Consider the following 72089-nt stretch of genomic DNA (forward strand, 5'->3'; position numbering starts at 1 on the left):
GCAAACTGCGTCCCCCCCTCAATGTCACTGACGTTTATTTACACTCAGCCCAGTTTGCTCCATACCCAAGGAGCAGGGCGAAAGGATAGAGTTCCGGTGACTCTAGACTTTGCAGCGTCTGGTGCATACAATTAAATCTTTAATCTCCTTTTATTATTGTTTTTCTTCAGTGCTGACAAAGCAAAATGTGAAATCCAGACGCTGAAAGATTTCAACAGGCAGGATAGTGTTGGAAAGCACTTCCTAAAACAGAAGGACCTAAAGCTGGTGAGAAAGTTTCACCTGACTGATATTATTGAATGTGGTACCTTTTTGTAAATAATTGCCAAGTGATTGGATGACAGCTATGGCTGAAGGTGTGTCAGCCTTGATTCTGTTGTAGTACACTCACTGTCATCTACACCCTACAGATCCCCGATACTATTCCGAGAAGGTTACAAGAGGTTATTGATAGCAAAGGTTCAGAATTGACACTCTTGCTTCCTTCATTGTAGATGTCAGTAAGCCTCATACTACAGCACCTCTTAAACAATTCTGAACTGAATCCACATGATTGATCAGTGAACTGGGATTTCTTTCTTGCCCAAGGCTAGTGCTTGCATATATATGCACTTTCACGTGAGCAAGTCAAATCTCTCTTTCAACCCTTCATGTAGTTCAAAGTTACACTGGGGCATTTTGGCAGCTTTGCAGTTGTTGATCTTAGTTGGATTATTGTTTGGTGTGGGTCCCGGAAAGGCAAAAACCATGAAGAGGGACAGCTCGTCCAGGATTCGATGTTCAGTTAGAGAATTTCACCCCTTGCTCCCATCCAAACCAACCGGAAAAGCAAATTGCTGCAGATGCTGGAAACCTGAAATAAATGTAGACAAGTTCTAGAATTACTCACCTGGTCAGGGAGCAGCTAGAGAGAGAGAAAGAGAGATAACATTTCATGTTGATGGCCTCTGGTCTTTACTAATTCTGTTTCTCTTTCTCAGAGGCTATAAGACATGTTGGAACGTCAAGCAGTACAACACAGGAACAGGCCCTTCGGCCCACGATGTTGTGCCAAACGTGATGTCAAATTAAACTAATCCCTTCTACTGCCCTTGGTCCTTATCCCTCCATTCCTTGTATATTCATGTGTTTATCTAAAATCCCTTAAACACCGCTATCCTATCCTGGCAGTGGATTCCTGATGAAGGGCTCCTGCCCGAAAAGTCGTTCTTCCTGCACCTCGGATGCTGCCTGACCTCCTGTGCTTTTCCAGCACCACTCTAATCTTGACTCTAATATCCAGCATCTGCAGTCCTCACTTTCGCCTAGTGAATTCCACACTCCGACTACTCTCTGTGTAACAAACATACCCCTCACATCTTCTTTGAGCTTTCCCCCACTCACATTAAATACATGCCCCCAATTTTAGAAATTAGTAATTCCAGCATCTTTTTATTTCTATTACCGGACACCAGTCGGCTCAGGTGAAATAAAGTCTTTGAATATGTCCCTCTTAATTTATAAGCCTAGGAACCACTAAAGATGGGGGACCCTCCTGCAATGTTTTAAGTGTTAAAGGCACATCATTGATGGTAATAAGCATGCTATTGTGGCATTGCAAACTGCATTTTAGAATATTGGAATAATTTCAAATATTATTTCATAACACAGGCTGGATTGCACTCAGGGGAGAGAATAACTGAGAGATAGAATGAGAGGAGATCACTGCAATGCTGCAGGCAGCTCCGAAGGGCTGCTGGTATTCGAATGTTAGGAGGACTCATTGTTAGTAATCATTCGTGTCCTGAGGAACTCGCTTTCTGTATTTTGATTTCAAAAGCCCCTAGTGTCCGAGATTTTTTAAAAGAAAGCTGAAGAAGTTGCACTTTTTATATAAAAGTAATCCTTTTCTATTTAATGACTATGTATATGTATGTGTGTTAGTCATGGTGTTGGTGACATAGCTAATAAATCAGTTACCATCTCCGTTATTCTCCACATGTGGTCCTCCTATTTTCACTGCTCATTCAAACTGATAATATTCTTCTTCCTCAGTACATGAGTCTGAAAATGTCATCGATAAAGCGTACCTCTGTGGCAGGTATCCAACCCCCCTATCCCCAGTGTCTGCCCACAATCTACAAGGCACAGATGACATTGTGACAGTATACTCTCCTCTTGACTTCACCGATAATGCAGAAGCTTGACACTGTCCAGGACAAAGCAGTACACTCGACTGGCAAATATAAAATATATGATTTGAGAGCTTGTTGCTGGAAAAGCACAACAGGTCAGGCAGCATCCGAGGTGCAGGAAAATCGATGTTTTGGGCCGGAGCCCTTCCTCAGGAATGAGGCTGGGAGCCTCCGGGGTGGAGAGATAAATGGGAGGGGGTATGGAGCTGTGGGGGGTAGGTAGCTGAGAGTGCAATAGGTGAATGGGGGTGGGGATGGAGGTGATAGGTCAGAGAGGAGGGTGGAGTGGATAGGTGGGAAGGGAAATTGACAGGTAGGACAGGTCATGGGGACAGCTGGAAGGTTGGAACTGGGGTAAAGTGGGGGGAGGGGAAATGAGGAAACTGGTGAAGTCCACATTGATGCCCTGGGGTTGAAGTGTTCTGAGTTGGAAGATGAGGCGTTCTTCCTCCAGGCGTCTGGTGGTGAGGGAGCGGCGGTGAAGGAGGCCCAGGACCTCCATGTCCTCGGCAGAGTGGGAGGGGAAGTTGAAACGTTGGGCCACGGGGTGGTGAGGTTGATTGGTGCGGGTGTCTCGGAGATGTTCCCTAAAGCGCTCTGCTAGGAGGCGACCAGTCTCCCCAGTGTAGAGGAGACCACATCGGGAGCAACGGATACAATAAATGATATTGGTGGATGTGCAGGTGAAACTTTGATGGATGTGGAAGGCTCCTTTGGGGCCTTGGATGGAGGTGAGGGAGGAGGTGTGGGCGCAGGTTTTGCAATTCCTGCAGTGGCAGGGGAAAGTGCCAGGGTGGGAGGGTGGGTTGTTAGGGGGCGTGCTCACTGTCTCCAAATATGAAGTATACTCAAGGCTGAGATAGACATTTGATCAGTAAAGGAATCAAAGGTTATGTGGAAAAGGCAGGAAAGTGGAGTTAAAGATTATCAGACCAGTCATGATCCCATTGAATGGCAGGGCAGACTTGATGGGCTGAATGGCCTACTTCTCCTCATCCATCTTAAGGCATTGGCATTCATCAGCAACACACAGCCGCAGCATTGTATCCCAAATGCACTACAGCAACCCACCAAAACTGTTCTAACAGTATCTCCCAAACTGATTACCTCGAACATCCAGGAGGAGAATTGCATACCCCCAGCGATTTCCCACCTACGCAGCACTGTGGCTGTCCTCACACCAAACCGACTGCACCGGTTCAAGCAGTCAGCTCACCACTGCCATCTCCAGGCCAGTTAGAGATGGCAATGAATGCAAGCCTACCAGTAACATGCTTGTTTTGTGAATAAATGAAAATAGAGGAAAAATATGCCAGAACATTGGTGTCCAACATAACTTTGTTTGACACCACCATGGATCTCAAAGTGTTCCAGTACTGCACTCTTGTGTTCTCACAGAGAGAGGAGATAGCATTAAGCAGCTTCTGTAAGAGCCAATCCTCTCCAGCCCCACCGCTCACATGGTGGAATGCCTTGGTGAGATCAATGAAGGCAATGTATAATGGTCTTCTTTGTTTGTGATATTTTTCTTCAGCCACCAGGCTGGGAAGACCATGTCAATGACAATTGGAGTAGATGTGTTCAACCAAGTCTGTCAAGGGTGACATGGGCAAACAGCTTTCCCACAATGCCCAGCAAGGAGCTGCCTCAGTAGCGGTTAGAATCACTGTGATAGACTCTTGCTCTTGGACATGGTCACATTCTTCCCATTTTGCATATCCTGAGACACTGCATCCTCCCTGGATCCTAGACAGAGAAAGTTGTGCAAATTCTGCACGAGTACCACTTTCCCAAGATTGACACGTTCAGCCCACGCAGCATTATCACCTTGATCTTTGACCACGGCAGGCGAGTTAATAACTTTGATAAGCTCCTCCACTGTGGGTTCAGAACCCAGTTCTGCCATACCATCGTAGAGGTCCCTTAGTAACAGTTTCTTCCATACATTACAACTCATTGTGATGTTACACTCCAATTATCTATTGCAGTAACTGATGACTTTTGCTGTAAATGTTTCTGTTTTCTTTACTGATGGTCCTGTTACCTTCATGAGCCTTTCATTCACCTGTACATCCCTATCACGGTCAGAGGATCATCTGGATATTCCAGTGAAGTTGTAACCAGTGATTAGTGCGCCACCTAGCTGTCTGCGTAGTGCACTTCGGGTCTTCTCACTTAGACATCTCTCGTAATGAAGAAGAGCAGATCCACCAGCGTGTGCTAGATTTGTACCAGATCCACCAGCGTGTGCTAGATTCGTACCAGATCCACCAGAGTGTGCTAGATTCAAACCAGTCAGCATTGTCCACTCTTCATATGTCAAGAGGGCGGTATTATAGATCATTATCTTATTGTTATAGATGGTGTCTCAACCTGCAGACCATTTGGCTCTGTAGTCTGTGGGGGGGAGGGGGGGGAGCGGCTTTCAAATATCTGAAGATTGTCATTCGCCATTTTAAGGATGAAAAGGCCTGGCCAGTCTTGATCCATAATGATCAGGAAATTCTAGACAAGCTCTGATGAAGAGTTATCTCGATTTGAAACATTAGCTTTCTTTCTCTCCTTGGATGCTGCTTGACACGCTGCGATCTCCAGCATTTGTTGTTTTCGAGACTAGACAAGCTATTTTATTAAGCTCTTTACCTAAAGACTGAAGAATGTATAAAACACTGCTACTAGGACTAATAAAGGAGATGAACATAGATGAGGAAGATACAGACCAGGAAGGAGTAGCAGCGTGCACTGCTAGGAGGACAGAAGGTGGCTCATTTTGACTATAATCCCCCACACTGCCCAGCTGAGTCAGAAAGCAGGTCTCTGGTGGTAATATTCTGGTGATTTTAGATGCTGGAAAGAACAATTGCTGGTTATAAATGTGAAATAGAGTAACTGCCAGAGAAATCAGAGAGAAATTAACTGTATTCATGACTGCAATTACGATTAAGCTATTTATGAGATGTTTTTATATAATTGCTGACATGTAGGAAAATTATGTTATCTACAATATAAACACTACTACTACTTGTTGCTCTTGCTGTATATCAATGACCTAACCATGGTATCCAGAGCAAATTTTCCAGATTTATGGATAACACTTTAGAGGTTTATAAAATCATGTTGGTCATGGTCAGGGTGAATAGACAAGATCTTTTCCCCAGGGTAGGGGAATCCCAGAACTAGAGGGCACAGGTCTAAAGTGAGAGGGGAAAGATTTAAAAGGGACATAAGGGGTAACGTTTTCACTCAGAGGGTGGTGCGTGTATGGAATGAGCTGCCAGAGGAAGTGGTGGAGGCTGGTACAATTACAGCATTTAAAAAGCATTTGGATGGTTATGTGAATAAGAAGGATTCAGAGAGTTATGGATCAAATGCTGGCCAATGGGACTTAGTCAGATTGGGATGTTTGGTCAGCATGGACAAGTCGGACCGAAGGGTCTGTTTCTGTGCTGTGTGACTCTAGGACACAAAAGTGGGACTTATTGTGAATTGTGAGGAGGATAGTGTAGAGTTTCAAAAGCGATTTGATACTTTGGTGGAATGGATGGATAATGGGCAGATGAGATTTAATGCAGCAAAGTGAGAATTGATTCATGTTGGTGTGAAAGATCCAGAGGGACAATATAGAAGATGGACCTGGGTGTATTGGAGCACAAATCAGGACAGGCTGAGAGAGCAGTTAATTAAGTAAAGGGTCCTGACCTTTATAAATAGAAGCTTCAGAGTGCAAAAGCACAGACACCATGATAAACCTGCATAAAACACCAGTTTGGCCTCAACTGGAATACTGTGTTCAAGTTTGAACACCACACCATAATGCGTTAGAGAGGATATGGAGTGATGTACAAGAATTGTTTCATGGCTGGAGAAACTGCAACTCTTCCTCTTGGAGAAGAGCAAGTTGAGATGAGATTTGGTTTTCACAATGATGAGGGAGCTAGACGGGTCAGAGAGGGAGAAACCATTTCCACTGGTGGAAGGGTTGAGAGTCAGAGGGCACAGAGGTCATTGTAATTTGCCGTGGCAAAACAAGGAGTAGTGACAGGATCAGACTGTTTTTGTGCACTGCAGTGCGTTGGCTGAGGGTTGGATGGAGGTATGTTCAATCATGGCATTCAAAGGAACTTGGATCATTGTCTGAAAGGGAAATGATGGTCTCTCTTTGTGCTGTGACCATCCTATATTTCCAAAAGGGGTTGACAATTTTGTCCCTACAGTCTGAAACATAAAAGCCTATGACTTACACCTGGTAAATCACCACAAAGAAGGGCAACATGCATAACCCTACTGAATAATTTACTTCCTTCAAAGACCAAGGAAATCAAATGGAATGTCAATTTCCTGGGGTTGTACTTGGGGGAAAAAAAAACACAATGTGCAGGGCCTGGAGATATGTATCAAGAGTAAACGAACTAGAAACTGAAAGAGCTATGAGAAGGTTTGCTTCCTTCCTCCTGTATCCCGCCTCACAGCTTGCTGCCTGGATGCAGATTCACAGATCACCACTGGAATGGCTCTGTACAAGAACGACTCCGACTATCCTGTATATACACTCGGCATCAGGAGGTCAGAAGGTTTCCCCATCATTGCAGAGAACAATTCAAAGTCATACATGACCTAAAGAAGTGATTTAATCCTAATGTTGATTTTCTGGTACAAGTGTGTAATAAAATGATTTTTTTTGAAAGCCTTGGCGTTTCCCTGATGATGTGGAGATGCTGGTGTTGGACTGGGCTGGACAAAGCCAGAAGTCACACAACACCAGGTTATAGTCCACCAGGTTTATTTGAAATCACAAACTTTCGGATCGCTGCCCCTTCATCAGGTGGCGTGTTCTATTCTGTACGATGCTGGCTCCTCCTTTGTCTGCTGCTTTGATGACAATGCAGATGTTGACCTTGAGAATATGGATGGTGCTGTGTTGTGCTTGGGTAACGTTCTGTGTTATCTTGTGAGCAGGGCTGATGAATCTGGTGTTAACACATCTCCTGACGGCTTAATCATATATGTCGAGGCAAGGGCAGCAGCTTTCTGGAGGGGTCCAATTTGACTTCTTAGCAGGACTTATACACTGAATGGTAAGGTCCTGGGGAGTGTTGCTGAACAAAGAGACCTTGGAGTGCAGGTTCATAGCTCCTTGAAAGTGGAGTCGCAGGTTGATAGGATAGTGAAGGAGGAGTTTGGTATGCTTTCCTTTATTGGTCAGAGTATTGAGTACAGGAATTGGGAGGTCATGTTGCGGCTGTACAGGATATTGGTTAGGCCACTGTTGGAATATTGTGTGCAATTCTGGTCTCCTTCCTAACGGAAAGATGTTGTGAAACTTGAAAGGATTCAGAAAAGATTTACAAGGATGTTGCCTGGGTTGGAGGAGTTGAGCTATAGGGAGAGGCTGAACAGGCTGGGGCTGTTTTCCCTGGAGTGTCGGAGGTTTATAAAATCATGAGGGGCATGGATCAGGTAAATAGGCAAAGTCTTTTTCCTGGGGTGGGGGAGTCCACAACTAGCGAGCATAGGTTTAGGGTGAGAGGGGAAAGATATCAAAGGGACACAGAGGGTGGTGCGTGTATGGAATGAGCTGCCAGAGGAAGTGGTGGAGGCTGGTACAATTGCAACATTTAAGAGGCATTTTGATGGGTATATGAATAGGAAGGGTTTGGAGGGATATGGGCTGGGTGCTGGCAGATGGGACTGGATTGGGTTGGGACATCTGGTCGGCATGGACGAGTTGGAGCAAAGGGTCTGTTTCTGTGCTGTACATCTCTATGACTCTATGACTCTTCTTTGCTTTTTGCACTGTGGATCTCTCTGTCGACTGTTCCAGTTCACCAGTTGTCTCACTGGTGCTGCTGCTGACACCTTGGGGATTTGTGGAAGAATCCTTCACTGGAAGAACACTCCACCTGACGAAGGAGCCGTGCTCTGAAAACTCGTGATTTCAAATAAACCTGTTAGACTGTAACCTGGCTTCTGACTTTCTCTCTGATGTTTCATTAGGGAAAAGAATCAAATCTAAAATTAAATTATGTCAAATTGAAAAGACAATTGTACACTCAAAGATTTAAAGAACAACAAAATGTTGTGGTGGTTGGATTAAGGATGATATCTTCAAGCCAGACCATTAAGAAGAGTCACTTAGACTCGAAATGTTAGCGTGCTCTCTCTCCATGGATGCTGCCTGACCTGCTGTGATCTCCAGCGTTTGTTGTTTTCAGTACAGTTTCCAGCATTTGTGGTAATGTGCTCCTACAATTAAGGGTTAATTGTTACGGGTTAATTGGATGTGATAACGAGCAATTGAAATAAAGTGGAAAAGTCCATGGAAAGCAGGCCGAATGCAAAAACTGCTTGAGATTTTCAGGGAAAGGTGGGCACTGCAAGGAGTGGAGTGGAGTGGAGTGGAGTGGAGTGGAGTGGAGTGGAGTGGAGTGGAGCGGAGCGGATTATTTTCCCCAGGTGAAAGTGAAGACTGCAAATACTGGAGATCAGAGTCAAGATTAATGTGGTGCTGGAAAAGCACAGCAGGGCAGGCAGCATCTGAAGAGCAGGAAAACGTCGATTTTCCTGCTCCTCGGATGCTGCCTGACCTGGTGTGCTTTTCCAGCACCACTTTAATCTTGTATTATTTCCCCCTCCAACTCTATTTTGATTTGATCCCTGTCCTCCCCTTCACTGTTGGATCACACAGCATTGCCCTTTGATGTGAAGCCTAATGCCTCTCGGGTGTTTCCTTTCTTCCTGGTGGTGGGAATTGATTAAAGATTTGTCACCTTGTGTCTTTCACTGTGTTCCACACCTGCACACACACAACATGGGGGCTGGGGATAATATAAACATTACCGCAGTTAGGTGGTCGTGTGGGGATAAAGAAAAGGAAAAAAGAAAGTTAAAAAAAGCAAAAAAATGCAAAAACTGCTTGTTTTGACTGAGAGACTGTTTTGACTGTGACACTAAACTGTCTGTGAGAGCTGTCCTGTTGGGCTGTCACATGGAGCTACCTGGAGATGTTTTTCTGTGTCATGGATCGTCTGGAAAAGTACTGGAAATATCAGGAAATGGTGATACAACATGTAATCTTCAATTCAGAGTAACACTAATATTGCCTCATTCATTTGATTTTACTTCGGGCTGGGATTTGCAATTGGAAGAAAGCAGTGAGACTTGTTGTCAACGTAATGCATGTGTTATTTACTGTTAGCCTTCACCTCAGGCCAGGATTAAGGAATGGTGCCAGGAACCCTGAGCTCTCCAGACCAGTCATGGTAAAGCAGGGTCCCTGATGGGGGGAAGGATGTAAGACTCCCAAAATATATCTGCTGTTTTATAGTAGATTCCCTACAGTGCAGAAACAGGCCCTTCGGCCCAACAAGTCCACATTGACCCTCCGAAGAGTAACCCACCCAGACCCATTCTCCTACCCAATATTTACATCTAACACTACGGGTAATTTAACATGGACAATTCTCCTGATCTGTACATCTTTGGACTGTGGGAGGAAACCCAAGCACCCGGAGGAAACCCACGCAGACACGGGGAGAACATGCAAACTCCACACAGTCAGTCATCGAGGCTGGAATCAAACCTGGGTCCCTGGCGCTGTGAGGCAGCAGTGCCAACCACTGAGCCACTGTGCCACCCCATTTTTTTAAATGTATTTTTTATCTATATATATAAAAGATATATATACAAATGCTTTTATATTTACTATTTTTATTTATATATTTACTGCTTTATATGTATTTACTATTTATATATATTTACTGCTTAATATATTTATTATTGAAGTTCTTACTGATTAATATTCACTTTTTAAAAATATATATGTGTGTATATACATATATATATATAAACTGTAAATAAATGTGTTAATTTGGATGTGTTAATTAACATGTAGGGTTTTCTATTACATCTCACAGAATCCACTATTAACTTTGACAAACATTACACAATTTGTCCCGATGATTGCTCAGGGGTGAACAGGAAGCACTCCTGTAGTGAAATGAAGCAACACAGAAACCAGCCAACCAGCCAGTCCACTTAGCAGATACAACAGACTCCCGGAAGGAGTTCAGTCAGTCCTTTGTACGTTGGCTGACTCTTTGAGAGCAGCCAGACCCACTTTGATGCTCTCTGTCTCTCTCCCAATTGCCCAGCAATTGTTTTGCCCTTCCAGCTGCTTGATACAATTCCCTTGTAAAAGTTGCTAAATCGACTTCCAATATAACCTTTCAGGCAAAGCGTTCCACATCATACCATTCTTTTTCCAAGGGTCACTGATGATGCTTTTGCCGATAATTTTAAATCTATAATCTTCCATTTCTGATCCTTCTACTAATGTCAGCAGTTTCACCTTGTATATTCTAACAAACCCTGTCTTAGTTTTGATCACTGCCATCAAATCTTGTGTTGACTTTGCCTGGTGTAAAGATGACAATTCCACATGCCTGATTCCATTCCAGACAATCTATTCTGCATCCTCTCGAATATTTGTATAATACAAGGAGCTGTGCCCAAAACTGAACACTGAGGCCTAACCAGTGTTTCATAACAAATCACAGAAGTCTTACAGCGTGAGGACAGGCCATTCAGCCCATTGAGTCCACACCAACACTCTGAGAAGCGTGAGGGAGGAGCGAAGGAATCCTGGAAAGGTTTTAAGTGGGTGAGCTCTAAACCCGACACCCTACTCCACAGGGCTCTGTTCTCGGGCCTCTGCTCTTTGTAGTTTTTATAAATGACTTGAATGAGGAGGTTGAGGGGTGGGTTAGTAAATTTGCAGATGACACAAAGGTTGGAGCTGTCGTTGATAGTATCGAGGGCTACGACAGGCTACAGCGCGCCATAGACAGGATGCAGAACTGGGCTGAGAAATGGCAGATGGAGTTCAACCTGGATAAATGTGAAGTGATGCATTTTGGAAGATCGAACTTGAATGCTGAATATAGGATTAAAGACAGGATTCTTGGCAGTGTAGAGGAACAGGGGGATCTGGGTGTGCAAGTATATAGATCCCTCAAAGTTGCCACCCAAGTGGATAGGATTGTTAAGAAAGCATATGGTGTTTTGGCTTTCATTAACAGAGGGATCAAGTTTAAGAGTGGCGAGGTTTTGCTGCAGCTCTACAAGTCCCTGGTGAGACCACACTTGGAATATTGTGTCCAGTTCTGCTCACCCTACTATAGGAATGATAGAGGCTTTGGAGAGGGTGCAAAGAAGGTTTACCAGGATGCTGCCTGGCCTGGAGGGCATGCCTTCTGAAGAAAGGTTGAATAATCTTGGGCTTTTCTCTCTAGAGAGAAGGAGGAAGAGAGGAGACCTGATCGAGGTAGACAAGATAATGAGAGGAATAGGTAGAGTCAATAGCCAGAGACTTTTCCCCAGGGCAGGATTGACTGGGACAAGGAGTCATAGTTTGAAGATATTAGGAGGAAGGTATAAAGGAGACGTCAGAGGTAGGTTCTTTACACAGAGAGTTGTGAATGCGTTGCTAGCTGTGGTGGTGGAAACAGAGTCATTAGGGACATTTAAGTGACTGCTGGACATACACTTGGAGAGCAGTGAGTTGAGGGGATTGTAGGTTAAGTTACTATATTTTACATTAGGATTAAATCTCGGCACGACATCGTGGGCCAAAGAGCCTGTTATGTGCTGTACTTTTCTATGTTCTGAAGTGTATCCCACTCTATAACCCTGCATTTCTCTCAGACAATGCACCATAACCCGCACATCTTTGGACTATGGGAGGAACCCACACAGACACAGGGAGAATGTGCAAACTCCACACAGACAGTCACCCAAGGCTGGAATTGAACCTGGATCTCTAGCACTGTGAGGCAGCAGTGCTAACCACTAAGCCACTGTTCCAGCCCTAAAGGTTGAGTATACCTTCTGTAACTTCTTGTATTTTATATTAATAAAGCTAAAGATTCCATGTTCTATTAATAGCCTTTCAACATGTCTTCTCACTTTGCAAAATATTGGTTTGAGGAAACATTCCCCTGCCATGCCCACACCAGAGCTCCCAGTTCCTCTTCTCCCACCAGCTATCATGTGTCCTGGGATTAAGCCAGAGCCACAACATGACGAGAACAACCTCATTCAGTCCCCAGTAAACTACCTCAGTCTCAAACTTCAAAATGAAACTATGCATTGCATGTACAGTATCAAAAATAATTTGGCCAAATACAGAAGTGTGCCCCAGGTAGTGTCACTGTTAATGCTTCCTGTAACTGTGGATATGTTCCACTCACCTTGTCCCCGTGATGGGAGCTAGGCAGGGAGGGAGCTAGCTGCTACACGTGGGATGTTGCTATCATCAGTGTGACCCCTGATCTTTATCAGGCTTCATGCTGGGTGTCCTGTGGGTTACTGTTCCTCTGCTGGAAGGTGGGTTGTTCTGGTTTTACTTCTGTAAAATAAAAGTGGGGGCAGGGAGGATGCCAGTGAAAGGGCTTGGTGGTAATGGTCAGGGGATCATCGTGGACCAGGCGGATTTGATGTGCCAACTGGTCCTTTCCTGCCTGTGTATATTTGTAATGGGACCTTGCAGGAAGATATGCAGAAGTGCATGGTTCAGAGAAAACTGGTGAAGGAAGTCTGGAGCTTCCATAAAATGTGACAGGGAAAGCTTCCTTACCCTCGTGGATTTCTCCCACATCACCTGGATAACACCGGTCGCATTCTCTTTTGGCATTCTCTTCAGCTATGTTTGGACCTCCCGCTTTCCAGTAGGAAAAGGGGAACTCTGCCTACTCCTGCTCTTATTTAGATTATTTGCTTCTGGGATGTGGATATAATTATAGCAAGGTCCGATTTACTACCCATCTATGGGGTGGCATGGTGGCTCAGTGGTTAGCACTGCTACCTCGCAGCATCAGGGACCCGGGTTCAATTCCAGCCTCGGGTGACTGTCTGTGTGGAGTTTGCACATTCTCCCCGTGTCTGTGTGGGTTTCCTCCGGGTGCTCCGGTTTCCTCCCACAGTCCAAAGATGTGCAGGTTAGGTTGGATTGGCCACAGTGTTCAGGGATGTGTAGTTTAGGTTTATTCATCAGGGGTAATTGTAAAGTAATAGGGCAGGGGGGTGGGTTACTCTTCAGAGGGTCGGTGTGGACTTATTGGGCTGAAGGGCCTGTTTCCACACTGTAGGGATTCTATGATTTTACAAATTTTTCTTGAGAGCAGAGGAAGTGAGCCAGTTTCTTGTACTACTACAATCCACTCAATGTAGGTGCACACCCAGCTCTGTTAGGAAGGCATTTCCAGGATTTTGACCCCACAACAGTAAGGGAATGGCCATCCATTTCCGAGTCCAGATGGTTACACAGTGAGGCACTTGCTGGTCAGCTGCTACAGTGTAGTCTGTTGATGGTCCATCAAGCTGATTGCTTTTTCATATGGTCTTATCGTTGTCCAGGCAAGAAAGGAGTTTCCCATCACACATCCAACCTATGCCTTGTAGACTGATTTTGGAGAAGCAGACAGTGAGTCTGACTCATTGTTTTATCCACAGTGTTTGTCTAACTGATCCATACGGTGTTAATGATGAGATCATCCATGGTGGTAATAGAATTGAGGACAGCCATGTCTGACCCTTTCAATACACAAATCTCACTTGCCATTAATCCACACAAGATTGATGGATGTCTGCAGGCTCCACTTAATTTTCTGAGGAGGTACAACTGAAACTGGACACCACGCAGTAATCGGTAAGCAACCCCCCTCTGACTTTACGCTGGAGACACAGACTATGAGTGCTGTCGTGCAAGATTTAAGGCAAACCTTCCCAAATTATTTTCTAATGCATGCAAGCTCTTACTAACACTCCATTGTTAATGTTACCTGAGCTGCTAACTCAAGCAACATAGTAACATTCCGTACATAAATATTAATATTTGTCTGTTCTAGATAATCATAAAGACACAGACGTCTGTGATTTTAAACAACTTTGTAAAAGTTTTATTATAATCATTCAGCAGGCCTGATTAGATATATGTCATTAGATAAATGACAATCATCTACTCCTGCTGTACCAGTATGGTTTTTAAAAGATGTTCATCCAACTGCATTCAACAATTGTTCATTCAACAATTGCCAGAAGTCAATTAATTAATTGAAAGGGTGTGGTGCTTTGGTAACTGTCACCACACACAAATATGATTGGGTGGGTTTGATTCAAACTCTAAATATAGTGCGTGTGTTGCCACATCTTGCACTTTACCTTGATGTACATTGAAGCCTTTGAGATTAACATGGTTTTATTTCACACGACGCTGTTTAATGATTCTCAGACCCTAATTGGGGTCACAATCCATAGTTTGAGAACCATTGTATGAATTGAGCTTGGCAGGGAGGTGGGAAGCAGGATTTAGCATTCTGAAAGATGAATGAATTGTACAAAGGACTAGATGAGCCAGACAGTACTAGACTGGGAAATAGAAATGTATTAGGTTGGGCCAGACAAAGAGTACAGTAAGATCTATTTCTGATTTATAGTGCATGATCAGAAATGTAAATGATCAGAAGTTGATAAGAAGGAAGAACGAAGAACAGAGAACGTTACAGCACAAGAACAAGCCCTTCAGCCCTCCATGCTTGCACTGATATATATCCTGTATCCAAACCTGTCGCCTATTTTCTAAGGATCTGTATCCCTCTTCTCCCTGCCCATTCATGTATCTGTCTAGATACATCTTAAATGATACTATCGTGCCCACCTCTACCATCTCCACTGGCAACGTGTTCCAGGTACTCACTACCCTCTGTGTAAAGAACCTTCCACACATATCTCCCTTCAACGTTTCCCCCTCATCCCTAATAATTGAGTCCCCCATTCTGGGGAAAAGCTTCTTGTTATCCACCCTGTCTATACCTCTCATGAATTTGTCGACCTCAATCAGGTCCTCCCTCAACCTCCGTCTTTCTAATGAAAATAATCCTAATCTACTCAAACTCCCTTCACATATAGCACCCTCCATACCAGGTAACATCCCGGTGAACCTCCTCTGCACCCTCTCCAAAGTATCCACATCCGTTTGCTAATATGGCAACCAGAGCTGTATGCAGTAAGATTGATGCTAATACCACATGGGAATAAGTTGTGAATGAAAATCAGATTCAAAATAAGGACGGACTAGATGTTAGGATGCTCAGGAAAGATACAGAGTGAAAGAAAGGAAGAGGGGTGGCAGTATTGAATAAGGAAAACATTCCACTGCTTAGTAGGGAAGATCTCCCGCAGTCAAGACAAAGCATGTTTGACTGGATTTAAGAAAGAATATTAGCATCAGTACAGTACTGGGCCACCACAGCATGGGTAAGATATAGAGGAGCAAAACTGCTGGAAAATGACCAAGAATGCAGGAATATGTGTTTTTTTTAAAGTGTTGTATTCGCATCATTGGGTCGTCCAGCATTTATTATCCCTCCCTAGTTGCCTATCAGAAGGTGGTGGAGCTAACCACCTCCCTTCTTGAACTGGTACAGTCCACGTCCTCAAGATCTTTTACAATGTCCCCCCCTCATCTCCTAAACTCTAAAGAAAGAGTCCTAGCTTGTCCAACCTCTCCCTATAACTCAGACCATTGAATCCTGGTAACATCCACTTGCATTGACCCACAATGCCTTCAGGGAGGGAATTCCAGTGACAGTGACAGAGGAACGGTGACATATTTCCAAGTCAGGACATATGGTGAGTGGCTTGGAGGGGAACTTGCGGGGGGCGATGTTCCCATGTATCTGCTGCCCTTGTCCTTCTAGATAGTAGCCATCATGGATTTGGAAGGTGCTGTCTGAGGATCTTGGGTGAATTTCTGCAGTGCATCTTGGAGGTGGTACATGCTGCTGCTACTGAGTGTTGGTAATGTTGGGAGTGGATGCTTGTGGATGTGGTGCCAATCATACATGTGTAAGGACAAATGCAAGACCTTTGACAGGTATTTAACTTTTTTTAGTCTTTTGTGGGACCTAGGCATCACTGGCCATGCCAGCACTGATGACCCATCCCTAATTGCTCCATGAGAAGGTGGTGGTGAGCTGCTACAATCCATATGATGTAGGGAGACCCACAATCGATAATGAAGACAGTTCCAGATCATGACTCAGCAACAGTGAAGGAATGGTGATCTGGTTCCAGATCAGGACTATGTGCCTCAGAGATGAACCTGCAGGAACCTACAACATCTGCTATGTTTATCCTTCCTGGCTCAACCAGTTTTCACCAATGACCCTTCCTCTGACATAAGGTCAGAATTGGGGGATGTCTGCCAATGCTCAAAAACACTTGAAACTCTTCAGGTATTGAAGCCGCCCATGCCAAACATAACACATTCTGGACAACGTTCAGGCTTGGGGACTGATGAGTGGCGAATTATAATCAATCCACACAAATATCAGGCATTGACTATCTCCAACAAGAGAGAATTCAAATAACTTCTCCTGATATACAATGACATTACCATCACAAAATCCCCCATTAACAATTTCATGGGGGCAACCATTGAACAGAAATTGGACTGGACCCACCATGTAAATAATGTGGTTGGCAAGGTCAGTTTGGAAGCAAAGATTCAAAGGCAAGTAACTCAGTTCCAGACTCTCCAGCACCTAAAGGGCCCAAGTCCTCAGTGGTGAGCTACTCTCCACACACCTGGATGGGTGCAGCTCCAAACAATCAGGAAAAATGATACCAACCAGGACAAAGGAATCCACTTCATTGACACCCCATTCACCTACTTCAACATTCACCCCGTCCACCATGAACACACAGCAGCATCATAAGGCACCATCTACAGGATGCACTGCAACAACTTACCAAACCTCTCCCAGCAGCATCTTTCAAATGTTAATGACAGCCAGCACAGATTTAGAGCCATTGAGTCACAGAGATGTACAGCATGGAACAGACCCATCGGTCCAACCCATCCATGCCGACCAGATATCCCAACCCAATCTAGTCCCCATTTGCCAGTACCCTGCCCATATCCCTCCAAACCCTTCCTATTCATATACCCATTCAAATACCTTTTAAATGTTGTAATTGTACCAGCCCCCACCATTTCCTCTGACAGCTCACTCCATACACATACCACCCTCTTAAATATTTCCCCCCATCACCTTAAACCTATGCCCCCTAGTTTTGGTCCCACCCGCCCTGAAAAGACCCTATCCATGCCCCTCGTGATTTTATAAAGCAAATTAGCCCTAACTAATTGGATTGTGTTTCTCGATGAGGGTTGATTGCAAAGGTATCGTGATCAACACTGGCAGCATAGTGGAAGAATATGGTTCAAGGGCACAGTGTTTTCCTTCTGTATCAAAGCCGCAGCGTGGACAAGAACCTGACTGAATTACAGGGAGAGTCGACTGCAGTAAGGGACTCCCCTGGAGTCATTACCAGAACCATAGCTTTTCTTCATTTACGTTCACAACTTAGATTGGGATCTGCCGAGTAAATTTGGAACCAGGAACTTATGTGAACTGAGAGGAGGATTGTGATAGTTTTCAAGAGATCACAGGCTGGTGGAGTGGGTGGGGCCCTTAATGGCTGATAGTGAATGCAGAAGAATGTGATGTGGTACATTTGAGGAAAGGCATTCTAACTTTGGGGGTACAATTTGGAGGAAGTGACAGGATCAGAGGCACCTGGGGGTTAATGTGGAGATGTAGTTGTTGGGCAAACGTTTCTCCCAGTGCCTAGTGAACAGAGCCAGAGCAGACTCTGGGCCATGGAAGTGGTGAAATACGCCTTGTAGCGTGTTTATTTTTGAAACTAAAAAGTAGAATACAAAAGCAAGCAAGTTATAATGGACCTCTGGAAAAGCCTGGTGTACCCTCAACAAGAACATCGTGTCTAGTTTGGATATTGGAGCTCTCCACCCTTCAGGCACTCTGCCTCTATTCCTGACGAAGGATTTTTGCCCGAAACGTCGATTTTCCTGCTCCTCGGATGCTGCCTGACCTGCTGTGCTTTTCCAGCACCACTCTAATCTAGACTATTGGAGTTTGGGGAGAGTGTGCAGATTTTACACGGAAAAGGTTGTTAAGGAATAGTTCCAAGGGTGAATGACTTTAGTTCTGAGACTAGACTGGAGAGGCTGTGATGAAGAGCTTTTGCCCGAAACGTCGATTTCGAAGCTCCTTGGATGCTGCCTGAACTGCTGTGCTCTTCCAGCACCACTAATCCAGAATCTGGTTTCCAGCATCTGCAGTCATTGTTTTGACCTTGGAGGGGCTGTGCTGTCCTGAGTGAAGGGAACGCTGGGGTTGGACCAGTGGCTCGACTCAAAGTGGATTGGTTCTCACCGGCAGAGGAGTCCAAAGCCAGAGCTCCCCGATGGGAGTGATTGGCAAAATCGGATGAGAAATGTTATTTCATGCGTCAGGGAGTGGTCAAGCATTAGGAATGAACTGCCTGAAGGCGGGGGGTGTAGATTCAATGGGGGCTTCCGAAATGCGATTGGATCAGCAGAAGAAGATTTCAAATAAAATGGTCAAAGGACAAGTTGTTCTTGCAGAGAGATGGGCTGAACGGTCTCTTTCTCTGCTTGAGAACCTGAAGCCAGGGTTTCCACAGAGGAGCTGGCCATTGGAAAGGCTGCAGGCAGTTGGATAGTCCCAGAGGTGGATACGGTGCGGCACAGTGTTTCTGTCCTTAGTCAACCAGAAAAAAGGAAGTGAATGTGGAGGAAGTGGAGACGTAGTTGTTGGGCAAACGTTTCTCCCAGTGCCTGGTGAACAGAGCCCAGAGCAAACACCGGGCCATGGAAAGCCCCATGAAGGAAGGGATCCTGCACATTCTGCAGTATAAGTTTGGTTTGGTAAGTCCCAGGGCAGAGGACAGGGCTGGGAGGCAATCAATCCAACCCCAGCTCACACCTTAACGCGGCGCTTCGTTTCTATATAACCTGCAACTTCTACGCAGCGCCTCAACCCACGCTCCGATGCACTCTCCGCTCGCTCCAGGAGCTTTCAATTCGGCAATGTTCCCGGTAAAATGCTGCATTCCGGTGCTGCCTGGACCGTCCCTGCTAACTCCGGCTGATACTGAGCCGGCTTTCCCGGAAACGCCTCGGAAATTGCAGTGGTGCTCAAACCCGGGGGCATTGTCCCCATTCCCAGCAACACCAGCACCACCAGCAGCACAGGGCAGCCCCCAGTCCCTTTGGCTAGCTCACTCACTCATGGGAATACCACCATGCCCACCACCAGCAAAGATTTGAGAAAGACCGGGGGTCTGGCCCGGGGAGCTAACCTGGGTTTGATTGGGTGCATTAATTCCTGAGGATTATTGTAACCTTCACTTTGAGGTGTGTGGAAATGTTGCTTTTGTTTTGTAAATATTGGAAATACTTAGGAGGTTTTATCACGCTCCGGGAACAGAAATGTACATTTTTCAGTTGAGGTTGTGACTCTTATCTTGCCCAAACAGCTGTTGGTGACATGGACTTCCTGTTTAAGACATTTTGTAATCTCAGGACAAGCTGTATATTATCTTTTACAAGTTAGAGTCATAGTCATAGAGATGTACAGCACAGAAACAGACCCTACGGTCCAACTTGTCCCTGCCGACCAGATATCCCATACTAACCTCATCCCATTTGCACTTAGCCCATATCCCTCTAAACTCTTCCTACTCATTCATCCATCCAGATGCCTTTTAAATGCTGTAATTGTACCAGCCTCCACCACTTCCTCTGGCAGCTCATTCCATACATGTACCTCTGTGTGAAAAAGTTGCCCCTTAGGTCTCCTTTATATCTTTTCCCCCCTAACCCTAAACCTATGCCCTCTAGCTCTGGAGTCCCCGCCCCAGGAAAAAGACCTTGGCTATTTACCCTATCCATGCCCCTCATGATTTTATAAACCTCTACATATGGGGAACATCATCATAAAATTTTCTTGAGTTGGGCTTTTTGTTAAGCAGATCTACTGCCTGCATCCTCGGAGTGGGCACTCTCTCCACATTAGGATACTATGCTGTTAACTGCCCAAAAGGTGACCCTACACTGTGGGACAGTCCAACAAAGCTCCCATAGTTATACCAGCCTCTGTTTGCTGCCCAGTCTGAGAGTGACAGGTGACCTTAGAGAGGGGTATATTTGACCAATAGACTGAGTGCATTATCCTTGAGCAATGGACGAGCTAGTGTTAAGAGGGCAGATAGTACAACAGAGGGGGGAAATCATTGGGATGACCCTCGAAATCCTGTATCATTCAGGATTCTTTCCAGCTGCATTCATAGCCAAACCCTTCCTATTCATATACCCATCCAGATGCCTTTTAAATGTTGCAATTGTACCAGTCTCCACCACTTCCTCTGGCAGTTCATTCCATACAAGCTCCACCCTCTGCGTGAAAATGTTGCCCCTTAGGTCTCTTTTATACCTTTCCCCTCTCACCCTAAATCTATGCCCTCTAATTCTGGACTCCCCCACCCCAGGGAAAAGACTTTGTTTATTTATCCTATCCATGCCCCTCATGATTTTATAAATCTCTAGAAGGTTATCGCTCAGCCTCCAACACTCTAGGGAATACAGCCACATCCTATTCAACCTCTCCCGATAGATCAAATCCTCCAACCCTGACAACATCCTTGTAAATCTTTTCTGAATCCTTTCAAGTTTCACAACATCTTTCTGATAAAAAGGAGACCAGAATTGCACACAATATTCCAACAGTGGCCTAACCAATTTCCTGTACAGCCGCAACATGACCTCCCAACACCTGTACTCAATACTCTGACCAATAAAGGAAAGCATACCAAATGCCTTCTTCACTATCCTGTCTACCTGCAACTCCACCTTGAAGGAGCTATGAACCTGCACTCCAAGGTCTCTTTGTTCAGCAACACGCCCTAAGACCTTACCATTCAGTGTACAAGCCCTGCTAAGATTTGCATTCCCAAAATGCAGCACCTCACATTTATCTGAATTAAACTCCATCTGCCACTCCTCAGCCCATTGGCCCATCTGGTCCAGATCCTATTGTAATCTGAGGTAATTCTCTTTGCTGTCCACTACCCTCCAATTTTGGTGTCATCTGCAAACTTACTAACTGTACCTCTTATGCTCGCATCCAAATCATTTATGTAACTGACAAAAAGTAGAGGGCCCTGCACCGATCCTTGTGGCACTCCACTGGTCACAGGCCTCCAGTCTGAAAAACAACTCTCCACCACCACCCTCTGTCTTCTACCTTTGAGCCAGTTCTGTATCCAAATGGCTAGTTCTCCCTGTATTCCGTGAGATCTAACCTTGCTAACCAGTCTCCCATGGGGAACTTTGTCGAACGCCTTAGTGAAGTCCATATAGATCACATCTACCAATCTGCCCTCATCAATCTTCTTTGTTACTTCTTCAAAAAACTCAATCAAGTTTGTGAGACATGATTTCCCATGCACAAAGCCATGTTGACTATCCCGAATCAGTCCTTGCCTTTCCAAATACATGTACAACCTGTCCCTCAGGATTCCCTCCAACAACTTGCCCACCAACGGTGTCAGACTCACCGATCTGTAGTTCCCTGGCTTGTCCTTACCCCCCTTCTTAAACAGTGGCACCATGTTTGCCAACCTCCAGTCTTCCGGCACCTCACCTGTGACTATTGATGATACAAATATCTCAGTAAGAGGCCCAGCAATCACTTCTCTAGCTTCCCACAGAGTTCTAGGGCACACCTGATCAGGTCCTGGGGATTTATCCATTTTTATGCGTTTCAAGACATCCAGCACTTCCTCTTCTGTAATATGGACATTTTTCAAGATGTCACCATCTATTTCCCTACATTCTATATCTTCCATGTCCTTTTCCACAGTAAATATTGATGCAAAATACTCATTTAATATCTTCCCCCAACTCTTGCGGCTCCACACAAAGGCCGCCTTGCTGATCTTTGAGGGGCCCTATTCTCTCTCTAGTTACCCTTTTGTCCTTAATATATTTGTAAAAGCCCTTTGAATTTTCCTTAATTCCATTTGCCAAAGCTATCTCATGTCCCCTTTTTGCCGTCCTGATTTCCCTCTTAAGTATACTCCTACTTCCTTTATACTCTTCTAAGGATTCATTCGATCTATCCTGTCTATACCTGACATATGCTTCCTTCTTTTTCTTAACCAAACCCTCAATTTCATTGATCATCCAGCATTCCCTCCACCTACCAACCTTTCCTTTCACCCTGACAGAAATATACTTTCTCTGGATTCTTGTTATCTCATTCCTGAAGACTTCCCATTTTCCAGCCGTCCCTCTACCTGTGAACATCTGCCCCGTATCAGCTTTCGAAAGTTCTTGCCTAATACCATCAAAATTGGCCTTCCTCCAATTTAGAACTTCAACTTTTAGATCTGGTCTATCCTTTTCCATCACTATTTTAAATCGAATAGAATTATGGTCGCTGGCCCCAAAGTGCTTCCCCACTGACACCTCATTTCCCAAGAGTAGGTCAAGTTTTGCACCTTCTCTAGTAGGTACATCCACATACTGAATCAGAAAGTTTTCTCGTGTACACTTAACAAATTCCTCTCCATCTAAACCTTTAACAATATGGCAGTCCCAGTCGATGTTTGGAAAGTTAAAATCCCCTACCTTAACTACCCTATTATTTTTACAGACAACTGAGATCTCCTTACAAGTTTGTTTCTCAATTTCCCTCTGACCACTGGGGGGTTTATAATACAATCCCAATAAGGTGATCATCCCTTTCTTATTTCTCAGTTCCACCCGGATGTATTTCCGGGAATATCTTCCCTCAGTACAGCTGTAATGCTATCCCTTATCAAAAATGCCACTCCCCCTCCTCTCTTGCCTCCCTCTCTATCCTTCCTGTAGCATTTGTATCCTGGAACATTAAGCTGCCAGTCCTGCCCATTCCTGAGCCATGTTTCGGTAATTGCTATGATATCCCAGTCCCATGTTCCTAACCATGCCCTGAGTTCATCTGCCTTCCCTGTTAGGCCCCTTGCATTGAAATAAATGCAGTTTAATTTATCAGCCTTACCTTGTTCTCTGCTTTATCCCTGCCTGCTTGCCTTTGTTCTCAACTGTACCAGTCTCAGATCGATCTCACTATCTCCCTGGGTCTCCCGCCACCCCCCCCCCCCCCGCACCCCCCCCCCCCCCCTCCCTCACACACACACACACACACACACCTTACCAGTTTAAATCCACCCGAGCAGCTCTAGCAAATCTCCCCGCCAGTATATTAGTCCCCTTCCAATTTAGGTGCAATCCGTCCTTCTTGTACAGGTCACTTCTACCCCAAAAGAGATTCCAATGATCCAAAAATGTGAATCCTTCTCCCATACACCAGCTCCTCAGCCATGCATTCATCTGCTCTATCCTCCTATTCCTGCCCTCACTAGCTCGTAGCACTGGGAGTAATCCAGATATTAATACTCTTGAGGACCTCCTTTTTTAAATTTCTGTCTAACTCTCTGTAATCTCCCTTCAGAATCTCAACCTTTTGCTTTCCTATGTCATTGGTTCCAATGTGGACAATGACCTCCTGCTGGGCCCTCTCCCCTGTGAGAACATTCTGCACCCTCTCTGAGACATCCTTGATCCTGGCACCAGGGAGGCAACACACCATTCTGATTTTTTGCTGCTGGCCACAGAAACGTCTGTCTGTACCTCAGACTAGTGAATCCTCTAACACAAATCAATCTTTTGGAATCTGACGTACCCCTTGTTGCATTAGAGCCAGTCTCAATACCAGAAACTTGGCTGTTCGTGCTACGTTCCTCTGAGAATCCATCACCCCCTACATTTTCCAAAACAGCATACCTGTTTGAAATGGGGATAGCCACAGAAACTCCTGCACTACCTGCCTACCTCTCTTACCTTTCATCGATTTAACCTATCTATGTGACTGTATCTGCGGGTTTTCCTCCTTCCTGTAACTGCCATCCATCACATCCCCTTGCTCTTGTAAATTCCTCATTGCCTCTAACTGTCACCCAACTGATCCATTCGATCCGATAGCATTTGCACCCAATGACATTTATTGCAGATATAATCCTCAGTAACACGTAAATCTCCCTAAATTCCCACATCCGACAAGAAGAGCATATCACTCTACTAAAGGCCATTTTTGCTTCTTTCAGTTTACAGACCCAGATAATAGCACTGTCTTATTCCTCTAAAAAACACTGCTCCAGGCTAACTTAATACTTATGGCTTATATTTTAAGTTTAATCAACAGACATATCTCAATAAAACATATAATCAAGAAAGAACCCACTCCACTCACTGTGACAGACTTGATGTAAGGCCACACTTAAAATATCCTCTTATCTGTTTCTGTGCTGTGACCTCTCCCAAACAGGTTCCTCCAAGATTAGTTGTGAATTTCACTGTTTGTTAATTTTCCCAGACACACTCCGGTGTCCAGCGATACATGATCTCAAACAGCAAAGGCAGGAGCTGTGCAGGTTGACTGCTGTGTTATTTAGCAATGTTGGTTTTTCTCTCTCTCTCCTGCACTGAACTCACCATGTGTTTCTTTTGTCTGTACCTCTCCTTTTTAAAGTGCTGTTGTTTTGGCTTTTTTGTTCTCCAAAGTTCTAAAACAATGCAACAGCATATAAAACAGTAATTGCTGCTCCTGGAATTCGAGGAAATCACCTCCAGCACCTAAAATATCTCAAAAAAGGAGCAGCTGTTATAGCCAGAAATTTTTCCCATCCTCCATCTTGGATTACCCAGAATTTATTAAACAGTAAAAGCACAAGGAAATCTTGGCATCAATACATCAGATGTTTTTGCGTTGGTGGAAGGTGTACAGTGCAATTTTCCCCAGTGTCAGAATGAGGACTGCTGCTTTTCTATATGAAAGACTGAGACCTGTTTGAAATTTGTTGATGGCCCAAGGTATCCTGCATTTATGTGGGGAACAAGAAGATGGCCAGAGTGAGGGTAGGGCAAATCAGGGATAGTGGAGAGAACTTGAGCCTGGGGTTGGAGGAGGAAGGAGAGGTCCTTAATGAATACTTTGCTTCAGTATTCACTAGCGAGAGGGACCTTGTCGTTTGTGAGGACAGTGTGAAACAGACTGATATGCTCAAACAGGTTGATGTTAAGAAAGAGGATGTTCTTTTAGATTAGATTACTTACAGTGTGGAAACAGGCCCTTCGGCCCAACAAGTCCACACCGCCCCGCTGAAGCGCAACCCACCCATACCCCTACATTTACACCTTACCTAACACTAGGGACAATTTCACATGGCCAATTCACCTGACCTGCACATCTTTGGAGTGTGGGAGGAAACCGGAGCACCCGGAGGAAACCCACGCAGACACGGGGAGAATGTGCAAACTCCACACAGAGAGTCGCCTGAGGCGGGAATTGAACCCGGGTCTCTGGTGCTGTGAGGCAGCAGTGCTAACCACTGTGCCACCGTGCCGCCCTCAAAGTTCTGGAAACTTTGAAAAACATTAGGATAGATAAGTCCCCTGGGCCAGATGGGAAGCAATGGAAGAAATTGGTGCGCCTTTGGTGATGATCTTCACTGTCCACAGGAGTCGTGCCAGATGATTGGAAGGTGGCAAATGTTATTCCCTTGTTCAAGAAAGGGTTTGCAGATAATCCTGGGAGTTACAGACCAGTCAGTCCTACGTTGGTAGTGGGTAAATTATTGGAGAAGATTCTAAGCGACAGTATTTATAACTACTTGGAAAAGCATAGTTTGATTAGAGGTAGTCAGCATGGCTTTGTGAAGGGCAGGTCATGCCTCACAAAGCTGATTGAATTCTTTGAGGATGCGATGAAGGTAGAGCAGTGGATGTAGTGTACATGGATTTTAGCAAGGCGTTTCATAAGGTTCCCCATGGTAGGCTTATTCAGAAAGTAAGGAGGCATGGGGTACTGGGAAATTTGGCTGTCTGGATACAGAATTGGCTGGAAGAAAGTGAAGACTGCAGATGCTGGAGATTAGAGACGAGAGTGTGGTGCTGGAAAAGCACAGCAGGTCAGGCAGTGTCCGAGGAGCAGGAGAGTCGACATTTTGGGCAAAAGCCCTTCATCAAGAATGGCTAGCCCATAGAAGACAATGGGTGGTAGTACATGGTAAGTGTTCAGCCAGGAGCTCAGTGACCAATGGTGTTCCACATGGGTCTGTTCTGACACCCGTGTGGAAGTGGATGGGTGGGTTAGTAAGTTTGCTGATGACAAAGGTTTGTGGAGTTGTGGATAGTGTGGAGGCCTGTTGTAGGTTGCAATGGGACATTGACAGGATGCAGAACTGGGCTGATAAATGGCAGATGGAGTTCAAGCTGGAAAAGTGTGAAGTCATTCACTTTGGAAGGTCTAATTTGAATGCAGAATACAGGGTTAAGGACAGGATTCTTGGCAGAGTGGAGGAACAGAGGGATCTTGGATTCATGTCCAGAGATCCCTCAAAGTTATCACCTGAGTTGCTCGGATTGTTAAGAAGGTGCATGATGTTTTGGCTTTCATTCACAGGGGGATTGAGTTTATGAGCCGTGAGGTTATGCTGCAGCTCTATAGAGTCCTGGTTAGACCACACTTGGAATATTGTGTTCAGTTCTGGTCACCTCATTACAGGAAGGATGTGGAAGCTTTAGGGAGAGTTCAGAGGCGATTTCCCAGGATGTTGCCTGGACTGGAGGGCGTGTCTTATTAAGAAAGGTTGAGGGAGCTACGGCTTTTCTCATTTGAGCGAAGAAGGATGAGAGGTGACTTGATAGAGGTGTACAAAGTGTTGAGAGGCACAGAGAGAGTGGATAGCTAGAGACTTTTTTCCAGGGCAGAAATGGCTGTCACGAGGGGACATAATTTTAAGATGATTGGAGGAAGATTTAGGGGAGATGTCAGAGGTAGGTTCTTTACACAGAGATGGTGGGTGTGTGGAATCCACTGCCAGCAGTGGGAGTAGAGTCAGAGACATTAGAGACATTTAAGTGACTGCTGGATAGGCACATGGATGATAGTAAAATGAATGGTTTGTGGGTTAGTCTGATCTTTGAGTAGGATAAAAGGCCAGCACATCATCGAGGGCTGAAGGGCCTGTAGTGTACTGTACTGTTCTATGTTCTATCCAAAAGTTGGCAGCAATGTGAACTCTGTGGAAGTGTGCAGTTTTGGGCCCCACATCTCAGGAAGGGTGTACTGGCCCCGGAGCGGGTTCAGAGGAGGTTCATGAGAATTGTCCCAGGAATCTGAGTCTATACTCGGTGGAGTTTAGAAGAATGAGGCATGATCTCATTGAAACGTAGAGAATCCTGAATGGCCTGGACAGAGTGGATGTTGGGAAGTCTCTCCATTGGTAGGAGAGACTAGGAGCCGAGGCCACAGCCTTAGAGTAAAGGGAAGATCTTTTAGAACAGAGATAAGGAGAGACTCCTTCAGCCAGAGAGTGGGGAATCTCTGGAATTCACTGCCACAGAAGGCTGTGGAGACCAGGTCATTGAGTATATTTAAGACAGAGATAGATAGGTTCTTGACTACCAAGGGGATCAAGGGTTACAGGGAGAAAGCGGGAGAAATGTAAATTACTCCACAGTGTCCAGGGTTGTGCAGGAGGTTTGGTGGAAAACGCAGCATTACAGGGATAGAGTGGCAGGAGCTGGGTCTTGGTGGGTTGCTTATCAGCCATGATTGAATGGTGGAGCAGAGTCGATGGGCTGAATGGCCTCATTTCAGTTTCTATGTCTTATGGTCTTAGGATGTAGACAGGCTGATGGAACAGGCAGTAAGGTGATAGGTGAAATCTAATACAAGCAGTTGCTGAATTGTATATTTTGGTTAGAAGCAGAAGGAGAATCAATTAAAATAAAATAAATAGTATAATTGTTCAGTGGGTGTCAGAGCAGAGAGACACGGGAATATATATTGAATGTCAATGGGTGGCATTGCAGCTACAGAGAGTCATTACAATCCGTTTTGGATCATGGGCATTCTAAGTGAAGGCTTGGGCTGCTTTCCCCTGTCCTGACTGAGCAACGTTGTCTTGAGAGGACCAAATGGGAGTTAGGCATCATTGCAAATTTAAGCCGATCAGCCCATTCTCACCACCTGCTGTTTCCCCTGGGTCTGGCAACATGGCAGCTTGTCACCCAACACACACACACACAGACAGACACAGACACACAGACACACACACACACAGACAGACACAGACACACAGACACACACACACACACACACACACAGACACACAGACACACAGACACACAGACACACACAGACACACAGACAGACAGACACAGACACACAGACACACACAGACACACACACACACAGATTGAAATCCAAAAGAACTGCAGATGATGTCAATCAGAAACAAAAACAGAAGTTGCTGGAAAAGCTCAGCAGGTCTGGCAGCTTCAGTGGAGAGAAATAGAGTTAATGTTTCGGGTCCAATGACCCTTCCTCAGAACTGTGAGGGTCATTATTTAAGCGGCTGGCTGAAATACAATTTTATCTTGTGTTGTTACTTTCATTGAGATTGAGTTCCTAAAGGACTGGATTAGTGGTGCTGGAAGAGCACAGCAGTTCAGGCAGCATCCAACGAGCAGCGAAATCGACGTTTCAGGCAAAAGCCCTTCATCAGGAATAAAGGCAGTGAGCCTGAAGCGTGGAGAGATAAGCTAGAGGAGGGTGGGGGTGGGGAGAGAGTAGCATAGAGTACAATGGGTGAGTGGGGGAGGGGATGAAGGTGATAGGTCAAGGAGGAGAGGGTGGAGTGGATAGGTGGAAAAGAAGATAGGCAGGTAGGACAAGTCAAGGAGACAGTAACTGAGCTGGAAGTTTGAAACTAGGGTGAGGTGGGGGAAGGGAAATGAGGAAACTGTTGAAGTCCACATTGATGCCCTGGGGTTGAAGTGTTCCGAGGCGGAAGATGAGGCGTTCTTCCTCCAGGCGTCTGGTGGTGAGGGAGCGGCAGTGAAGGAGGCCCAGGACCTCCATGTCCTCGGCAGAGTGGGAGGGGGAGTTGAAGTGTTGGGCCACGGGGCGGTTTGGTTGATTGGTGCGGGTGTCTCGGAGATGTTCCCTAAAGCGCTCTGATAGGAGGTGCCCAGTCTCCCCAATGTAGAGGAGACCACATCGGGAGCAACGGATACAATAAAATGATATTAGTGGATATGCAGGTGAAACTTTGATGGATGTGGAAGGCTCCTTTAGGGCCTTGGATAGAGGTGAGGGAGGAGGTGTGGGCACAGGTTTTACAGTTCCTGCGGTGGCAGGGGAAGGTGCCAGAATGGGAGGGTGGGTCGTAGGGGGGTGTGGACCTGACCAGGTAGTCACGGAGGGAACGGTCTTTGCGGAAGGCGGAAAGGAGTGGGGAGGGAAATATATCCCTGGTGGTGGGGTCTTTTTGGAGGTGGCGGAAATGTCGGTGGATGATTTGGTTGATGAAAAGGTTTGTAGGGTGGAAGGTGAGCACCAGGGGCGTTCTGTCCTTGTTACGGTTGGAGGGGTGGGGTCTGAGGGCGGAGGTGCGGGATGTGGACGAGATGCGTTGGAGGGCATCTTTAACCACGTGGGAAGGGAAATTGCGGTCTCTAAAGAAGGAGGCCATCTGGTGTGTCCTATGGTGGAACTGGTCCTCCTGGGAGCAGATACGGCGGAGGCGGAGAAATTGGGAATACGGGATGGCATTTTTGCAAGAGATAGGGTGGGAGGAGGTGTAATCCAGGTAGCTATGGGAGTCAGTGGGTTTGTAAAAAATGTCAGTGTCAAGTCGGTCGTCACTAATGGAGATGGAGAGGTCCAGGAAGGGGAGCGAGGTGTCAGAGATAGTCCAGGTAAATTTAAGGTCAGGGTGGAATGTGTTGGTAAAGTTGATGAATTGCTCAACCTCCTCGCGGGAGCACGAGGTGGCGCCAATGCAGTCATCAATGTAGCGGAGGAAGAGGTGGGGAGTGGTGCCGGTGTAATTCCGTAATTCCGCGAGGAGGTTGAGCAATTCATCAACTTCACCAACACATTCCACCCTGACCTTAAATTTAGCACTGCTGCCTCACCAGAGACCTGGGTTCAATTCTTGCCTCAGGCGACTGACTGTGTGGAGTTTGCACATTCTCCCCGTGTCTGCGTGGGTTTCCTCCGGGTGCTCCAGTTTCCTCCCACAGTCTAAAGATGTGCAGGTTAGGTGAATCGGTTGTGCTAAATTGCCCGTAGTGTTAGGTGTAGGGGAATGGGTCGGTGGGTCGGTGTGGACTTGTTGGGCCGAAGGGCCTGCTTCCACACTGTAAGTAATCTAATCTAAACCTGATCAGGTGTTGGGGATTTATCCATCTTTAACTGTTTCAAGACATCCAGCACTTCCTCCTCTGAATTTTGGACATTTTGCAAGATGTTACCATCTATTTCCCTACAGTTTATATCTTCCATATCCTTTCTCACAGTAAATACTGATGCAAAATATTCATTTCGTATCTCCCCCATCTTCTGTGGTTCCATACAAAGGCCACCTTGCTGATCTTTGAGGGGCCCTATTCTCTCCCTAGTTACCCTTTTGTCCTTAATATATTTCTCTTTAATTCTATTTGCCAAAGCTATCTCATGTCCCCATTTTGCCCTCCTGATTTCCCTCTCAAGTATACTCCTACTTCCTTTATACTCTTCTAAGGATTCACTCGATCTATCCTGTCTATACCTGACATATGTTTCCTTCTTTATCTGTTCTGAGGTATTGGCCCAGTATACGTCATTCACACATTTTAATGGATTTTCCTGCTAGGATGTAAGTTTAAAAGCTCTTATCAACTTCAATTGTCATAAGTGATGCTTTCTGAAAAGTAAAATATATTATTGGATTATATGTTATTGATTTACCATAATGTCCTGTCCTTAAATGTGAAGAGATTGTTAAGTTGGTTAGTACAGTTCAAGATTGAGATGCATTAGAGTACGTATTCCAGTGTGTAAAGTGCTCTTCGCATTCAACAATAAAGGAGAGTCAGATCTGAGTGTGTACAGGGAATCCTGGGGTTTGATTTTTATATTGATTTCATGTCCTGATAACTGCTGAACTGAAAACTCTTGGAAGCTTTCTTCCAGTACCCACACTGCATAGAACCAATAAAATTATCATTTAAAATCCCAATTAAATTTCTTACACATTCATAAACTTCGCACTATAATTCACACTTGCATTGAAAAATATCTTTAACGTCCTTAATTTGTGTCCAGCTAAACAAATAGACTCATTGTCAAATAAAGCTACAAGTCTCCTTCACAGCTATGTAAATATTTCTGAAAGGGAAGAATGTATTAGTGGGTCTTGGAGGTTGACCAAGTACTCATAATGAGATTCCAGTTTGTAATTGTCTCACCAATTGTAGCCTGAGCAAATCGCCTCTTTGTGAAACCTTGGAGAGTGGTTGATGATTTAAGGTGGAGGCTGCATCTAAAGAGATGCTCATCTGGAATGTTGCACCTTTATTGATTCATTGATGAGATGTATGTCTCTCTCTGGCTAGGTCAGCATTTATTATCCTTTGAGAGAAGGTGGTTGGTTATGTGCTTTCTCTTTGAACCTCTGCAATGCACATTGTGTAGGTGCACACACAACGCTGTACAGCGTTCCAGCGGCAGACCCAGTGTCAGAGAAGGAATGATGATATCATTCAGAGTTAGGATGGTTTAAAAAAAAATCTGAAAGACCTGCAGATGCTGTAAATCAGAAACAAATTCAGAAATTGCTGGAAAGACTCAGGAGATCTGGCAGCATCTGTGCAGAGAAATCAGAATTAACATTTTGGCTTGAGAACTATTCTGGAAAAGGGTCACTCGAGACTGATTTCTCTCCATGGACACTGCCAGACCTGCTGAGCTTCTCTAGCAACTTCAGTTTTTGATTCTCACTTCTGACCCTATGAAGGAGAGAAATCATTGAAGAAGCAGCTAAAGATGATTCAGCCTCAGCAGTAGTCTGAGGAACTCATGTGGTGATGTCCTTGGACTGGGATGATTGTCCTCCAACAATCATAACGATCTTCCTTAATGCTAGGTGTGACTCCGACCAGTGGAGATTTGTTTTTCTTGCTTAGCAATGAGTCCAGTTTTTGGCAGAAATCCTTGATGCCTCAATTGGTCAAATATTACCCTCACACCAAGAGCAGTCCTTCTCACCTTACCACTGGAGCTCAGCTCTTTTGTCCATGTTTGAATCACGGCTGTAATGCGGTCAGGAGCTGAGCGACCCTAGCAGAATGAGCAGTCTGTTATTGAGTATGGTCAGTGACCTCTTCCATCACTTTGCTGATAACTGGGTGTAGGCTGGTATAATGGTACTTGGACAGGTCATAGCTGGGCAAGGGGATTGGTTCGCTCAGTTGGCTGGACAGCTGGTTTGCAATGCAATGTTGTGCCAACAATGTGGGTTCAATTCCCGCACTGATTGAGGTTATCATGAAGGACTCTGCTTCTCAATTGTTCCTGAGGTGTGATGACCCTGAAGTTAAACCATCACCAGTATCTCTTTACAATGATAGAGCAGCCTTGTGGTTTGGTAGAACTATGGCAACTTTAGCTTTTACCTTAACGGGCAATTTTCCACATTTTGAGGTAGATGCCAGTGTTCTGGCTGTAATGGGAGAGCTTGTCCAGGCCATAATCTGTTCGGGAGTGCAAGTCTTTGGTGCTGTTGCTGGAATGTTGTCAGGGCCAGTAGCCTTTGCAGTATCCAGCACCTTTGCCCCTTCTTGGTATGATGTGGAATGTGGTAGATGCAAATTCAAACGAGGCTTTCGAAACAGTTTGGGGAGGGGAATAACGTTGGGCTAATGGGATAGGGTGTAGGAGTGGAACTTATGGATTTGGTTTCCCAGAGAGCCATTCCAGACAATGCAGCCTGAATGGGTTTGTCCTCTTAATATGATCTCCTGCATTAATCCTTGTCCAGATATGTTTCCCACACTGTTGTAAACCTGTCCCAGTTTTATTACCAATGGCATGATCCTGGTCTGCCCCTGACTATTATTCTCTCTTCCCCCCTCTCTTCAACTTTTCCATTCTCCCCCCGCCCCAATCCAGAAGACCGTTCACTAGATTGTTTCTGGTCCTCCATTATGACTGCCTGTTTTACCTCTCATTTGGTTGAGTGAAAAACTCTAAATATATCAAAGCATTGCAAACAACTTCCATCTGTTCAAACACCAAATTCACTAATGGAGGCCTCAAATAATGTTTTAATTCATTGAATAGAATAAGTATGTCAGTGATACAAAGGTCTAAGTGAAGGTAAATATCTAACTTTACCAGGGCACAACTCACCAGAGAGAAGATGCCTTTCTGAAAAAAAAAGGAATTCTCATAAGTTTAAAGGAAGTGCAACCTAGTTTTGTGCAGGGATAATTTAATCTTAATTAACTGCTCCTATGACTGATGTGTTGGTCGTATGAGATGGAGTAGTGTAAACAGGTTACCAAGCATCGGAGTTATTCTTCTGCGTATAAACCAACATTTCCCCAGCTACAATCTGTTCGAAGGAAGGGGTCAGTTGCCCCAAAATGTTAACTCTGATTTCTCTCCCAAGATGCTGCCAGACCTGCTGGGCTTTTCCAGCCATCTCTGATTTTGTTTTTGATTTACAGCACTTTCAGTTTTTAGCAGAGTTACTCTTGATGGGGCTTGGTTTTAGTTTGCTTAGATTAGACAGGGGAATATGAGCTCTAAACAAGGAGTACATCATGAGCCCTTGTGCTGCAGATGTTTCTAAATCTAACTTACATCCAGCAGTAGTTTCTGTGACAATATTATGGCTTTAACAGGTGTATTCTGTTCTAGACGTTTTATGAAGAAAGATTGAGACAGAGATGATGAGCAGTCTGCTCCAAAGCTAATAAAATAAACAGCTCGTGAGGCCTTGGCTTTTTTAAAATGTTGGAACAATAGAAGCAGCCTGACTTGGTGGGGGCAAGCTCCCACAGAACCAAGGCTTTAGTTTTAGCTTTCTGCAGTCTTGAAGCTGGATGTAGAAGTTTTAATTCCTCTCCCGGTTACAGCTAAAAGCTAGGGCTCCCTTCCTGCTGCTACGACAGTATGAGAGACAATCTGTTTTACTGAATTTGCCTTTGCCAAGTGTGTGTTTATGGGATGTTACTATATTGGAACAGTTACTGTTTAGTATCAAATAATCTATTATTCTGCTAGGTTTTCCAATAGAGTTAAGGTAATCCAATTTCTCCTTTCTTTTGTTGAATCTTAACTATAGTGTATGAATAAAATGTGTTCTGCTTCAAATCTGGTAGTTTGACCCAATCAAATTGTATCCAGAATACAATACCTAGCACTTGCATTTATAATCAGAAAAGTTTAAGTATAGACTATCTTGTTAATATATCTTGAGGGGATTTGGTCTGCTCCATAACATTTCTTACTGAAATTCTTCATCAGCAATAATGCAGTAACTTACAAGGCACTGAATGCTTATGGGACATTGTATAAATGGTGGTTGGTGGTGCTGGTGAGTTATGAAATCAGAAGGTGATTCTGGATTTGGTGGAGAGAATATTAAACAATTGAGTGTACCTGTAACTCTCCTTGTAGAGATATGTACAAACATTAATTTCAATCTGTTTGGACATGGTATGACACATCTGTGATGCAGTTAGGATTCTTAGATGGGCCTTCTGGCCCAGAGATAGGGTCACTAATAATTGAACGAGTAGTTCCTGGAGAAAGATCACCTCTTTCTCACCATCTCAGTAATTAAGAGCTGGGTGAGAAGTCCGGAAATGATCAATAAATGGCCTCTTCGGGATCTCAATTTGCCACCAGCCCAATTGCCATCAGATAAGGAAACTGGCTGGCTTCCCTAAACGAGGTGACTTTGCTGCCAGGTTTGTGGGAAATCTCCAACTGCCTCAATATGGGGCAATCAGAAGCATAGATTGGGGGTAAGGGGGTGCCTTTGAATGCCACCCACTCCTTTCACCTCCAACGCCGTTCTTCCTGCAACCCTCTAACTGCAGGAAGTGAATAAAAACCACTTTCATCTTCACTGCCCGATCCCTGAAGCCTAGGCCTCAACCATTGATGGTTAGAACCTAACTCATGATCTTTAGGACCTAGAAGCTGCTGACCTCTGATTGGGCAGACGCTTCTGACAAGATGGGACTCTGCAGGCCAAGCCTGCAAATCAAGAGAAGCTTGCTCTGTCAGCTCTTAAATTGATTGGCTGATTCATGAGCCAATCTCTGTGGGGAAAGGCAGCAAGTCAGTCATCACTGAATATGCCTGCCCCTCACCACCCCCACAGTTTTACATTTTAATTGTTTATGTACAATGCAGGCTCTTCAAAAATTGGCACGATATGCGGTGGATGGCTCTGGGATTAGATTCATGTAATGGCAGTCATCAGTTTGTCTTAAGATTCTGTCTAATTGTCTGTACATTTGGTTTGAAGTATTAGAGAGCTTCTTAGTACGATTGCACAGGAAATTCTGTGTTGAATACTATACCCACTTGTTGAACAATAAAGACGCTGTAACTGCTGCAGCCCTGCAAAAAATGCACTTAGTTCACAGAGATTGTAATAGTATTATTGACTCAGCATTAGAACTGAATATAACATTCTGTTGGCCAGCCAGTTCCAGAGCAGTCTGTTCTCATAGTGATACAGTGCAAGTACGGTGCTGTACTTCTTATGACACAATTATCCCAAAAACATCGTCCTCACTTTGGGCAGAGGGTGGTGTGTGTATGGAATGAGCTGCCAGAGGAAGTGGTAGAAGCTGGTACAATTACCACATTTAAGGGGTATCAATGGGTATATGAATAAGAAGGGTTTGGAGGGACATGGGTCAAGTGCTGGCAAATGGAATTAGATTAGGTTAGGATATCTGGTCAGCATGGATGAGTTAGACTGAAGTGTCTGTTTCCATGCTGTATATCTCTATGACGATGACTTGTGTGCTTGCTGCATTTATTTCATTTCTTTGTTAATTTTACCAATAGTTCTCTCCCCATTCCTTTATCTTCATGAGCTAGACACCAGTTGTACACTAGAAGTTGCCTGTTCCTCTGTACTCCATTCAAAACTCCCTCAGGTACGATGCAGAAACTGGTGTAAATTACAATTCAGTCTCCGACATGCTGCAACTTTAATAAGGGGGGGGGGTTGGTGGTGGAATCTCCGGTCACAAATAGTGAACTAAATAACATTCAGAAAGCACCTACAAGGTGTGGAGGTGATAGCTGAGTGGTGTTTATCACTAAGCTATTACTCCGGGGAATGTTCTGCAGACCCTGGTTCAAATCCTGCCACAGCACATAGTAGAAATTGAATCCAATAAAAGTCTGGAATTAAGAGCCTAAAGATGACCGTGAAATAATGCCCTTCAGGGAAGGAAGCTGCCATCCTTACTTGGTGTGGCCTACATGTGACTCCAAACCTACAGTGATGTGGTTGACTCTTAACTGCCCTCTGGGGCAATCAATGCTGGATTATCCAGCAATGCCCTTATCCCATGAATGTTTTTGTTTAAAATGCTGGAACAGAGTGGCTATCTCGAATCCTTTATGTCCCATCGGTTTCACACGGATTCTATGCCCTCCCTCCGTGTTGATTGTCATCCTCTCACTTTTTCAGAAAGTTTGGAAAAGGAACTGGTCGGTATTGTACCCAGCAAGTTCCAACAGTATTGCCAGGCTGGAACTGTTCGATGCAAGGGACTGGACGAACACTCATGAGAAGCAGATGACAAAGCGAGTGGAACGGATCATTCGTTTGTCTGACTGTATCAGCATTAATCAGAACCAAGTGGAAAACCCTCCGAAAGAGACAGCGACATTTAGCATTATCACCATGGAGAAAACCTACATCATGGCAGCGTCCAAACATGAGGTGATGGCTTGGGTCAAGTGTCTTTGTGAATTAGCATTTCAGGTGGGTGCATCAGAGGGGAGTGGAAAGTGAAAGTTACTCGCTTTTTATTAGATAAGTAAATATGTTATTGTCATTTTAAAAGGGAGCAATTGCAAACATTTGTTTTCATGAGTAGCTTTCCTCAAAGTAAAAGTTGAGTTGCTTATGCAGTATTCATTTATTTATTGGGCATGTTACAAACCCAGCTGGTGGTGCTACTGGGTAAATTTATTCCCAGAGTGAAGCCAGCTTTTGTTGATCAGTTTTTGAAAAAATTAGTTAATGTGGTCATCATTCACATAAACATAGTCACACAAGGTTGCTGAGATTCTATAACAACAGAACAAGTTTCTTACACAATAGACAAAATGGAAAAAAGCTATCTGATATCGAACACAGTTAGACAGATCTTGAAACACACAGTGAAACAAAGTTTGAACAATTCCCTCTCTCAATCACTTCACAGTGATTCAAATCCAGAAACATTGCCTCATGTATCACATTTTTAAGTAATTGATTCTTCCTTCTGTTCCTTGATCTGTGCGATCTTCCTTTCAGAATATCCTCAAAACTGAAAGCTTAGATTATTACAGCTTCTTATAACCTGCAGATTTCAGACCAAATAACTCCTGGTCTGGAGATCGCACCAGATCATATCTTCCACTGAAGTAACTTAAACCCTTTGCTCTGGAAAAAAAACCTCCTTTCTTGGAGAGAAACTGTGCTGCTGGCCTCAGTCAGGTCTCCACTGAACTGCCCTAAAACATTTCAGTCCCAGGGTTACCTAACCTGAAATCAATCTTTCATTATTGTAAACTGAAACTGAGCTAATGGCCTTCAATGTTTATCCGACCTGTTGTCATGATTTGGAGATGCCGGTGCTGGACTGGGGTGTACAATGTTAAAAATCACACAGCACCAAGTTATCGTCTAACAGGCTTTCACCTGCTGTAAATCACAACAATATAAACAACCCTGTCAAGCCCCCTTAAAATCTTTTACATTTCAAACAAGTTGCTCTTTACTCTTCTAGGCTTCAATGTATTGAAGCCAAACCTGTCATGTTGCCTCATAAAACAACCTGCCATTCCAGGTATTTATCTGGTGAATGATTTCTGAATTTTTTCCAATACATTAAAATCCTTCCTTCTTTTTTTAAAAAAATCAATATTGTACAATGAATCTGTAACTGAAGCTTACTCATCTCTTGATTTCTGTTAACTCTCAAACAATGACACCATTCTGTTAGCTTTCCTGATTACGTGCTGTACCTGCGCACTAACCTTTTGTTATTCGGGACACCCAGACCTGTGCATCTCAGAGCTCTGCAATTTCTCAACATTCAAATAAAATGCTTCCCTTTTATTCTTCCTGACAAAATGAACAATTTCACATTTTTCACCTTATATATATTTCCCCTTACCTCCCTAAACTGAAACGATCTAAAAATCCAAAGCTCTTTTCCAAAGTAAACCTGAACAGAGCTGTTGACGTGATCCTTTGATTAGCTCTGCTCAGCTCAAACTTGCAAGTTGTTTTTCCAAAAGACATGAACTCAGTGTCCACCAGTCTGTATGTTCTGTTTGGGTCAAATGAAGTTTATTTTCCAAAGGACCCAAACAGATCTATCCACTTTTGTCAGTCGAATTTCATTTTGCATGTCGTGTATTCCTATGGTTTCGATATTTTAAAAATCCTATTGTACAGTGCACATCACTTTTTAACCAATCTGGGCCAGCAATTAGAAAAGAGTAGATTACTTACCCACTCAGATCTCCATCACTTCAGACACAGCGCATAAGAAATGCTTGTTTAAAGCAGACAAATAAATGTATGCAAATTGATATCCTGTAATGTCAATAGGACTGATTACACCAGATTGTGACTACCAATTAAAGCAAGAAGCTTAAACAGTCGGCAGTGACAGGTTTGAAGATAGACACCCTTGGCTGGTTGGTGTAAGTGTATCTGAAAACCAAAAACATTCTTTATTCGAGAAACAGTATGTCCCAAGGTGTACTTCACTTGCCAGATCTTTGGCATGTACCTAATCCATCTGTATGCCTCTGTAGCCTCCTTATGTCCCTCTTCACAACATACATTCTGGCCTTATCTTTTGTCATCAGCAAACTTGCCAACCACACCTTGAGTCATACAGCACGGAAACAGATCCTTCGGTCCAACCAGTCCGTGCAGACCATGTTCCCAAACTAAACCAGTCCCATCTGCCTGCACCCGGCCCATATCCCTCCAAACCTTTCCTGTTCATGTAAAAAGTGGAGGTCCCAGCATTGATCCTTATTACACCTTGCCAACCAGAAAATGACCTAGTTGTGCATATTCTGTTTCTCGTTAGCTAGCTAATGTTCTATCCATGCCAATGTGTTAGGCCCGTAACATGGCTACCATTTTCTGCAGTAGCCTCTGATGTGTTACTTCACAAGAAGATTTCTGAAAATCTAAGAATATTGCATTTCCTGCTGGTTCCCCTTTTCCTCAAAGAACACTGACGAATTGGTTAAGCTTGAGTTCCTGATCACGAAATCACAATGTGCCTGATCTCCTTGAACAGTTTGAAGGGTTCTGTTTTACTGCCTTCAATGACAAATTCTAATATCTTCACAATGACACATCTTAAGCTATTTGGCCACAGCTTCCTACTTTCTGCTGCATGCCTTTACGAATAAAGGAACTACGTTCGCAATTTTCAAATCCAATGGAACCATAATCAAACCTAAATAAATTTTGGAAAATTCTAACCAATACATCAACTTTCTGACTAGCCACTCTTTTAAAAAGTCCCAAGGATGAAATCCATTAGGACCTGGGTCCACAGCCCCAATCCAGGACCACTTCCCTGGTATTGTAAATTTCTATAGGTTTGTTTTTATTCTTGTATGGGATATGGGGATTCCTGACAAGGTTGGTACTTGTTACCCTTGACATACAAAGTTTGCTCGGAGAAAGTGAGGACTGCTGATGCTGGAGGTCAGAGTCGAGAGTGTGATGCTGGACAAACCAGGGAAGGATAGCATACTTATTTCCCCAAATGACCACCGCTCACCGCATCAGGGACCCGGGTTCGATTCCACCCTTTGGTGACTCTGAGTGGAGTTTGCACAGTCTCCCAGTCTCTGTGTGGGTTTCCTCCAGGTGCTCCGGTTTCCTTCCACAGTCCAAAGGTGTGCAGGTTAGGGTGGATTGGCTTGGCGGAATGCAGGATTACAGGGATGGGTGGGGGTGGATCTGGGTGAGAAGTTGGTGTGGACTCGATGGGCCGAATGACCTGCTTCCACACTGTTGGATTCTATTCTATGAAATGGGCCCAGCTGTCAATTCCAGATTTTTATGAGACGCAGATTTTGCCGTCTGCTGTGGTGGCATCTAAACCATGACCTTAGAACAATAAGTTTCTCTTTCTTTTTGGGCGGCACGGTGGCACAGTGGTTAGCACTGCTGCCTGACAGCGCCAGGGACCTGGGTTCAATTCCCGCCTCAGGCAACGGTCTGTGTGGAGTTTGCACATTCCCCTCGTGTCTGTGTGGGTTTCCTCCAGGTGCTCCGGTTTCCTCCCACAGTCCAATGATGTGCAGGTCAGGTGAATTGGCCATGCTAAATTGCCCGTAGTGTTAGGTAAAGGGGTAAATGTAGGGGAATGGGTCTGGGTGGGTTGCTCTGAGGAGGGTCGGTGTGGACTTGTTGGGCCGAAGGGCCTGTTTCCACACTGTAAGTAATCTAATCTAATAACATTACCATGATGTTCTGGATTATGAGTTCAATGACATTAACACTATAACATTGCCGTCCACACATTGCCGTCCATTAAAACATCCCTTGTGTGGATAAACATAACAGAAATGTTTAAGAGAGTTCCATTTACATTATTATTATTTGTGGGCGGCACGGTGGCACGGTGGTTAGCACTGCTGCCTCACAGCGCTGGAGACCCGGGTTCAATTCCCGCCTCAGGCGACTGACTGTGTGGAGTTTGCACATTCTCCCCGTGTCTGCGTGGGTTTCCTCCGGGTGCTCCGGTTTCCTCCCACAGTCCAAAGATGTGCAGGTCAGGTGAATTGGCCATGCTAAATTGCCCGTAGTGTTAGGTAAGGGGTAGATATAGATGTAGGGGTATGGGTGGGTTACGCTTCGGCGGGGCGGTGTGGACTTGTTGGGCCGAAGGGCCTGTTTCCACACTGTAAGTAATCTAATCTAATCTAATTATTCTTTAAAACTTTACACAATATTTATGCAAAATATTTTGTCTACATGCTTTGCAATAAGTAAACGGACATAATTGCTTGGTGATGTTTTTAGCAGGCATTGCGCCGGTCTCTGCTGTTTCAGATTACTCCCCCAGGTTTAGAGACTCTTTACAGTTAGCTGTTCAATATACTGGCTTCCACTGAGTAGTCCCCAACAAAAGTGGAACATTACATTTGTGGTCTGACATGCATTACTGAACTTTGTCATGACTTTTAAATCTATAATTACAGCTTTCATTTCCTCCACCTTTTCAGAATACCAGTACAAAAAAACCAAATGAAGATGTTTCTGCCTCCAGTAACATGTTGCCTGGTGACTCATTAATAATGGAGGAAAATGAACTTTATTCAACAATATCCCAAGGTGCAGTATGAAATAAGATAAGGAAAATGTGCTATCCATTCTGAATTCATGTCCAGGTCGAGAACATTTAACCTTCTACCCATGGGGGAAGTGAATGTAATAGAGACAGGTTTGTGGATGGCAGAAAAATAGTTGGGAAAGCAGGTGATGAAGGTGATACAAACAGATTGGTAGGGATATTGGCAGGTTAAGCAAGTGGGCAAAAACCTTGTGGATGGAACATAATGTGGAGGAATGTGAAGTCTGGCAAGAGGAATAGAAGAGATGAATATTATTTAAATGGAGAAAGACTGCAGAAAGCTATGGAATAGTGGGATTCTGAACTCATCGCCTGTGAATCATAAAAAGTGAGCATCAAGTTCAGCAGGTCATAGGGAAGGCAAGTGGAGCGTTGGCCTTTATTTTAAAGGGACTGGGATATAAAAGTAAGGAAGTCTTGCTAAAAATGTGCAACACACCATTCCGACCATGGCTGGATTACTTTGAACAACTTTGGGCCCTTATCTAAGGAAAGATAGGCTCACATTTGAGGCCATTGAGAGAAAGGCCGATACCAGGAAGAGATCAGACTATTTTATGAGGAGAAGGTGTGTCGATTGGACCTAAACTCATTTGAATATAGAAGAATGAGAGGTAACCTTATTGAAACATGCTCAGTCCTTAGGGGATGTGACAGGATGGGTATCGAAAGTTTGTTTCCTGTTGTGGGAGAGAGCACAGAGGGCATAATCTCAGAAGAAAGAGATGAGGAGAATCTCTTCTCTCAGGCGGTCTCTTTATCAGAAAGGGCAGCAGAGGCTGGGTCAATTTGAATATTCAAGGCTGAGATAAACTGACGCAAATAGAGAAGTTGGGACTTGCATATTATTCTGTATTTCCTCGAGTTTAAAATCTTCAGAGAAGTGGATAGGTTTCCAAAGTCTGTGTAGGGCAAGTCAGTTCAGAGGTTTCAGAAGATACATGCAAGGTGTTGCATTTTGGTAAGATGCACAAGGGCAGGGCTTACCGCTAACACAGTTAATGGTAGGGCCCTGGGGAGTGCTGTAGAACAGAGAGACCTAGAGGTTCAGGTACATAATTCTTTGAAGTTTGCATCACATATAGATAGGTGGTTAAGATGGCATATATCACACTTGCCTTCATTGCTCAGACTTTTGAGTATAGGAGTTGGGACGTTATGTTGAGGTTGTACAGATGTTGGTGAGGTCACTCTTGGAGGACTGAGCCCAGTTCTGGTCGTCCTGCTACAGGAAGGATATTATTAAGCTGGAGAGGGTTAAGAAGAGATTTACCAGGATATTGCTAAAATGGAGGGTTTGAGTTATGAGGAGAAGCTGAACAGGCTGGGGCTGTTTTCCCTGGAGCGTAGGAGATTGAGGGGTGACCTTATATAGGTTTATAAAATTATGAGGGGCATGGATAAGCAAAGGTCTTTTTCCTAGGGTGGGAGAGTACAATGAATTATAAGGTGAAAGGAGAACGATTTGAAAGGGACCTGAGGGGCAGCCTTTTCATACAGAGGGTGGGTCATGTATAGAATGAACTACAAAAGCTGGTGGTAGTTGCAGGTACAGTTACAAGACGTATGGATAGGTACATGAATTGGAAAGTTTTAGAGTGATATTGGCCAAATGCAGGCAAATGTGATCATTAAGTTTGGGAAGGGTCTGTTTCCATGCTGTATGACGCTACGACTCTATTAGGGAAGTCTATAAAGAGATGTGAGCATATTGTTTACCAGATGGAGTGCTCTTCTCCATAGAACAGTGTTGAGATTCATGTTTTAATATCATTTGGATCCTGTGCTTTAATCTTTGCATTGATTGACAGATCAGCCATCCTCTGATCCTTTAAATGGCTAACCAGAAAGCTGACTTCTTTGTTTGGATGCCCAGCCATTGCTTCACTACTTAAGACTTTAATCTATTCATCTCTGGAGGCTTTGTTTAATCAGTTGTGCATGGGACCTGATTAGAGGTGTTTCAATAAGCTCTAAATATCACTCATTGATTCAGGTCAGCAGGTGATATCGACAGAATTGTAAAATGGACAATGAACATTTTAGTGATAGTTTTATGAGCATTTAATAGGATAACATTCATTTGAAGAGGTTTTTGAATGGATGTTTGTTTATTTATTTAAACAGTTTTATGAGCATCTCAAAAACATTCAAATACTTCCTTGGGTTCATAAGTTCAGTTCGTTGTGGATGCTGGGTAAGCAGATATGAGTGAGGCTGAAAGGGAACAAGAGGTGTATCAGTGGTGAGAGCTAGGGTACAGAATTGGGCTTCTATCACTGTGAATAGAACCAGGTCTTTGGATCTGCCTGTCTTGCTATCCTTTCATACCTGCTTCCAGAGGGAAAGGTCTAATATCAACCACCTCCACCACTCAGAATCACGGCTTGTCATATTTCAGTTCATTGTGTCTACACTAGCTCTCTAAATGAAGATGGTATAGCCAGGCAGTGCACATGGCACGTGGTTTTGCAACGTCAGGAACGGTCTGAATCACGATCCCCACCTCAAAGGACATAAGCCTGGTCCTGGGTGTCAGAAGTTGACCTCATGCCCATAAGTGATTTTGCCAATGGTCAGCAGGCAGATAAGGAAGAGCAGGTAGTGAAGGAAACATGTCTGGAGGAACCCAGGAGGTATCAGAGATGGGAAGAGATGGAAATTATTTAGCTTCGATTGGAGAGTTGGAGTAACACAAAGTCAGGTGATCCCAGTAACATTGACAACAGAGGAGCACTCTTGAGAGGCAATAGTTTCAAAATAAAATTCTGTCTTCCAGTATGGGCATAAACCTTTTGAGAAAAACTAGTAAGAATCTTTGTGCTGACAGTAGATACGAGTTCTATGTCTCAGTAATCATAGTCCTAAGCTTGTTGAGCAACAGCATTGGCTGGAGAAAATGTCCAATGACAGGGGAGTTTGTTGTAATTGCTTCCAACCTGACAGCAGATGTGTAGGTGGAAACTCTGTCTGGGTGTGAAGCCATGGTGGCAGTGGTAGTTCCTCAGATTGTAAGCCCCAGCCTATGAAGATGCTGGATGTGATGAGTGGAACAATTCTCACCAATGTTATTTGTATTTTGTGAATAGACATTGAAGTCATTAGGAATAAATGAATGGAGTTTCCAACTTGATTTACTTATTTCAAGAACAAAATGAACTAACATACTTCCAAAGAAAAATTACACTAAATCTCGATGCTAAGGTAGGTTTAGGAAATGTGAAGACCTTTGTTTGTTTGTCTCATAGAATGCCAGACCACAGACATCTTGAAAAAGCTCCTCCCAAAAATATTCTAGTCGTGAGCATTAACAACAAAAATAGAAATTGCTGGAAAAGCTCAGCAGGTCTGGCAGCATCTGTGGAGAGAAATCAGAGTTAATGTTTCGGGTTGAGTGACCCTTCCTCAGAACTCTGGATGCTGCCAGACCTGCTGAGCTTTTCCAGCAACTTCTGTTTCTGTTTCTGATTTACAGCATGCACAGTTCTTCCTGTTTTTCTTGTTCAGAGGTGAACATTCTTTGTCACTAAATTGTTGAAAATGTATTTAACAGCTGGAAATCAATTCACTGTGACGGTGCAGAAATCTGAAGCTGCAACAAGATGTGAGCTCCATGGAACCTATCTGTTAATAGCAGGCAAAGACAGCCTGATTCTGAAAGATCCCATAACAAAAGAAGATGTCTACAAATGGCCTTACAGCTATCTACGCCGATATGGAATGGATCAGGTGAAAATATATCTGTTTGAGTCTTCGTCCTGTTGCGTTGCTTCCTTGGTGTTGATGTTTCTGAATATTACTGTAGTATTCAGAAAGTAATGCTTCTGCTAAAGTCAGCTGCCTCCACATCAGTGCCATGGACAATGCCTGTTAAAATAAGAGGCAGTAAACATCACAGGAATATTTGGGAAGAACAGTGAAACAACTAACTAGTCTCAATTAGGTCAAAATTTAGCATTACAGTAAAATCATTTACAATAGGAATGAGCCTTCTGCCTTGATTTTATTTGGGGGCTCGTTTGGGATGGACATCCCTTCTGGGGACGAGAGTGTGGCGCTGGAAAAGCACAGCAGGTCAGGCAGTATCCGAGGAGCAGGAGAATCAACATTTCAGGCATAAGCCTTTTACCATAAAGCCTGGGCCATTTAACTCCCATGTCTCACATAAACAATCCAGGTTAGTCCCCCTAACACCAATCCCTTCAGGTCAGGGGACTGAGAATTAGGGTCCGTTGATTTAGGACAGTGGAGAGGAGGAGAGGTCATTGGCACAGTCGATGACTGTGAGAGCTGAACCAACTGAGGCAGGGAGAGACTAGATCAGATCTGTAACTGTCCAGGAACTCACTGTGAATTGAAGTAGGTTTCAATGTGATCACCTCTCATTCTTTCAAACTTCAGAGATTTTCAACCCAGTTTGCCCAATCTCTCTCCATAGGACAGTGCTGGTATCCCAGGAGGAAAACTGGTGAACCTTCACTGTATTTCTGTATGGCAATGATATCTTTGCTGGGATAAGGAGGCCAAGTCTACACAAAGCACTCCATGTGCAGTCTAACCAAGCTCCTATACAACTGAAGCAAGTCTTCACTCGTCCTGTCACAAACCCTCTTGCAACAAAGGCTAATAATTCTGTAAGCATTCCTGAAGAAGGGTTATACCCGAAATGTTGACTTCTCCACCTCCTGATGCTGCCTGCCTTGCTGTGTTCCTCCAGCCTCCTGCCTGTCTCACCTGATGCTGCCTGGCTTGCTGTGTTCCTCCAGCCTCCTGCCTGTCCCTCCTGATGCTGCCTGCCTTGCTGTGTTCTCCCAGCCTCCTGCCTGTCTACTAACAATCCTATTAATCTTCCCAAGAGCTTGCTGAATTTCTATGTTAGTCTTCAGTGATTTATCAACTGGGACACTTCATTCCTTAAAAACGTCTACCTCAATACCACCTTCCTGCTCTTTCTCCACACTCAGTCATGTCATTAGTCCCCAGAAACCTATTGATTTCTGTCATGAGCATGTTCAGTGATAGAGCTCCTACAGATCTCCAGGTACAGAATGCTTAATGTTCACCGTCATAATCCTGAGATTATGTTTCTTGATTCAAGAGTCACGAAGCGACATATCTACTTAGATCTACCCCGTCACAATCTCTTAGAATTTTATCAGTTTCAATAAGCTTGCCTCTCATTGTTCAAAACTCCAGTGATTTCAGAGCTCTTCTCAAACCAATCCTGCATCCCAGGGATTGATCTCATGAATATCCCCCTATGGCAAATACATGCTTTCTTAGATAAAGACACCAAAACTATACACAGAACTCCACCTGGGGTATCACCAAGGTGATACAGAACTGCAGCACGATAACCTCAGGCGACTGACTGTGTGGAGTTTGCACATTCTCCCCGTGTCTGCGTGGGTTTCCTCTGGGTGCTCCGGTTTCCTCCCACAGTCCAAAGATGTGCAGGTCAGGTGAATTGGCCATGCTAAATTGCCCCTAGTGTTAGGTAAGGGGTAGATGTAGGGGTATGGGTGGGTTGCGCTTCGGCGGGGCGGTGTGGACTTGTTGGGCCGAAGGGCCTGTTTCCACACTGTAAGTAATCTAATCTAATCTAATCTAATCCAATCTCTGCTGCTGTGTTCAAATCCCCTGGGATTAGAGACTTACAGTCTGCCTCCTTCACTCCTTGCTGCACCTGCATGTTAGCTTTTAGTGAGAAGTCATTTGACACCAGGTTATAGTTCAACAGGTTTATTTGAAACCACAAGTTTTCAGAGCACTGCTCCTTCATCAGGTGAAGTGAGGAGTGTGTCAGGTGATGAAGGGGCAGCGCTCTGAAAGCTTGTGATTTCAAATAAACCTGTTGGACTCTAACCTGTTGTGTGACTTCAGACTTTGTCCACCTCAGTCCAACAGCAGCAGCTCCACATTGTAGTTTTTAGTTAGTCAAAGACAAGGACATCTGTATCCTTTTCAACAGCCACACTTTGCAATCTCACTGTTTAAGAAATATTCAGCCTTTCTGTTTTGACTGTCAAAGTGAATAACTCATCTTTGTTCACATTATATTCTGTCTGCCTTGTTTTGCCTGGCTCCTGTAGCCTGCCCAGGTCCTCTTGAAGCCTCTGTGCATCCTCCTCACAACTTGTATTCCCAGCTCATTCCATTTCTCCACAAACTTAGAACGATTACAATCTGGTCCCTCAAATCCAAATCATTTAAATAAATTGTTGATTAAGTTTGTTTTATGGATGTGAGACAGTAAAACTGTGTGAGGCAAATATCTCTCCTTTTAAATTAAAGAAGGTGGAATGTGCAGTAAAAGCCCTTTGTGCAGATTATCTCTGTTCACCCAGTTCTCGATGTACAATTGATTACTGTCACTTTGGTCAAAAGTAAGAGGTTGTTGTACGAAAGCCAGAATTCTGGTGCAGGAATTAGTATTCAGCCTTACTCAAATCTGAACTCATGAGGAAGCTAGTCATCATCTAAATGTGAGGGAGCTGAGGGATGAGGATTCCACTAATTGATCATTTCTGATGATTTATTGAAAGATAATCTAATATGTACAGTGCAGAGTACTCTCCTCACACAGACCTAGAGTGTTACAGTGTGACCACATCCCTGTGCTTGGCCCATCTGTAAGCTGTGCTTTTAGAATCATAGTGGGAACAAGCCGCTCAGCCCATTGAGTCTACACTGGTCCAACCTAGATCCACCAGCCTATCTCTTTGATCTGCGATTCCCAAGGCCAGTCCATGTAACTTGCACATCCCTGGACTGTGGGAGGAAACTCACGCAGACACAGGGAGAACATGCAAACTCCACACAGACAGTCGCCTGAGGATGGAATCAAACCTGGGTCCCTGGCGCTATGAGGCAGCAGTGTGAACCATTGAGAGCACGTGCTGTCTACAGCAGGGCAGGGACTTCACACCAAAGATGATAATACAGCAACGCCTCGATCAAATTCCTACTGTCCCAAAGCCAGCCATCTGTCCTTCTGATATATCCAACTCCACAGTTCCACCTGCTGTGCTGTTACAGCGGTTCAAGCAGATGGTGCTGACTTTTTTTTTAGATTAGATTAGATTAGATTACTTACAGTATGGAAACAGGCCCTTCGGCCCAACAAGTCCACACCGCCCCGCCGAAGCGTAACCCACCCATACCCCTACATCTACATCTACATCTACCCCTTACCTAACACTACGGGCAATTTAGCATGGCCAATTCACCTGACCTGCACATCTTTGGACTGTGGGAGGAAACCGGACTTGGATGAACCAATTTTGGCTCTGCTCCAGATAGGGGTAATTTCTCAGACCCTCTCCCTGTCTGAAGTTTTTCATTTGTTGCTGGCTCTATACTACAGTTCCTGCAGATACACAGACAGGAGATGAAATAGCCTCTGTGATTAGTGGGGAACAGGCTTTGAGTTTCAGGTTGCCTTGTGGATTACGCAGGAGAGTTACTGTGTGGAATTTGTCGTCTTGATAGACTTGAGTTGTTATGGTAGAATTTCCACAGTATGGGAGCAGGTCATGTGGCCCACTGTCTCTCCTAAGAGCATCCCACCCACAACTACACCATCCCTGTAACCCTGCATTTCCCATGGCTAATCCAGCTAACCTGCACATCCCTGGACACTATGGGGCAATTTTCCATTGCCATTCCACCCTGACCTGCACATCATTGGACTGTGAGAGGAAACCAGAGCACCCAGAGGAAACCCACCCAGACACGGGGAGAATGTACAAACCCCATACAGACAGGGAGGGTGGAATCGAAGGTGGGTCTCTCATGCTGTGAGGCAGCAGTGTTAACCACTGAGCTACCATTCTATATGCGAGCTCTAATATTACAATATTATATGCGGTTGAATGTAATTAAATGAGAATTGTATACTGGCATTATGTCTGACAGAGATTTCCTTTGTCATCAGGCAACATTTACCTTTGAAGCAGGAAGAAGATGCGATTCAGGACAGGGGATTTTTCGATTCAAAACAAAGGCAGTCAAAGGAATTTTCCACATTATTGATGCAGCAGTAAAGGAAAAGGAGTCCAAGAAAAAACAGCAACGATTAAGTTTAACTTCTGTTAGCTCTGAGACTTCCACAGCGTCCAGTCAAAAACTACCAAGTGCAGCATCCCCGAGTCAGGAATCTTCAGGTGGAAGAGTGAAACCCATGAAGGACACAGATTCAAATCAAGAGGTTAGGAAGAGAAAAGAAAATCGAGATCGTAAAGGCTGTAACTCACCTTCTGGGGCTGTACCAAGGGCACCTCCAGGAGCCGAAAGGAACCTTCCTACAACCGACGATAGGGAGGGTGTCGGTGAAATAGTTTATGCTACTGTCAAATATCCTAAAGGAAAGACAAAAAAGGTTAATGTGGAGGAGCCAACGGTTAATCCTACAAAGTATAGAGATAGTTACAGTGATGACTCTTCCTTAGACCCAGTGTATGAGAATGTTTCGGATATAGAATCACTGCTGTCTTTTGAGGAAGAGCCATCCTTTCTCAAGGACATACAAAAGTCACTCTATGAAAATTCACAGGGTAGCCTTGAAGATCAGAACTTGTCTTCCAGTACATCAGCTTCTGCTCCAGATTATGAGAATGTTGTGATTGAACACAGTCAGCAGACTTCTGAAGGTGAACAGGATGATTGTCCAGTCAATGAGAAAGGTGATCTACACCAGACTCCTCCTGGGACAACACCCAAGGAGCGAGACACTTCCTTAAGCTCCGGAGCCTCTAAAGTCACAAAAACAAAATTTCCAGCTGGTATCCAAGAGGTTCTAACTGATCTGTACTCCAAAGAATTGAGTAAGACACGAGAAGGAAAACTGGAGAAGTTTACCAGACCATCAGAGTTGCGAAAGTATTGAACTGGGGATGTGGACGGGTATGGGATGCTGGGGAGAGGGCTGGGTGAGTGGTTACTGAAATGGAAACAATTTCTCTAACAATCTTTATCATTTTACAGGTTTTCAACAATTACTTTCTAATATTTATCATTTTCTCTCGTGAATCTGTAACTGCAGGCCGAGTGACATGAAGAGGTACATCTCTTTGAGCCTCATTTTTTTTATTGACAGTTTGTCAAAGGTTGTTGGGGACAGGCAGGAGGATGGTGTGAAGATCACAACCAGATCAGCCCAGATCTCTTTGACTGACAGGGCCAAATGGCCTACTCTGGCTCCCATGGACACCAACCCTGTCTGTCCATGTCTCTGGGAGAAGAACAGTTACTGAGTATACAGGAGATGACAGCTTGGACGAGGCAAACTTCGCTGCCTTGTGTTTCTCAGATTGGAAGTGAAAATCTAGCTCCTGTCACTATGACTAATGTGTCAAACTTTGCCCTTACTGATGACAGACTGAACCACCGACATCTGGAAGAAATCTAGTCTACTTAGTGAAACTTCTTCTTCCAGTGGGGAAAGGGGCTGTTTGTGTATCAGAATGCTCCAGTTCAAACACAGCGCAGTTCGAAAGGGGATCTTTACAGGTCAGCCAGGTGGACCTCATAGAATAGGAGTTCCCTGATTGGGGCTGTTAACCTGGCCAATCAGGGAGACCTGGCTGACAGATAGAAACAGGAGTGTCAGAGATTCTGTTCACTCTGAGAGCTGGCTCTGAGGGAGCTGGACCAATGTCAAGGACTCTCTGTGTGTAAATAAAGGGTGACTTGGTGACAGGATACTGGCCTCTACGGAATTATTTCAGTGACAGGCACTACATAGATGAGGACTGAGGAGAGAAGGTGATAGCACAGTGATATTAGACAAAAGGTGCAGGAGTAGGCCATTTGAGCCAGCACCAAATTGTCATTGGGCTAGTTATCCAGGGACCACAGTGTATTCAAATCCCACCATAGCAGATGAAATTTCAGTCTGGTTAAGATTTTAAAGACTTGAGAGAGTGCAATAATTGTAGAATCCCTACAGTGTGGAAGCAGGCCATTCGGCCCATTGGGTCCACACTAACCCTCAGAAGTGCATCCCACCCAGACACAGCCCCCTCCCATATCCCCATAACACTGCATTTCCGACGGCTAACCCATCTTACCCACACATCTTTGGACTGTGGGAGGAAACCAACACAGACACGGGGAGAATGTGGGCTGGACTCAAACCCGGGTCTCTGGCGCTGTGAGGCAGCAGTGCTAACCACTGAGCTACCATGTCACCCCAGTAACAGTGAGTTACAATACTGACCCTTAAATCTTTGAAATCAAAATTGAAATGAAACATGCCTCTAGGGATTTTGTTTGGTTCTATCTGTTGGCTGATAAATAGTAAAACGTCAGCTAGGCCTCCCATCAGATGAGCAGGATTTGTAGCTCATCAGTAAAGTAGATTCTGATTCAGTCTGCATTGGTAATTCCACCGTGACAGGCAACAACATCCAGGCTGGAGTAAAGTTTACGGTGTGGGATACTACGGTGATACAAGGTTGGATTTTCAGTTCTCCAACAGGACTCAGGGGTGGGTTCAGGGGACCATGTAGCCTATTTCTATTCCTACTCCTTATGGTTTGGGACAGTTTGCCTCCTCCCACCATTTCCTGTCTGCTCATTAAATATCCTTCTTCTGTAGACATGAAGTCTACACCGTGGGCGGCACGGTGGCACTGTTGCCTCACAGCACCAGAGACCCAGGTTCAATTCCCGCCTCAGGCGACTGACTGTGTGGATTAGATTACTTACAGTGTGGAAACAGGCCCTTCGGCCCAACAAGTCCACACTGACCCGCCGAAGCGTATACCACCCAGACCCATACTCCTACATTTACCGCTTCACCTAACACTACGGACAATTTAGTATGGCCAATTCACCTGACCTGCACATCTTTGGTCTGTGGGAGGAAACCGGAGCACCTGGAGGAAACCCACACAGACACGGGGAGAATGTGCAAACTCCACACAGTCAGTCGCCTGAGGCGGGAATTGAACCCGGGTCTCTGGCGCTGTGAGGCAGCAGTGCTAACCACTGTACCACCGTGCCACCCACTTAGCATTTGATTGACATTTTATATGGTTATAAAAGGATTATTTGTCTTTGATGTGGTTTCTGAATAGGCATTTGTTTATACAACTCAATGACCACTGGACAGGACTTTGTTTGCACGTTCTCCCCGTGTCTGCGTGGGTTTCCTCCAGGTGCTCTGGTTTCCTCCCACAGTCCAAAAATGTGCAGGTTAGGTGAATTGGCCATGCTAAATTGTCCGTAGTGTTAGGTGAAGGGGTAAATGTAGGGGAATGGGTCTGGGTGGGGTGCACTTTGGTGGGTCAGCGTGGACTTGTTGGGCCGAAGGGTTTCCACACTGTAAGTAATCTAATCTAAATTTCTCATGCAACATGAAGAGGCAAGGTTTGTGTCCACTGCTTAGCTAGGCCCACCCAAGGCAGTTCAGGTACCGAGTTCAGCAGGTTAGACATTGTCAAGGTTATTGGTCCAGCTCTCTACATTGTTCCTCTCCATGTATCATCACATCCACACCTCCTTCCAGCCCAACCCAGGCCCTCTCTGAGCCTCCCTGCTATTCTGCATCTGCTCAGGACAGATGCCTCAAGGGTCACTTAGCAACAATAGGTAATCCTTAAAATGGGTGCAAAGAAAATAGACATCTTAAGGTCTAAAACCAGGTCACTCTGTTACATGCCATCCATACCATACAGAAACAAAAAGGTCAGACTCAAGAAGAAAAAACAATGTCCTGTCCAGTGGTCATTGAGTTGTAAAAACAAATGCCTATTCAGAAACCACATCAAAGACAAATGATCCTTTTATAACCATATAAAATGTCAATCAAATGCTAAGACAACCTTCTGATAAGCTAAGTGCTTTTTAGTCTTTTGAACTGCAGGTGAGCATTAGTAATGGGCTCTCCTGTGGGAAAACAGTCAATGCAGCTTCACGCAATATTGAAATTAAAAGAAAAGAGGGCTAATTTTTTTTCTAAGCTACACATTAGAAGAATTTCAGTGGCAGATAACTTTGTTTTAAAATGTTAGAGCAGCACGCCAATGTGTTTCAACCATGTCCATTTCAGCCACTTCAGGTCATGACCTCCGAATTCCCAAGCACAAATGTTTGTTTTCTACTGTTTTAAATGCATACTAATAATTTATCAATTGTGAAACATATCTCACAACGTATCCTTATCAGAAAAAATAATTCAATACTTAGATAATATTGGCCAAAGTAATGGTCAATTTACCTATTCAGGACAATGCTCAATGATCAATCACTATAAAACTCATAGCAATTGGGCAAATTTGCTGGCTAATTCCGAATATGTGAAGAATTACACTGAAGAAAGCCAATTTAGATTTGTCAGTCAGGCTCACAGTTTAGTGCAGTTGTGTTTTGACAAAGGGTCACTTGACATTAATACTGATTTCTCTCCACAGATGCTGCCAGACCTGCTGAGCTTTTCCAGCAATTTCTGTCTTTGTTGGTGCAATTGTGTATGGGAAGGTACATAAGATCCTTATCTTTGCAAACAGGAAGAATATGTATGTGCACTGCGCCTATTTCAATTCAGCAAAAGAGGTGATGGCAATTTTCTGGTTCATTGGGGTCGAGAGTGTGATGCTGGAAAAGCACAGCAGGTCAGGCAGCATCTGAGGAGCTTATGTCCAAAACATCAATTCTCCTGCTCCTCAGATGCTGCCAGACCTGATGTGCTTTTCCACAACTACACTCTCAACTCTGATCTCCAGCATCTGCAGTCCTCACTGTCTCCTTCTGGTTCAGTGGTCAAAGCATTTCCCTCAGATATATGAATCACCCTGCCTAGTTCAAAATTTAACCAAAGTCTGGCAGTTAACTGTCATTCATCATTAACTGGTGCATCCCCCATGGCAATGCATCTACCAATCAGAGTCCATTTGCCATATAATCAACACTCTCCTCTGATTACATTATAAAAAGATTTTCCCTCTTGAAGAGGTATTCTTGTGAAATGTTTAGATGCATTCAAGTTGAAAAGCTTCAACAAAACATATCTTCTTTCAGCAATTCTCAATTTCTGTATTACTAAATGATATTTAAGATCGTACGGTAAAAACAATAAAATACAATGAACATAATTACCTCGACTGCAAGTCAAATGTTTTAACTCCATTTTCCTCCTTTACCTATTAGATTTGCATCCCAAAATGCTCAAGTCTGATACTTATCACAAATTGAAAGATTACAAGTTTGATTGGGTGCTGTCAATAATTTGGACACGGGCTGAGATTTATTGTTCCTTCTGCATATTTCCAGAAAGCCTCCCCCTTCAAATCTTCTCCAACTGCCCTGCAGTTCCAAAGCAGACACACATTTAGACACCTTAGGTCAGACCTCTCCCAGCTGTAAAATTCTTTAATGCTTTGGAGTTTTGGATCTAAAACTCTCTCTCCTTGATATGCCAGGAGTTCAACTCACTGTTAATGGAGTTCTTCACAAAACAGGAACTTTAAACCTTTTAGCCAACACCCATAATTTTAACTGAATTCTGCTAAATTCTTATCTCTTATTTGTCCTAAACCTTAAAAGTTAATTGCTTAAGAGAACTTCCTGATGAATTAACTTCTGTTAACTTTTCTTTTCTACTACTTATCTTCTAAGTAACTTGATACTCTTTGGAGGGTTGGTGTGGACTTGTTGGGCCGAAGGGCCTGTTTCCACACTATAAGTAATCTAATCTAATCATCATATGATCATTTACTGGAAGCTGGGCATGCTTACCAGAAACCAGATCCTAGTTCTTAAAAAGGTCCATCACCCTAAGATATCATTTCTTCTTCCTCCAAATACACCTTGGCTTGTCTGTAAGAGCTGCTCCTTTTTTTGAGGTATTGAGGTGATTTCCTCAAATTCCAGGAGCAGCAATTACTGTTTTATATGCTGTTGCATTGTTTTGGAACTTTGGAAAAAAAAAATCAAAAAATCAAAAAATCCTTGTAGAGGAATAAGACGGTGTTATTTTCTGGGTCTGTAGATTGTGAAGGAGCAAAAATGGCCTTTAGTGATATGTATTTCTTGTCAGATGTGGGAGTTTAAAGAGAGTTTAAGGGTTACTGCGGATTATATCTGCCATAAATGCTGTTGGATGCGAATCTTATCAGATCGAGTGGATCGGTTGGAGAGACAGATAGAAGCAATGAGGAATTTGCAACAGCAACAGTATGTGATGGATGGCAGTTATAGGAAGGGGGGAATGTCTCAGATACAGTCACATAGATGGGTTAACTCCAGGAAGGGTAAGAGAGGTCAGCACCTAGGGCAGGAGTCTTTTGTGGATATACCCATTTCAAACAGGTATACTATTTTGGAAAATGTAGAGGGTGATGGATTCTCAGGGGAACGTAGCACGAACAGCCAAGTTCCTGCTATTGAGACTGGCTCTAATGCAATGTCAGCTTCCAAGAGATCAATTGTGTTAGGGGATTCTCTAGTCCGAGGTACAGACATTTCTGTGGCCAGCAGAGAAAAAGCAGAATGGTGTGTTGTTTCCTTGGTGCCAGGATCAAGGATGTCTCAGAGAGGGTGCAGAATGTTCTCAAGGGGGAAGAGAGGCCAGCAAGAGGTCATTGTCCACATTGGAATCAACGATATAGGAAGGGAAAAGTTTGAGACTCTGAAGGGAGATTACAGAGGGTTAGGCAGAAATTTAAAAAGGAGGTCCTCAAGACTGGCAACATCTGGATTACTCCTGGTGCTACGAGCTAGTAAGTGCAGGAATAGGAGGATAGAGCAGATGAATGCATGGCTGAGGAGCTGGTGTATGGGAGAAGGATTCACATTTTTGGATCATTGGAATCTCTTTTGGGGTAGAATTGACCTGTACAAGAAAGACGGATTGCACCTAAATTGGAAGGGGACTAATATACTGGCAGGGAGATTTGCTAGAGCTGCTCGGGTGGATTTAAACTGGTAAGGTGGGGGGGTGGGACCCAGGGAGATAGTGAGGAAAGAGATCGATCTGAGATGGATACAGCTGAGAAGACAAGTGAGTCAAACAGTCAGGGCATGCAGGGACAAGGTAGGACTAATAAATTAAACTGCATTTATTTCAATACTAGGGGCCTAACAGGGAAGGCAGATGAACTCAGGGCATGGTTAGGAACATGGGACTGGGATAACATAGCAATTACAGAAACATGGCTCAGGGATAGGCAGGACTGATAGCTTAATGTTCCAGGATACAAATGCTACAGGAAGGATAGAGAGGGAGGCAAGAGAGGAGGGGGAGTGGCATTTTTGATAAGGGATAGCATTACAGCTGTGCTGAGGGAAGATATTCCCGGAAATACATCCAGGGAAGTTATTTGGGTGGAACTGAGAAATAAGAAAGGGATGATCACCTTATTGGGATTGTATTATAAACCCCCCCAATAGTCAGAGGGAAGTTTAGAAACAAACTTGTAAGGAGATCTCAGCTATCTGTAAGAATAATAGGGTAGTTATGGTCGGGGATTTTAACTTTCCAAACATTGACTGGGACTGCCATAGTGTTAAAGGTTTAGACTGAGAGGAATTTCTGAAGTGTGTACAAGACAATTTTCTGATTCAGTATGTGGATGTACCTACTAGAGAAGGTGCAAAACTTGACCTACTCTTGGGAAATAAGGCAAGGCAGGTGACTGAGGTGTCAGTGGGGGAGCGCTTTGGGGCCAGTGACCATAATTCTATTCGTTTTAAAATAGTGATGGAAAAGGATAGACCAGATCTAAAAGTTGAAGTTCTAAATTGGAGAAAGGCCAATTTTGACGGTATTAGGCAAGAACTTTCGAAAGCTGATTGGAGGCAGATGTTCGCAGGTAAAGGGACGGTTGGAAAATGGGAAGCCTTCAGAAATGAGATAACAAGAATCCAGAGAAAGTATATTCCTGTCAGGGTGAAAGGAAAGGCTGGTAGGTATAGGGAATGCTGGATAACTAAAGAAATTGAGGGTTCGGTTAAGAAAAAGAAGGAAGCATGTGTCAGGTATAGACAGGACAGATCGAGTGAATCCTTAGAGTATAAAGGAAGTAGGAGTATACTTAAGAGGGAAATCAGGAGGGCAAAAAGGGAACATGAGATAGCTTTGGCAAATAGAATTAAGGAGAATCCAAAGGGTTTTTACAAATATATTAAGGACAAAAGGGTAACTAGGGAGAGAATAGGGCCCCTCAAAGATCAGCAAGGCGGCCTTTGTGTGGAGCCACAGAAAATGGGGGAGATTCTAAATGATTATTTTACATCAATATTTACTGTGGAAAAGGATATGGAAGACATAGACTGTAGGGAAATAGATGGTGACATCTTGCAAAATGTCCAGATTACAGAGGAGGAAGTGCTGGATGTCTTGAAATGGTTAAAAGTGGATAAATGCCCAGGACCTGATCAGGTGTACCCGAGAACTTTATGGGAAGCTAGAGAAGTGATTATTGGGCCTCTTGCTGAGATATTTGTATCATCGATAGTCACAGGTGAGGTGCCGGAAGACTGGAGGTTGGCAAACATGGTGCCACTGTTTAAGAAGGGTGGTAAAGACAAGCCAGGGAACTATAGACCGGTGAGCCTGACCTCGGTGATAGGCAAGTTGTTGGAGGGAATCCTGAGGGACAGGATGTACATGTATTTGGAAAGGCAAGGATTGATTCAGGATAGTCAACATGGCTTTGTGTATGGAAAATCATGTCTTACAAACTTGATTGAGTTTTTTGAAGAAGTAACAAAGAAGATTGATGAGTGCAGAGCAGTAGATGTGATCTATATGGACTTCAGTAAGGCATTCGACAAGGTTCCCCATGGGAGACTGATTAGCAAGGTTAGATCTCATGGAATACAGGGAGAACTAGCCATTTGGATACAGAACTGGCTCAAAGGTAGAAGACAGAGGGTGGTGGTGGAGGGTTGTTTTTCAGACTGGAGGCTTATGACCAGTGGAGTGCCACAAGGATCAGTGCTGGGCCCTCTACCTTTTGTCATTTACATAAATGATTTGGATGCGAGCATAAGAGGTACAGTTAATAAGTTTGCAGATGACACCAAAATTGGAGGTGTAGTGGACAGCGAAGAGGGTTACCTCAGATTACAACAGGATCTGGATCAGATGGGCTGAGGAGTGGCAGATGGAGTTTAATTGAGATAAATGCGAGGTGCTGCATTTTGGGAAAGCAAATCTTAGCAGGACTTATACACTTAATGGTAATGTCCTAGGGAGTGTTGCTGAGCAAAGAGACCTTGGAGTGCAGGTTCATAGCTCCTTGAAAGTGGAGTCGCAGGTAGATAGGATAGTGAAGAAGGCATTTGGTATGCTTTCCTTTATTGTTCAGAGTATTGAGTACAGGAGTTGGGAGGTCATGTTGCGGCTGTACAGGACATTGGTTAGGCCACTGTTGGACTATTGCGTGCAATTCTGGCCTCCTTCTATGTTGCCAGGGTTGGAGGATCTGAGCTCCAGGGAGAGGATGAACAGGTTGGGGCTGTTTTACTTGGAGTGTCAGAGGCTGATAGAGGTGACCTTATAGAGGTTTACAAAATTATGAGGGGCATGGATAGGGTAAATAGACAAAGTTGTTTCCTTGGGGTCGGGGAGTCCAGAACTAGAGGGCATAGGTTTAGGGTGTGAGGGGGAAAGATATAAAAGAGACCTAAGGGGCAACTTTTTCATGCAGAGGGTGGTACGTGTATGGAATGAGCTGCCAGAGGATGTGGTGGAGGCTGGTACAATTGCAACATTTAAGAGGCATTTGGATGGGTATGTGAATAGGAAGGGTTTGGAGGGATATGGGTCGGGTGCTGGCAGGTGGGACTAGATTGGGATGGGATATCTGGTTGGCATGGACGGGTTGGACCGAAGGGTCTGTTTCCATGCTGTACATCTCTATGACTCTACGATTCGATGACCTGATCAGCAGGCTTTTCCCCAGCGTTCCTGTTTGTTTTGTAAAGGCTTTAATCTGGCCCAGAGTTATTGTACCACATGGCTAAATAACTCAAAGTGGGCTATAATTATCAGTTGGTATGTGATCCATTATAAACTTCAGTGGGTGATGGATAATATCAGGTCATGCTGGCTATTTGATATGGAATGTGAATGCTGAGCTGGGAAAGATGAGTACAAAATTAATAGACATCCAACAAGAATTGAGGGTAATCATACTGTATTTATATCCTTGACAACCAGGGAATAGATTGGTAGCTTCTGATCTGATCTGATACGTTTGGGAATGAAGGACATTTCCTTCTTGAGATAACCAGTGGAGCAAAGATGGTGAAAGTGTAACAAAATGATGAAGGATATTTTTATTAGCAGAAGTGAAGAGCAGAAACACTGAGATTAAAGTCTCCTGAAACTTATTTTACAAGCAGCCAGTTGAAATCAAGCTTCTCCAGCTGATGGGTTTGGGTCATATACAAAGTCCAGGTCCCAGTTCAATTCACACTACATGATATTGAGAAACGGTTGGAGACACTGGACACTGCAAAGGCTATGGGCCCTGATAACATTCCAGCAATAGTCCTGAAGACTTAGAACATAGAACAATCCAGCGCAGAACAGGCCCTTCAGCCCTCGATGTTGCACCGACCTGTGAACTATTTTCAGCTTGTCCCCCCACACTATCCCAAAATCATCCACATACTTATCTAAGGATTGGTTAAATCTCTATAATGTGACTACGTTAGCAGGTAGGGTGTTCCACACCCTTACCACTCTCTGAGTAGAGAACCTGCCTCTGACATCTGTCTTAAATCTATCACCCCTCAATTTGTAGTTATGTCCCCTTGTACAAGCTTACATCATCATCCTAGAAAAAAGACTTTCACTGTCTACCCTATCTAATCCTCTGATCATCTTGTATGTCTCTATCAAATCCTCCCTTAGCCGCCGCCTTTCCAGTAAGAACAGACCCAAGTTTCTCAGCCTTTCCTCAAAAGACCTTCCCTCCAGACCAGGCAACATCCTGGTGTGTCTCCTCTGCACCTTTTCCAATGCTTCCACATCCTTCCTGTAATGGGGCGACCAGAACTGTACACAATATTCCAAGTGTGGCCGCACCAGTGTTTTGTATAGTTGCAGCATGATATTGCGGTTCCAGAACTCAATCCCTCTACCAATAAAATCTAACACACAGTATGCCTTCTCAACAGCACTATCCACCTGGGTGGTAACTTTCAGGGATCTATGTACATGGACTCCAAGATCCCTCTGCACATCCACACTACCAAGAATCTTTGCATTGACCCAGTACTCTGCCTTCCTGTTATTCTCCACAAAGTGCATCACCTCACATTTAGCTGCATTGAACTCCATTTGCCGCCTCTCAGCCCAATTCTGCAGTTTATCCAAGTCCCCCTGCAACCTGTAACATTCTTCCACACTGTCCACTACTCCACCGACTTTAGTGTCATCTACAAACTTACTACCATCCACCTATGCCTGTGTCTAAGTCATTTATAATAATGACAAACAGCAGTGGTCCCAAAACAGATCCTTGTGGCACACCACTAGTAACTGGACTCCAGGCTGAATATTTTCTATCAACCACCACTCGCTGCCTTCTTTCAGGAAGCCAGTTTCTAATCCAAACTGCTAAATCACCCTCAATCCCATGCCTCTGCATTTTCTCCATCAGCCTACCATGTGGAACCTTATCAAAGGCTTTACTGAGGTCCATGTACACCACGTCAACTGCCCTACCCTCATCTACATGCTTGGTCACCTTCTCAAATAACTCACTAAGGTTTGTGAGACATGACCTACCCTTGACGAAACCATGTTGACTGTCTGAAATCAGATAGTCAGTATCTGATAGTGAATATCTGAAATCACTCCCTTAGCCAAGCTCTTCCACTGGTTTCAACACTGGCATCTCCCTGATAATGTGGAAAATTGCCTAGGTATGTCCTTTACATGAAAGCTAGGATTAACCTAAGAGATAAATTGAAATGTAACCACCCCTCCCCACCCCCACCCCGAGGAAAGGTGTGACAAATCTGGCTTAAATAAATGCCTAAGTGTCTGATGTCGGACTTGGAGCAGTAAGCTTTTCACTCAGATATACCACTGACTGAGCTGACCAAAAGTGGACAACAACAACATAACTAATCCCATCACAATATACACTTCATGGTAAAAACAAGTTGTTTTGTGGCAGGGCCATAGTATGACTGAGTCCTATACGTCCACTGCTTATTAGACAGCAGCTAGGGGCAGGCTGTGCTGGAGTGGTACTGACATTGGAATAATTATCCAGAGTCAAGGCTAACATTCTGGAGCAGTGAGTTTGAATCCACTATGTCAGATGGTTAAACTTTAGTTTGTGAGCAGCACAGTAGAAGTGTGCTGGGCCAATATCTCAGAAGTCAATGTATCACCCTCTGTTACTTACACTCTCAATGAGGCATTTGGGGTTAGTGTAGGCCTGGGTTCAAGCCTGACCTGTCCCTGACGTGGGCCATGTTAACCTTGTTTAAAGATAACCCATTAGACCACCCAGATTTGATGGAAGACCTAGTTCACTGACCCTGCTCCCCCTCAAATGGTCTGGAGAGAGTGATCAGCTCACACGCACAGGTTTGTCTGAGTGCACATGCTTGTGGGTAGGTGCCAGGAAAGGTGTGTTTCATTTAGTGCTGGATGAGTGTTTAATACACACAGACAGTCAGTATAATCACAGGGACAGGATGCAACATCACTAGAAAGTGAGCAACACAGTCTGGATGGACCCGATTTGGAGATGCCGGTGTTGGACTGGGGTGTACAAAGTTAAAAATCACACAACACCAGGTTATAGTCCAACAGGTTTAATTGGAAGCGCACTAGCTTTCAGAGCCCTTCATCAGGTGATAGTGGGCCACTATCATCTGATGAAGGAGCGTTGCTCCGAAAGCTAGTGCTTCCAAATCAACCTGTCGGACTATAACCTGGTGTTGTGTGATTTTTCACTTTGGATGGACCCGTGTTGGGTGAAGCACTGAGCAGCGGTTACAGCTTAAGGGTAACCTCCTCGTTTAACAAAAAGAAATACCATAGAAACATGAAGGTCGATGAGATGCACTGACTCTTGCTGGTTCCTTTATTTCAATCTGAACAAGAGTACCACCCCAGGATTATAAACAGCTCGCGGGTAACTGAGTTAATTTAAACCTTGTCTCGAATGAAACTCTGCCAGAGTAAACATTTCTCCTTTCCACGGAATTCGCGTACATTTCTCGTTAAAAACTTTCAGTCAGTTAGCACAGCACCGGGCCCGGGATTTTAGAGAGCTGTTGAATTTTATCTTGTTCAGGAAGGCTGATCAAGTCTTAACCTTTTAATGGCAGAGTGAGCAAAGGCCGGGCTAAGGAGAAAGAGCAGGGAGGTGGGAGTAACTGGCGTGCTCTTTCAGAGGGGTAGCACAAACACGATGGGTAGAATGGTCTCCAGGAAGAGAGGTAGGTTGAAAAAAATGACACTGATTTGCAGTTTCCTTTTGAAATACAAGTTCAAAAGCTCTAGATGCTAATTTAAAGGTTAGAATTCAAGTAGGTTTTGAGTTAAGAATTTTCATTCTGAAACTCCTGAATTTTAATAAGATCGGAGTGTTAGCAGAGGTTGGTCAGGCTTGATTTTGGAATTCTCTGCTCAATGGAAGAAATGGTTCAGTAATAACTGCTTAGAATTAAAGCTGACAATGTCAGTGTGCAACATTTGACTTGTCATGTCTATAATTTGTTTTTTCAGTGGGTGGAGGTTTTGTTTCAGTCTGTTCTGGGATGTGGGTGTTGCTGGCTGAGCTAACATTTATTACAGTTTTGGAATGGGGGTGGGTGGGGGGTGTGAGAGGACATCGGGCGATGAGGATGAATAGGGTTGTGCAAGGTAGTATGAGGAGTGGGGTGAGAGAGTCAACAGCCTTTAATACAACTGAGCTAAAGTGGTGCAGATCTATGATAAACCAATGGACGGCAAAGTTGCTCAGTGGTGAGCATTGCTGCCTCACAGCACCAGGGACCCGAGTTTAATTCCTTTCTTCTCCCTGTGTTTGTGTGGGTCTGTGCAGGTTGGGGTGGATTGGCCATGCTAAACTGCCCATCGTGTTAGGTGCATTAGTCAGGGAGAACTATGGGGAATGGGTCTGGGTGGATTACTCTTTGGAGGGTCAGTGTGGACTTGTCGGGCCACAGGGCCTGTTTCCACACTGTAGGGAATCTAATCTAATTGCTCACTCATCCATGTCCGTGGCTGCCTCTGACCTGACTCTATGCTGCTCCACCCTCCCTAAGGTACTGTCACCATGTAACCCTTGTAAAGGAATGAGATTACCACGTTGGCAAATTTCCTGACCCTACCTTCCTGTCCTCCTTTATTAGCAAATATCTGGCCCATAGGATCCATTCTATTTAACCTAACCTGTCTTGATGGGAGGTTGATAGACAGTCAGTTATTGGGTTTTTCAGACACCAGCTGGTCTTTCCTTCAGTTGACTTCCTTGAGTAAAATCAAGAGGGAGTTAATTGAGCAGCCAATCAGGTCAGATTTCCAGAGGATGGATTAAAATTAGTCATTAGATGGTTTTGTGACAAGTCACAGTTCAAGAAGGCCTCAGACTCTACAAGATTGATTTGGGATATCTGGCCAGCATGGGCGAGTTGGACCGAAGGGTCTGTGTCCATGCTGCAGGACTCTATGACTCACTAAGGGATAGAATCTTTGAAAAATGTGCCATTCAAGATGTTGTAAACTTGCAGAGTGCTCTTATGTCGGCAGGTTTAATTATTTTCTTGAAATCTAGAATTGTATCTATCCTTTGTAACTTCAGAACCAACCGTCAGAGGAAGGTGCTAGATGCAGGTACAGATACAACATTGAAAAGACATTTAGACAGGTACAGGTGTCAGGAGAGACTGGATAGGCTGGGTTTGTTTTCCCTGGAGCAGAGGCAGCTGAGGGGGGATCTGATTGAGGGATATAACATTATGAGAGGCACAGACAGGGTAGATTGTGAGAATTGTTATCCCCACGGCAGATGTGTCTAAGGCCAGAGGGCATTAGTTTAAGGTGAGAGACTGAATGGTTTAGAGGGGATCTGGAGAAGTTCTTTCACCCAGAGTGTGGTTGACAAATGGAATACACTGCCTCAGAGGGTGGTGGAGGTGGGTACACTCACATGAGGAAGCATCTGGATGGGCACTTAAAATGCCAGGGCAAGTGCAGGTCAATGGACTTTGTGTAGTTTGGTGTTTGTTGGTTGGCGTAGACATGGTGGGCTTGTTTCTGTGCTAGATATCTCTCTGTCACTCTTTCTCTATCCACCCTTTCCATGTCTCTCATAATTTCATATCAGGTTACCCTCAGTCTCTGATGCTCTAATGAAAACAATCCAAGTTTTTTCAAAGCTCCCCTTATAATTAATATTCTCCAATTCAGGCAACATGCTGGTAAACCTCTTTTGCACACTTTCCAAACCCTCCAGAACTTTCTTATAGTTTGCCGATCAGGACTGTACCTAATACTTTAAATGTGGCTCACCTGAAGTTCTGTACATCTGCAATATGACTTACCAACTTTTATACACAATGCCCCAACCATTGGTGGCTAACATGCCACATGCCTGCTTCTCACCTCATCCATCCGTGTTGCCACTTTTAGGGAGCTATACTCCAAGGTGCGTTGACATATTCTTGCTCTGAAGGGTCCTACCATTGACTCCATACTTTCCTCTTTGACCTCACACTTATCTGGATTAAGCTCCATCTGCTAATTATCCAGTAAAAGTATTCTTTGACAACCTTCATTTTTTTGAATTGTCTGCAAACTTACTAATCAGATCATGTACATTTTCATCCATGATATTTATATATATTACAAGCAACAGAGCTCCCAACACCGAACCTTGTGGAACACCATTGAATCATAGAATCCCTACAGTGTGGAAGTAGGCCATTCAGCTCATCAAGTCCACACTGATCCTCCAAAGAGCATCCCTCCCAGATCCATCCCCCTACCCTATCCCTGTAACCCTGCATTTCCCATGTCTAAACCACTTAGACTGCACACCCCTGGACACTGTGGGGCAATTTAGCATGGCCAATCCACCTAACCTGCAAGTCTTTAGACTGTGGGAGGAAACCCACACAGACACAGGGAGAATGTACAAAGTGCACACAGACACAGTCACTCAAGGCTGGAATTGAACCTGGATCCCTGGTGCTGTATGGCAACCATGCTAACTACTGAGCCACTGTGCCATCATAGACCTCCAGTCAGAAAGCACCCATCCACAACTACCCTGTTTACTCTGACCAAGCCAATTTCGTATCAATGTACCAACTCACTGTGGACCCCGTGTGACTTACTCTTCTGGACCAGCCTACCTTGAGGGACCTTGTCAAATGCTTTAGTAAAGTCCATGTGGACAACATCCATTGCCCTGCCTTCAGCAATCATCTTCATCACTTCCTCTAAAAACTCAATCCAATTTGTGAGACAAGATCTCCCCTGCATGAAGCCATGCTGACTATCCTTAATAAGTCAATTTGTTTCCAAATGTGAGTAAATCTTGTCCCTAAGAATTTTCTCCAATAGCCTTGCTACCAATGATGTAAAGCCCACAAGCCTATCATTTCCTGGATTATCCTTTTGCCTTCCTTAAACATAGGAACAACATTGACTATTCTCCAGTCTTCTGGGACCTTGCCTCTAGCTGAAGAGAATGCAAAGATCTGTCACAGCCTCAGCAATCTCCTGTCCTGCCCTCCTCAGTATCCTGGGATAGGTCTCATCCCAGGATACTGAGGACCTCATCCCTGGGGACTTGTCTACCTTAATAGTTTTCAAGACACCCCAACTCTGCCTCCTCCTTAATATCAACATGCTCTGGAATGTAAACAGAGCCTTCCCTTTACCCATGTCCTTCTCCTTGGTGAATACCAATGTAAAATACTCCTCAAGGACCTCACCCACTTTCTCCGGCTCCACACACAAATTCTCTCCTTTGTCGTCAAGTGGGCCTATCCTTTTCCAAATTACCCTCTTGCTCCTAATATACATATAAAATGCCATGGGATTCTCCTTAATTCTGTTTACAAGGACATCTCCTGGTCCCTTTTTACCCCTCATAAATCCTCATTTCCTGTTTCCTTTATGTTCCTCAGGGGTCTCATCTGATTTCAGTTTTCTAAACTTTACATTCGCTTCTTTTTTTTTGACTAAACTTTCAACATATCTTATCCAAGGTTCTTGAATCTTGCCATCCTAATCTTTCAGGAACATGCTAGTCCTGAACTCTGATCAACTGGCCTTTAAAAGACTCCCACTCCATGTCATCCTCAAACAGTCATCCCCAATCTAATTTCTATCATTCCAGCATAATATTGTTCATAAATCATGGAATCCCCACAGTGTAGAAAGAGGCCATTCGGCCCATTGAGTCTGCACTGATCCTCCAAACAGCATCCCACCCCATACCTGTAACCCCACATGGGCCATTCCTCCCAACCTGTACATCTTTGGACTGTGAAAGGAAACAGGAGCATCCAGAGGAAACCCACGCAGACACAGGGAGAATGTGTAAACTCCACACAGACTGTCTCCCCAACTTGGAATCAAGCCTGTATCCCTGACAATAGTCTAACCACTGAGCCATCATGTCAACCATTGTAATGCATTTTCCACAACTTTAGCACTGTTAGCCGAGGACCAGTCTTATCCTTATCCATATATACTTTAAAACTGACAGAATTATGATCACTGTTTCCAAAATGCTTTCCCACTGAAACTTCAATCACCTGGCTCGGCTTATTCCCCAAGATAAATCTAGTACTGCCCCTTCCTTAGTTGGATTATCAACGGATTGTTTCAAGAAACCCAGTCAATATTGAGGAAGTTAAAATCACCCACTACAATAACCCTCTTGTTTTAACATCTTTTCATGATTTGCTTCCATACCTGTTCCTCTATCTTACCTTTGCTATTGGGAGGCCTATAGTATAACCCCATCATGAATAAATAATCTTCAAACATTCCCTCAGTTTCTTGTCTTTGGTCTGCTTCACAATGCAGCCTATTTAAGAAAAGTTGAAATCTGTAAACAGCCCAGGACATTGATTAGATTAGATTAGATTACTTACAGTGTGGAAACAGGCCCTTTGGCCCAACAAGTCCACACCGCCCCACCGAAGCGCAACCCACCCATACCCCTACATCTACCCCTTACCTACACTACGGGCAATTTAGCATGGCCAATTCACCTGACCTGCACATCTTTGGACTGTGGGAGGAAACCGGAGCACCCGGAGGAAACCCACGCAGACACGGGGAGAATGTGCAAACTCCACACAGTCAGTCGCCTGAGGTGGGAATTAAACCCAGGTCTCTGGCGCTGTGAGGCAGCAGTGCTAACCACTGTGCCACTTGCCGGCCACCATGAGGTGCATGGGGTAGTGTGATGACACATTTCCACAGATATTAACTGCTGACTGTGATTATTGAATCTAGTTAGTTCCATGGGATATACTTAACTATGAAGTACAGGAAGTGCTTGCCTATAACTAGACCCTATATCTACTCTAATCACAGACAAATGCACAAATGGGTAACATGGATATAACGTGTGTATTTTGTCTAAATTTCCTTTGTCACCTGCAGTTTTCCAATTGAGCACATCAGAGATTTTTTTCTGTTGTTTCTCCTGATTGGAATCCTGGGTAGTACTTAACTAAATGTCCCTGCTGCATGTGTACATTCTCGATATCTCATGCCAGAACAGATTAGATAGCATTGGTAAATGAGAGCTGCCTTGCCACATTAAAGTTTACATGTTGCACAACCAAGGAATTATTCTCAAAACTTTCCTTTGTTACCTCACAGCCCTCCACACACCCAATGTCTGGCACTTCTACACGAAGCATGTATCTGACTGCAGGATCCTAGTGCTTGGAAACAGGGAGAATGTGTTGTATGTGGGAGCTGGAGGCACCATCTTTGCTCTTAGCCTTACTGCCGTGAATCAAGAGGTTAAAGTATTATGGAGTAGGTTGTGGTTCATGATCATTTTGTATCATTAAGGATCTATTCAACTGCTGTTGTAGGATGGGTGAGGGCAGCCTGGGTGACCTAAAAAGTCATCCCCATGCCCTCTAGGCCCAAGTAGGATAACCTCTGTGCTTCCTGTCCCTCTCCCATTGCACCCCTCCTCCCACCAACACCAGGCCCCTAACCTCAGTTCATGAACAGAATTCAAAATCTGCTTTGGAGGAATGGAGATGTGATTGCCAAACATGACAAGTTTCTGATTTGAATTTGATTTCCTGATCCTGCTGTTAAATCATGTTCCATGAATTCCACTAGCTCAAGGTTTGGCCTGTCTAATGAGGGACTTCGTTTTGTAACAACTGCAATCCAGAGAGTCAGTTAGGGATGTGAATGTGGTGTGCAGTAGAGAAGAGACAACTGATGGCTGTATTCATTAATGTGGCATGGGCAGTAAGGGAGATGTTAGGAAACAAGAGGCCATTTGACCCATCAAAACAATTGAAGGTGAAAACTAGCCGTCATTAGTGAATGATGAAGCAGTTGGAGGGGGGTCATATAGACTTCTCCTACTCCTGGTACTTAATCCTATGTCTGTAGCAGTGAGGGGCTGGTGGGATGTGTACAGGAGTGAGAGGGTGAGTCGGGGCTGGTGGGAGGTGTAGAGGAATGAGAGGGTGAGTGAGGGGCTGGAGGAATGTGTACAGGAATGAGAGGGTGAGTGAGGGGCTGGTGGGATGTGTATCATTATGAATCTATTCAACTGCTGTTGTAGGATGGGTAGAGCAGGCTGGGTGACCTAAGAACTCATCCCCATGCCCTCTAGGCCCAAGTAGGATAACCTTCTGTGCTTCCTGTCCCTCTCCCATTGCACCCCTCCTCCACCGACACTAGGGCCCTAACCTCAGTTAGGCCTGTGTGTGGGGTGAGAAATGGACCATCAATTTGCCACTGAAGAAAGCAAATTGGCAAAAACCTGGCACATGGAATATAGTGTGGGAAATGTGAGGCTGTGCACTTTGGCAGGAAGAACAGACGAGCTGAATATTGTTTAAATGGAGAAAGATTGTGGAACACAGGGGGATTTGGGAGTCCTCATGTGTAAATAACAAAAGACTAGCATACAGGTTCAGCAGGTACCAGGGCAAGTTGGCCTTTATTTCAAAGGGAATGGTGTATCAAGTAGGAAGGTCTTGCTAAAACTGCACAAAGCACTAGTGAGACCACAGCTGGAATACTGTGAACAGTTTTAGGCTCCTTATCAAAGGAGAGATGTACTGACATTGTAGGGAGTCCGGACAGGGTTCCCTTAGCTAATCCTCAATATGGAGGGACTGAAGAGAGGTTGAGTAAGAGGGAACTGTGCTCATTTGAAGAATGAGAGGCAATCTTAATGAAATATATAAGATTCTTAAAGGACTTGACAGGGTCTATATGAGAGGGTTATCTCCCCTTGTGGGAGACTCTAGGAAGAGAGGGTGTAATCTCAGAATAAGGGGGCACACATTTAAGACAGAGATGGGAAGATATTTCTCTTGTCAGAGGATAGTGACTGTGGAATTCCTCACGGCAGAGAGCTGTCGAGGTTGGGTCATTAAGTATAGTCAAGGCTGAGACAGGGGATTTTTATGTGTAAGGGAATCAAGGGTCATAGAGAAAAGAAAGGAGGGTGGGGCTAGGATTATCACATCAGCCATGATCATAAAGAATGACAGAAGAGGCTTGATGGGCTGAAGGGGACACTTGCTCCGACATGTTTTGGTTTCATGAGCTGTGGTGGGTCACACCTGCCCACAACCTCCCACCTCCCCCCCCCCCCCCACCCGTATACTAGCAGATGATGAGGTGTGATATTGAGGGAGACACAAAGACATCCAAGGATGTGCACGTTGGGTGAATTAGCCGTGCTAAATTGCCCATAGCGTTCAGGGATATGTAGGCTAGGTGCACTAGTCAGGGATAAATGTAGAATAATAGGGTAGGGGAATGGGTCTGGATGGGATACTCTTTGGAGGGTTGGTGTGGACTTGTTGGGCTGAAAGGCCTGTTTCCACACTGTAGGGGTTCTATGATTCTACGAACAGGTACCTGTTTGTCAGCGGACCTTTTGGAAGCTGCCTGTCGAACTGTCTCTGTCCTTTTCTCATTCCACGCTGGAGGTTTCAAATGGAAATCTTTATGACCTTAAAGAAACGATCCAGTTTTCACTCTTTTGTTCACATCTTAATGGAAGTTTTAATTGCAGTGATGGATTAATTTCATTATGAATTTGAGCAGAGTACTGAAAGCCGCAGTATGTGCACAGTTTAGTAATGTGTGACATACACCCTGAACTGTGGATCATTGAGATGGTCAGAAGTAACTTGGCAGGAGGGAAGGGATTCATCAGGGATTCCTGATGAAGGGCTCCTGCCCGAAACGTCGATTTTCCTGCTCTTCGGATGCTGCCTGACCTGCTGTGCTTTTCCAGCACCACTCTAATCTTGACTTTAATCTCCAGCATCTGCAGTCCTCACTTTCACCTAGTAATATGACAGGAACCCATTGCTCCTTTCTATTTGCCCATGAACTACTTCCTCCATGCAGTTCTTCAGTTCACTGTGCCCACTTCTCTGGCAGATCGCGTGACAAGTCTCGGAGGACCAGAGGAAGGGTTGCAGCAAAAGGGCAGAGCAGCTGTGCACCTGCACATTGAACAGTAATCCCAGGAGGATTGCTAGTGCTGTTGGAAGCCTGCTCTCAGTTATCAGGAAGTGGTCAGATCAAGAATGAGATGAAAGAGGGGTTTCGATAGGGAACCGAGAAGCTGATCAACTGAAGACTAACTTGGATAGAAAATGCTGGAAAAATAGTCTGAAGACAAAGATCTGTGAGGGGAGAAACCAAGTTGATGTTTCAGGAAGATTTATCAGCTTTATCAGAAGCTTTATTAGAATTCATTTGTTTCAATCCCCCGTATCCATACCTACCTTGCCTTTCTATGTATCTCTCATTTTAAGTGGATTTACAGGGAAATGGGTGAGATGCAAAAACAAGCTGCATGATAAGGAATGAGCAACATTGCTTATTGGAGGTGCAGAAAGTGGATGAGATCTTGCTCTATTTTAGTTATCTCTACTCTGGATTAGTTGGTAGCTCAATAAATGATAAATTAATGTTTCAAAGAGAGGGAAGAGTGAGATAAACTATAAAGAAAACAATTACAAAATAAAAAGAACAACAGATGTAAAAGAGAGGTGAGAAAAAGAGATGTGAAGAGCGGAAAAATAACTTTAAAAGAAGTTGCAGGAATAGATTCAGTATTTACAGTAAATATTAGTAATGAGTTGGATGAATAGTGAATTATATCACTACCCCAAAACTACTCAATTCATTTTGAGACTGCAAAGGCTCACAACTTATGTAGAGAAGGTCATGAAGTTAAACCCTGAGGTCATAATTTAAA

General features: G+C 44.3%; 1 protein-coding gene across 1 annotated transcript; it reads left to right on the forward strand.

Moving 5' to 3' along the window:
- Positions 1–18851: 18851 nt before the first annotated feature.
- Positions 18852–52300, forward strand: LOC140491817 (uncharacterized). The gene is made up of 5 exons (XM_072590212.1): positions 18852–18987; positions 36726–37022; positions 41519–41627; positions 45200–45375; positions 49583–52300. The coding sequence occupies exons 1-5, from the start codon at positions 18931–18933 to the stop codon at positions 50531–50533; spliced, it is 1590 nt and encodes a 529-aa protein (XP_072446313.1). The 5' UTR covers positions 18852–18930; the 3' UTR covers positions 50534–52300.
- Positions 52301–72089: the final 19789 nt, after the last annotated feature.

This window comes from Chiloscyllium punctatum, chromosome 20 (genome assembly GCF_047496795.1).
Source record: "Chiloscyllium punctatum isolate Juve2018m chromosome 20, sChiPun1.3, whole genome shotgun sequence".
In the NCBI taxonomy this organism is placed as follows: Eukaryota; Metazoa; Chordata; class Chondrichthyes; order Orectolobiformes; family Hemiscylliidae; genus Chiloscyllium; species Chiloscyllium punctatum.

Excerpts from the sequence above, each read along its gene's own strand:
- LOC140491817 (XM_072590212.1), top strand. The coding sequence starts at position 18,931 with ATGGAAAGCCCCATGAAGGAAGGGATCCTGCACATTCTGCAGTATAAG. Across the intron at positions 37,023-41,518 it reads TTTGTGAATTAGCATTTCAG|AATACCAGTACAAAAAAACC; the intron begins GTGGGTGCATCA and ends CCACCTTTTCAG. Across the intron at positions 45,376-49,582 it reads GCCGATATGGAATGGATCAG|GCAACATTTACCTTTGAAGC; the intron begins GTGAAAATATAT and ends CTTTGTCATCAG.